The 72089-nt window shown below is 36.0% G+C and overlaps 3 protein-coding genes and 1 non-coding gene across 5 annotated transcripts in view; 3 read left to right on the top strand and 1 right to left on the bottom strand.

The window, feature by feature from the left end:
* Positions 1-5847: 5847 nt before the first annotated feature.
* On the bottom strand, positions 5848-5919 carry Trnap-cgg. The gene has a single exon. It is a non-coding gene; the product is annotated as a tRNA-Pro (tRNA).
* Positions 5920-6405: 486 nt separating this feature from the next.
* LOC116160364 (U2 snRNP-associated SURP motif-containing protein-like) lies at positions 6406-9827 on the top strand. The gene is made up of 2 exons (XM_031473553.1): positions 6406-6693; positions 7193-9827. The coding sequence occupies exon 2, from the start codon at positions 8339-8341 to the stop codon at positions 9539-9541; it is 1203 nt and encodes a 400-aa protein (XP_031329413.1). The 5' UTR covers positions 6406-6693; positions 7193-8338; the 3' UTR covers positions 9542-9827.
* Positions 9828-17719: 7892 nt separating this feature from the next.
* On the top strand, positions 17720-52792 carry LOC116179741 (proteoglycan 4). Of its 2 annotated transcripts, none has more exons than XM_031499564.1 (11): positions 17720-18342; positions 44633-46174; positions 46223-46444; positions 47001-47295; positions 47345-47609; positions 48512-48782; positions 48970-49186; positions 49240-49365; positions 49801-49978; positions 52197-52481; positions 52539-52792. In XM_031499564.1, exons 1-11 carry the CDS (start codon positions 18255-18257, stop codon positions 52650-52652), a joined length of 3603 nt encoding a protein of 1200 aa, XP_031355424.1. In that variant the 5' UTR covers positions 17720-18254; the 3' UTR covers positions 52653-52792. The 2 variants fall into 2 exon arrangements, with proteins under 2 accessions (XP_031355424.1, XP_031355432.1); XM_031499572.1 differs by lacking the exon at positions 17720-18342 and adding an exon at positions 18891-19011.
* Positions 52793-66876: 14084 nt separating this feature from the next.
* Positions 66877-72089, top strand: part of LOC116167892 — a 12940-nt gene continuing 7727 nt past the window's right edge. The window contains exons 1-3 of the mRNA XM_031483526.1: positions 66877-66985; positions 67035-67184; positions 67248-67368. Coding sequence (XP_031339386.1) covers positions 66877-66985; positions 67035-67184; positions 67248-67368 — 380 coding nt within the window. The remainder of the gene's footprint in view (positions 66986-67034; positions 67185-67247; positions 67369-72089) is intronic.

The raw sequence follows: 72089 nt of genomic DNA, 5'->3' as shown, positions 1-72089 counted from the left end.
TTTAGTCATACTTGTTTAAACATGATAATTACCTTATTTTGTCAATTGTCACACCATGGCCTACTACCTATAAAAACGGCGAAGGCGGAATTATGAAATTTGTACCCAAATAAGTCAAAAGTTACTTACGACTGATCTGGAATTAACCATTAGATAAATTTGACGGTAAGATGAAAGACCGGGCCGTGTTCAATACCAAATTTTAAGGTAACTTACGCGCAGATGAATGTCCCTAATGAAACAATAAAAACTATAAATATATACAGTGGCCTTGATATCACTTGTCTTAACATTCAATTACCAGTCTGTATAACGACGATGGCGACTGCAAGACTTCCGACAACTTTTGCTTGAACAATGAAATGAATTTATAATTTCCAAATTAAGTACAGGAAGTGAATTCGTTAGGGTTTTTTTTTCTGTTTAGGGCTCCACGGTGCGTTAAGGTTGTTCGTTAGCGTATGAGCTTTTATGGGAAATCATTGACCATATCAAGTGTACAACGTGCACAACGTTTCTAACTACTAACTTTACACTATGTAACAGTTCAAGTACAAGGTTATTTCGTAATTTTAAAATCCCGTCCATTTAAAAAATTAAATGTCCTCTCTTTATGGCAAGATTCCCACGTTACGTTTGGACGCCTTTAAATTTGTTGAGGCGTATTGGTCAATGACTTTCTTTAAATTACTCTGTTTAGTCCAGATTTATTTAGCATAAATTGTTTACTGATAACGACGCTACAAAATTTAAAAGGTTTCATATTACCCATTCAACTTCCGGTTGATATCGACAATGGCGAAAATTCCAAATTTATCAGGCTAAGCTCCACCGACCTTGACAACCTGTACGATTCTAATTTCTCAATTTTGTAAATACCCCAAAAAAACATTACCACGACACGATCGTCTTATCGTCATTAATTTTGATAGTGACCCCCATTCATGCTTTATTCCAGAACCCGCATAAAACTTATCTAGTAAATAAGGATAAGATAATTCGAGAAATAGAGATTAGGTAAATTTCAGTGTACCTACCATTTAAATACTGCAGTCTGCAACGGATTCTCGCCCTTCAATCGATTGGTGGTAACATTTCGAGTATACGTTGTTTTCTTGAAGCAAACAGAACGAAATAAACAGCAAAAAAGCCGGTTGACCCTCGGCACTTAAAACACAAACAGCGTGCTTCGCTTTGCTTTCAAAACGTAAGAAATCATCCGGTCAGATGCAAACATAACAACCGGTTGACGGCGAACATGCGTGTCTTCGATTTCAATTCCAGATGCGGACTGGGTTCGTTTCGTTCGGCCTGAGGATGACGGACTGTGGTAGGGTGGCGCTTACAAAAACCACAAAATACGTTGCACGTTTTTCGTGTTATTACGAACATATGATCGAGAGTACTTGTACTTATATGTCAAGAGACTTTATCTCAAAACCCTGACCATCCACACCATTTTATAATCCCTTAAATCGTAAAGGCGTCGCACTTTACGCCCCGATGATTAGCGGCCGAGCAAAATCGGCGCATCAAAAATTGAGATAGTACTCATAAATTGGCAAAAGTCCCACTCTCCTATTTTAGCAATGTACCTAGTCGCAGTGTGTAAATTTTTAATTTACCTGCTGCAGAAAAGTGTAGGTCCTACAGCAAAAGTTTATAGGATAAATAAAACGTCTCGCTTAGGTCCTCACAAAATTCTAGAGGGGCCCCTTGACACTGTTCCCTTGGGGGGAGAGGCAGAATAGTCTCCTGAGTAAGTGGTAGCGATTTCAATTGAGAAAAATGCTGGATGATGTAAGGAAAATTAGAACACAATTGAAGCATAGGACGGTACAGGCCCAAAAACGGTGACGGATTTAGGTACAAATTTGCCGCCGACTGACTAAAATTCTAAATTATTTTTGCAACTCACAATTTGGTGAAAATTACACATAGTTTTTGGGTAACTTCTGAGCTGAGCAATCATGTACTAATTTATAAGGTGGAGATATGCCTTAAAAATTCTTACACCAGAGCTTACACAAAATTACTAAATTTAAATTGTAATATTGGAACACTATTGGAATATTTTAAAAATTCGTTCGGAAACACTACGAGAAATCGATTGGCGACAGTTTAATATTTCTTTTCGTTCTCGAGTTAGACGAAGAACAGACTGACGGACGGACAAAACCATTACACAATTTTTTTTCAAAAAAGTTTTGGTAGTTGTTTTGACTCCGAGGTGATGCCACGACGTTTCTGGTAACGCCGTTACAGCACGTTGCGCCGGCGCTTGGTTTAACTCTTTTTGGAGTAACGGGTCAGCAGACATGAAGGTTCAGGTCAGCGACTTTTATTGACACTCTGTCACGCTATTTAAACAGTGGCAATCCCAGATGTCAAATGGAGCTGTAACTCGGGAGGAACCTACGCTATTGGTGAACAGTAGGTGTTCTAGTCCTATACACTATGGGTGAACAATAGGACTTGGGCAACCTACGCTATGGCTAACTAGGTGTAAGAGTTCTACGCTATGGGTGAACAGTAGGACCAGAGATAGTCTTCTTCGCTATGAGGAACAAAACTCGACAGAATTTTTATGGTCATTGTCATGTTTAATTCCTCCGACATCTCGGATTACAGGAACGTCGCTTTAAGCTTAAATCGGTCGAGATTATTTAAAGCAGACAAAATAAACATTCTTTTGGGCCCACCACTCATGGGATTGCATGATATGATGTTTATTTTGATTTTTAAATTTAATAATTGGCGATTTTAGCGCCCCCTTTTGAACGGCACCCAGGGTACGTGCCCTGCCTACCCCACCCTAGTTACGCTTCTGAGTTTTTCATATACAGACGTAGACTGTACAGTACTACAATACAGAGATTTTTGTTCAATGTAGGAGACTCGTTTTCTGTATTTATACAGGGCGAGTTTTTATTACTTCTTAGCTTTGTCAAAATTTCATCAAATGTTGACATTTTATTTTAGTTCAATTTTTTGAGATGGCAACGCCTAAGTGGGCAAAATGTTTCGTTTCAAATTTTCTTGTAGCTTTACAAAATAGCGAAGCTGTGGCCATTTTCGAGATTACGCTGGCGTTCATTTATTTTTGTATGGACGGCATATTAGATTTGTACGTCAGTCGATAGAGAAACAAGTGCACAATCAGCGATAGGTACCAAATACTTCATTTATTTCATTCGGAAATTAGTCTTGAATTTTTGATTTGAAGTTTACAGTGTATTTCTTATAACAATACATACAATTCTATGGCTTGCTTAAAATTGTTGTTCGGAACAATTTCGTTGAGACGCCATCATACAGGATGATCCATAATCTGGTAGACCTCTTCACTCAAGAACATAGGAGGCAATTAAGAAAATTGAAAAGATGGTGACATGGTGTTGACAAATCGAAGAATTAAAGTTTCAGTAATTCCAGGTTCCTCAGTCCTCGCACCAGAACAGAAACTCTCAACAGGCATTTTTCGGAAAAATTTTGATGCTTTTTAAAACAAGATATCGATACTTTTTCAAAAATTATCACTGAGATTTTCCAACGAAACACGAAACGATACAGTGGCATAAAACCACCAATAAAAAGCGAAAACGCAGTGTTCAGCGGGAAAATTGATGGCAACGGTTTACTGACATGACAAGCTTTGTGATGTATCGGTAACGTTAAACTAAACGTCCAGGTTATATGCAGAAAACGTTATTTTGTCTATACATAACGCTTTTTGTCAGATAACCCATAACGTTAAGTTTGAAGTTTCTAATACATCACAGAGTTAAGTTAATTAAGTAGGTACATGAAAAGGGACACTACATTTAACTGAAAATATAGAGACTATTCAAAACCTTAAATAAACATAAGCCCATAAGTAGTGCTCGACAGTGTTCAGTAACTTTCTTTTCTCCGCTATTCTCAATAACACATCTTCATTGAATTTGATTTTCAAAGCCCTTCTCCATAACCACATTTCCAGACTTTTAATTATTTTCTTCTCCCTCTCACTTAATATCCACGTTTCCCAGCCATATAGGAAGACACTCCACACAAAACAGATCACTAGACTTGTCTTCAACTCCAGCTCCATTTTACTAGCAAGGGCCCTTTGTACACCCTGACTAGAGTAGTCCGACCCCTCAACGTTACTAAAGCCATCCCACAGGTAAGATGAACCTAAGGATGCTGGAATGAAATGCGACTCTAATCGTAGCCATGTCCGGCAAGAATACCGTCAACATGGATCGTCTCAGTTTGACTAAAGAGTGGCATCCCTCAATACCTCTGCTATTCAACAACCCCTTATTTTTCAGATGCAAGGATGCCAGAGTGGCCTATCTCTCACGTGGAGATCTAGCGGCGGCAGACCGAGAAGGGCCTCCATGACGACTGTGAGAGTTGTTCGCAGCGCGTCCGTGCAAGTAAGGTAAACGATCATTTTCACCAGCGAATCTCCGGTTACACTCAACCGATTTCGACAACGCTTTTTTTAACTGGCATCAGAATGTAACGACGCAATTAGTGAAATAAAAGAAGCACGTAGGGTTACTTAGTGCACCTTGCGTCACATTTAAAAGATTATGTGAGATCATGGATCATTGTAAATGCGCCTGAACCAGGTGAGAATGATTTCGGAAAATCACAGATGTTTATTATTCGTAAAAGGTTGAAGATTGATACATGTGCCGTTGCAAAATTGTGTTGGAAATTTGATCCTCTACAATTTATCTTCTACAAATTTGTCATTTCTATTTCCGTTTGCCTTACGTTTTGAAATAAATACGCGCGATCATGATTTTCTTAAGAAAACACTTAAGACTTCACTAGTGGAAGTGTGATATATTATTCAGTGGAAGTGAAGCAGTTGGCGTAGAGCAAGATGATGGGGCTTTCAATCTTTTGTTTATGCATCTCTCGGTATATTTTTACATATTTATCTACTCGTTACATTTTATTTTCAATATTTTATATAGATCTATATATTATATAAAAAAGATGGTGATCAAAGGAACACCTTCTTGAGAGCCAAAATCTGTTTACTCCATTGTCCTTACAAAAGTTCTATCCCAGTGAAACTGTTCATTTTTTTAGTATTAGAGCGAAAAATGACTTACCATAAGAAATCCTCTACTTTGACGTTTTTTGAACAGTAATTGTGTAAGAAGTGCTGAACATGTTGTTCCTACACGATAGGAGGGAGTACATTTTGCTATGCCTCCAACCAGTTACCAAGTTCGGAAGAGCCCAAAATTTGCGTTATGTGGTCAATTATAAATTTTTTACGCAGTGTTTGGGCCCTGAAGGCAATACATACTACGATTTGATAGCAAAACTGGATTCTCGGAAGGGGCTGCAGCCCGGCGGCCCTCTCTCTGGTTGCGCCACTGGCGTGCTTATTCCAACATGGTATAGTCACAGAATAGGAAAATATTGTAGCGTAATCTTTATTCTGTGGTATAATCATTTATGCCGCATGGGTCTATTTGAATGGGTTTTTGTAACCAATTAATGCTTTACATTTCTAAAGTTTCAATTTATAAATTTAATAGAAGAGCTTCTCGGGATAGAATAGAATAAAATATTTAGATACGGTTCTGTGCACGACCGCTTTTTAAAGAACCCAATATTGAGTAACGGAATTTTCTTGATAGGCCACCCGCAACACGTCCCATTACTTCAATTTTCAAATCTTCCTTCAACATGCTTTATCAGTGTATTATACAATAGGTTACACTTACACCTTAAAAACGAGTTATTGGCCTTACTGCTTATATAAAACAACAATAAAATATGAGTAGCAGGATGGATAACTTACAAGAATGTAGCTAACTATTAAAAAAAATAGGGCTCGTCCGGGATTTGAACCCGGGACCTCTCGCACCCGAAGCGAGAATCATACCCCTAGACCAACGAGCCGACTTGTTTAATGTTTGATAATAATGATTGTTCTATTTACGACAAAACAAATTAAACAAATACCAAAGTAATACATTTATAGCAACATTATTTTAATAATATAAAATATATTATTAATTAATTTCATAATTATTAACTATATGTAATAATAATTTGATCTGCTATGAAAATTTTGCACTTCATAACTATGTTACATAAACGAGTTTGAATAATTTCAAGTTCTGACCGTAAAGACATTTTTGCAAATGCAACACACACTACATATTCGTGAATCATTGTAGCATAATATACCACAGCTATGATTGTAGTTTGTCTACCACTGAATATAACTACAAATGCCTAAGAAAATTTCAACATTCTTTACCTAAATAGTTTGTGAATTAGGTCCTAATGGATTTAAAAGTAAACTAAGAAAATGAGCTTATTGATTTAATAACCTAGAATTTAAAAGTACTGCCGTTTGTTTATGGAATAAAATAGGGTGAATCGCCCAGTTAGCCGGCCACCACCCGTTCTCGGCCACTTTAGGAGAATTAGGGAATAAATTAGTACAAACTTTTGTTTCGATCCGCGATTTTTACAGATCCTACTCAACACTCCTTTCCCCACCACTTTACGGATCACGCCATTTTTTTAAGCACATGTCACCATAAAAAATGGCAGTTAAAAGTTGGCTCTTGTGAAACGTGCGTGCCTGCGGCTGTTTACTGCAGATTTGCTAGGGTACATCTCATAAGGGAATAGTGATTATTTTGTGTAATACTGATTATAAAGGTAAGTGTTATTAAATTTTAGATAAATAATATGTCGATGTACTATTATATTTAAGAAAATAATGATAATTCATAAGTACTAATTATTTTATGGGGTGGCCGGTAAACTGGCTTAACCAAAACGCTCAATCCACTTCTCGGCCAGGGTGGCCGAGAACAGGTCGTAGAGCATGATATTGTTTATCTTTTTTTGTCTTACTGGTTCATAATAATTCGTATCCTTTTCTCTGGCATACTTAGGACAGTTAGTACCACAAAATAGCCAGTTTTCGGCCGGACTATCTAAAAAAGCGCGGGAAATAAAAATATTTAAAAGAGCGGCCGAGAAAAGGTATCTTGGCCTTTTTTCGGCCATTACCTTTAACTTATATTGGTTTTATGTGCTTTTTACCTGATTTCGTATTAACCTTCGTGCTTTTTTAAGATACTTACGAATCTTAAAACTGTAAATTACAATTTTACATAAAATGCTTACCTACTAGGTAAATAATGTTTTTCAGATGGCCACAGTCAAAGGCAAAAAATTTCCGATGCAGGCAAGAAAGTTATTCAGCTACTCTGAAGAAAACCTTAAGCTTGCACTGCATGCTGTTAGAGAGGGCCAAATGTCCATAAGAAGTGCTGCAAAAGAGTTTAATGTACCAAGGTCTACTCTCCAAGACAGGGTGTCGGGGAAAACACCAGACCGATTGCGTAAAACGGGTCCAGAACCAATTATGACTATCGAAGGAGAAAAACGCATCAGCAATTGGGTCATTGGTCTTGCCAAGTGTGGATTCCCAATAAAAAAGCATGAACTAATGGAAACAGTAACGAAAATAGCAAGAGACAACGGAAAAATTGAAAAATTCAAAAACGAGAGACCTGGAGAGAAATGGTATGCTGGTTTCACCAAAAGGCATCCAGAAATTCGGTTACGTGAATCTGAGAGTATAAACAAGGCAAGGGCAATTATCACAGAAGAATATATTAGGTCATGGTTTACAGAATTAGAAATATTCTTAACAGAAAACAACATTTTGGACATTATGGAGGACCCTTCCCGCATATTTAACGGTGACGAATCCGGATTTTCACTGTGTCCAAAAACAGGAAAAGTCCTTGCTCCTCGCGGATTTAAAAATGTTTATTCCATTAAACAAGGCAACGAAAAGGAAGCCTTAACAGTACTAGTAACATTTAATGCCCGTGGTAACATTTGTCCTCCACTTGTTGTTTTTCCGTACGTCAGACCTCCAAAAACATTGATAAATAATATGCCAGAGAATTGGGTGTTAGGAAAATCCGACAGTGGGTGGATGAAAAGCGATGTCTTTTTCGAATATATTTGCAACGATTTTAACAAGTGGCTTACGGACAACAATATTAAGAGGCCTATAATATTATTTGTTGATGGACACAGATCACACCTTAATATATTCCTAAGTGAATTTTGTGACAAAAATGGAATAATTTTGTATGCCCTTCCTCCAAATACCACTCACATCCTACAGCCAGCGGATGTTAGTGTATTTCGGCCACTAAAACATGAATGGAAGAAGACTGTCAGGCAATGGCAAAGTGAACAAGACGTTAATACCGCTGTGACAAAAATTTATTTTAAAAAAATTTATTAAGTATTTGAGCAGACGTTAAATAAAGTAGATATGGAACCATGTATTATTAATGGCTTTCGAAAATGCGGCTTGTTTCCTTTAGATCCAAACAATGTTGACTACACTAAATGCGTTAAAAATGAATTAGAAAGAAAACGCCATGACGTAGAGCCCGTAGAGAAAATAAGCTATGAGGACACTGAAGCAGCAAAAAAAGTGATTAAAACTTTAGAAAGAAAACTAAAAAATAGTGGTATTGATACAGACATAATTTATAAAGCAATAAATAATTTGTCATTTGATGCTAGTAATTGCGGAGGTGTTAGACAAGAAAAAAAAATACATGTTATAAGCAACATTACCATCAATAAGCAGGATACGATTCCGGATAATTTAAATAATACCTTTCCTTTGGAAATAGGAACCTTAGTACCCATGGAGTCACTGAATATTATTCCTATTGATGAAATAGATGTTATAGCATTAGATAATGTCCCCATAAATGAGCTATTTGAAGAACCACGACAGCCAGGAATACAAAATGTTGATAAACATGTGTGTGAAAACAAAGAAAACATTAATTTTGATGAGAAGGTTGTGGAAAAAAAAGATAAGTTTAAAGACAAAAACGAAAATATGGATCTCGATAATCAAAACGAGGAAGATAACGCCGAAGAAATGGATGAAAATAAAATTTACTCGAAAAATGGCAAAAAAGAACAATCAGAAAAGGAAAATACTACTAAAACTGAAACAACGGAAGTTGGATATAAAATAGAAGAAGAAAATCAGATATTTGTGAAAAAAAATACCGATCAAGTTATTGAAATTGAAGATAACACCACAGAGAAAAATGAATCAATAAACGATAAATCGGAACAGGCAATACAAAATGAGGGGCGAGTTGATAAAACGGAAATGACGAGAGAAATTAAAAACATGGAAATAAATAAAGAAAACAATTCAACAATAAAAGTGGAGACATTTTATAAAAAGAAGTCGGAAGTAAAATCTCCATTAAAGACCGTACAAATTGAAGCTGAAAGTAATCACTCACCACCAAAATGGCCTGAAGAAAATTCTCCTATAAAAACTGTGGAGGTCGAAGAAGTGTTAACCCCATTTTCTCGTCATCTAAGATTTCCTGAACCTATAAAAAAAGGTTCAGAAAATAAAAAAAAGAGAAATTGCCAAGTGCTATCTCGTCCAACGCTTGGCGAAAACATATTGAAAAGCAAGAGAAAGGAAGACTAAATAAACAGGAAGCTCAGCAGAAGAAAAAAGATGAAAGACTGGAAAAACAGAATAAAAAAAATGCAAAAAAAGATATAAAACAGTAAAAAAAAATGCAGCAAAGAAATTAAAATTGATGTGTTCTCTTTGCGAAGATGAATTGGTAAGTGACACAGAAGATGATTCTTTAAAAAACCTGGGATGTGATGCATGCCCTAAGTGGTTTCATTTAGCTTGTACTGAGTTATCTAATTTATCATACAATGAAGCTTCAACTAGAGATTTCTTGTGTAGTTCCTGCAAATAAGTTTTAACATTGAATAAGTGTTTTTATTCAATGGTTTTAATGAGTACAAATTATTTACTCCTCTTTTTAAGGATATCTATTTATGTTTATTTTTAAGGTTTTTTTATTAGTTACTTATATTAAAATAGGCAACTTGGAATATTTTTGTTTTATTTATCTACTTAAATATTTTGATTAGAATCTACTACTGACTGCAATAAAATTAATTTTTTTGATTATCTGTACCTAGGCACCTATTTTCCATTCATTTCTCCTTTTATTTTAATGCTTAAACAACACGGCCGAAAAATGGGATTTATCGGCCACCCATGCCGAGAACTGGTATAGTCTTGGCCGAGAAAATAATCAAGTGACCGAGAACTGGCAATAAGGACATTTTTTAGGATTTTATTAACAAAAAAAAACTTAAATAGATTTGACATTTTTGAATGATTAAATTTAATTAAGTAAACTACGTGCTATCCAATAAAATAATCAAAATTGGATTTCAATCATTCTGCAATTTTTAAACGTCGGTTTAAGGTGAAAATTCAGTTAAGTGACATTAAACTATTAAACTATTAAACAATCCAATTCTTTTATTTTTCTTTTTTTTACTCCCATTCGCTGCATTTTTTTAACACAGGAAGGATTCGAGTAGTTTTTCGTTTTTGTGTCATGCAGCTGATATTCCACCTCCACCAGCATATGTGTAATTTCGAGAAATAGTAGTCCTCGAGGTTAAAACCTCGGGCCAAGTTGCGCCAAAAACCTAGATGGGGTGTCGGGGCCGTTGGCTCAGAGTGGCATACCGACGTCTGTGACCAAGCGCTTCAGGTTGGAGAGAAACATTACATGAGTCTGACTTAGGACAGCCATAGCCGGAAAACAAGGATTACTATTTCAGAATAGTTGATTTCTGTTTCAGGAATCTCGTGACTATGAAATCAGCTGAAGCATGGTATAGGGCAGGCACTTGGTGGTCCAACCGGTCAGAATAAGCTACAAGGGCTGAGTTGATAAGAATACTGTCAAAATTGTCGAACTCACATGCCTCCCGGAATACTACATTCCGTAACAATTAGGCTGGAATGGAGAAATTCAATGTGAGTGGGGATACACAAGCACTGAATCTCCATTCCAACCGCGTCGCAGACTACCTATACTTTTGTCCACGAGTGCAAGAAATAAATCAAATGTAAAAATGAATAACAAGTACACTTTAATTTTTTTAAATTGCGATATTAAATTTATGGTATTCTGACAATTACGATTTATGAAAGTTAAGAATTGGTGTAGGTATTACAAATGAGGCCTGTAGATGTAATGCAAAACTTGGTAGTTAAATGCAAAAATGACGATTTCCATCTAAATGCGCCATCTTGATGTAGTGGGGCCCCAGTTGCCCCCCCCCCTCTGGGCGGCCCTGCTGAACGAATATTCTTCATTCTTAAAACGCATCAAAACCTATCTGAAGAACCGAACCGGGCACCAGAGACTCACAGGTTTAGCTTTGATAGCCGTCCACAGAGACGTTATTTCCACGTCAGGAGTACCTAAACACTGTTGACTGGAATCATGTATACTCCTTAGTCAATGTTGAGATGATAAATTTTGTAAATGAAAAAATTATGGAGCTGTTTGATAGTCACGCGCCAATAAAAACAGCAAAAATAACTAAACCGCGAGCCCCTTGGATGACGGTTAATATAAAATTGATGATGTCATTACGAGATGAAGCTTTTAAAAGCTATAAAAAAACAAAAAATATTGCCAAATGGAATTATTATAAGTCACTTCGTAATTATACTACGTTTGCTATAAAACAAGAAAAAAAAGCTTATTTAGAGTACCTATCAACTAAAAATGAATTCCATTAATAATATTTGGAGTGAACTTAGGAAAATGAATGTTTATAACAAATCGTCACGCGGAGATATTCCTACGTCTCTTTGCAATGTCAATGAAATAAATCAGGGATTTCTTAATACAGCTACTACTCCAAATGTGGAAAAGCTAGTTCATTTTTACAAAGGTAATTACATTAAAGACTTTAAAAATAAATTCTCGTTTCGAGACGTGACACAAATTGATGTTATAAGTCATCTTTACAAAATTAAAACTAAAGCTGTGGGACTAGACGGTGTTAGCTTAAAAATGATAATCCTATGTAGTTCCGTAATATTACCTCATATCACTTTCATAATAAACTTTTGCTTAAAGAATAACGTTTTTCCCAAGGTCTGGAAAAGTGCCAAGATAATACCCCTATCTAAAGTCAACCGACCACAATCATATACTGACCTTCGGTCAATAAGTATTCTGCCTGTACTATCAAAAGTCTTGGAGAAAATTATGGCGGAGCAAATAAAGCATCACCTGAAACATTTTGATATTCTACCACCAACACAATCCGGTTTTAGACAAGGTTATAGCTGTACGACATCTTTGTTAACCGATTACATTTTTAAGGCTTTAGATTCGAGGAACCTTTCGCTATTAGTTTTGTTGGATTTCTCCAAGGCTTTTGATACTATAAACCACCAAATTTTACTCAGCATTTTAAGCTACGTGGGTCTTGATGATGAATCTTGTACCTTATTGGAAAATTTTTTGACGGGTAGATCGCAACGGGTAAGTCTAAATGGTCTAACATCTAATGCGGCGACAGTAACCTCTGGAGTACCACAAGGTTCAATACTGGGGCCATTGCTTTTCATTATTTATACGTGCAATTTTGGTAAGTCACTCAAGCATACTATATGTTCCATCAGTACGCAGATGATACTCATCTGCAATATAATTTTAGTTCAGGTGATGCAATAAATGCAAATATGCGTATAAATGAGGATGTTGAACGATTAGTTAAGACCTCCGAAGAGCATGGTTTGCGTATAAATCCTCTGAAGTCACCAACCATTCTTTTTGGAAGAACTAAAGCCAGAAACACTGTGGCTAATGACATTAAGATAACTGTGAAAGATGTTACACTTTCCCCAAGGCCATGTGTCAAAAATTGAGGTGTGCATATTGATGTAGGTAGATCTAAGATTTAGAACCCATGTAGCCCATATTGTTCAAAGAGCTTTCAGCAATCTAAAGATCATATATAATAATAGGCACATATTTAATAAAAGGATAAAAATAATGTTGTGTGAGGCTTTAGTTCTTTCACAATTTAGCTACTGTGATGTTATATACGGAGCTTGTATAGATAGTGTAGATATTCGGCGTATACAGAGAATACAAAACTCGTGTATGCGTTTAATTTTCGGAATTCGAAAGTACGAACATATATCTCACAAGCTAGAGGCATTGGGTTGGTTAAATATGGCAAATAGACGAAAGTTTCATTCATCTGTACTATTTCACAAAATAGTTGTAAGTAAAGAACCTGCATATCTATTTGACAAGATCCAATTTTGTACAAATTCAAGATAATATACCTCTCTAATAAAGCCTCCTTTTCACAGAAGTGCATTGTTTGAAAGATGTTTTTCCTATAACATTGCCAAGCTCTATAACGATTTACCTGGTGTCTTAAAAAATATGGCTATCAACATCTTAAAAAAAAACTTGTACACTTTCCTGCTAAAATGTCAAAGTTCCTCGTAGCGTGTGATGAAGTCGTTATTTATTTCTTATCTAATACTTTACTTCTTTACTTCTACTATTACTCTTCCACTTACTCATTTACTTGTTATTTCCCTTTGTCGTTCTTCTTACATAAGATTAATAAGAATCCCAAATTGTTTCAAATTTTCTTCATAATACATTTTATAAGTTTATATATACCTAATGGTCAACACTACATAAGCAAGCACGCTTATGCTAGTTATAATAGTAAATTCTTTTCTTTTTTTTATATTCACATAATTAACTTCACGTATAATTTAATTTAATTTCTACAATGCAAAGGGTTAAGTGGAAGAGCAGGGCTAATGGATTTCCCGTTAGCATCTGAACTTCGCCCTTTTAAATTGCACACTTGTACATATTATTATTAAGATATTATTGTTACCTTATATGATTAGCGTGATTTAATATACGACATGATTATTATTATGGTCGGTGTTTCTTGTGAGAACTCAGGTCTAGCCTGGTTAACTAATCGCACGGATTAAAATCAAGTAACGATCAGTGTCTGTGTCTGTGTCTGGTGAAGTTATGTAGGGTCCTAAAAAAAAAACCCCACACATGGGCACAATAAGCCAACGCTATCAGGAAAGAGGAAAACAAAACAAAACAAAAATCATTATAATAATTCCTGTAATTTTATTAAATGGAGTTTATTGTGTAAGTGTTTCTTTGGCTTTGCGTTTGGGTTGAATACGAGTGGGTTGTGATAACGTGGTGTTCTTCGGTGAGGATGGAGTTTTGTGTTTTTTAACTGTGCTAGGACGTGTAACTTTATTGGGTGGACCTGTCTTTGTGGTACATGTTGCCTTACTTGTATTTATGGTGTTTCTTTGTCCTTGAGGTTGTATTTGTGTTATTGCTTGGGTTATTGGTGGAGGTATTACTGTATTTTGTGAGCTAGTAGTGCTGTTTAGGTTTTTGCGTTTGGGTTGAGTACGAGTGGGTTGTTTCTGAGAAAGAGGAGTATTGTGTTTTTTAACTGTGCTAAGACGTGTAATTTTATTGGGTGGACCTGTTTTTGTAGTGCATGTTGCGTTACTTGTATTTATTGTGTTTCTTTGTTCTTGAGGTTGTATTTGTGTGGTTGCTTGGGTTATTGGTGGAGATATTACAGTATTTTGTGAGCTAGTAGTGCTGTTTAGGTTTTTGCGTTTGGGTTGTATACGAGTGGGTTGTGATAACGTGGTGTGTTTCTGTGAAGAAGGAGTTATGTGTTTTTTAACTGTGCTAGGGCGTGTAACTTTATTGGGTGGACCTGTCTTTGTAGTGCATGTTGCGTTACTTGTATTTCTTGTGTTTCTTTGTTCTTGAGGTTGTATTTGTGTGGTTGCTTGGGTTATTTGTGGAGACGTTACAGTATTTTGTGAGCCTGTAGTGCTGTTAAGGTTGTTGCGTTTGGGTTGAGTACGAGTGGGTTGTGATAACGTGGTGTGTTTCTGAGAAGAAAGAGTATTGTGTTTTTTAGCTGTGCTAGGCCGTGTAACTTTATTGAGTAAGGGCGTCTTTGTAGTGCATGTTGCGTTACTTGTATTTATTGCGTTTGTTTGTTCAGGAAGTTGTGTTTGTGTGGTTGGTTGAGTTAAGGGTGGAGATATTACAGTATGTTGTGTGTTATGTTGTGAGTCTAAAGTGCTGTTTAGGCTTTTGCGTTTGGGTTGAATACTAATGGGTCGTGATAATGTGGTTTGCTTCAGAGGTGAATCTCTGATTGTAGTATATGTTGTATCATTTGTTGTACTTGTTTGTTCGGTAAGTTGTATTTGTGTGTTTGTTTGGGTTAGAGGTGGAGATATTACAGTATGTTGTGTACCGTGTTGTGAGCGAGTACTGTTGTTTACATGTATACGTTGTGGATCATTTGTGTATGTAGTATCTTGTGTTATGTTTAGAAATTTACGAACAATATGGCATGTGTTGATAATGACTGCTTTTTGTAAATGTTTGTATGTGTTTTTGTCTAAACCTAATAGTTGTAAATTGTGGTGTATTGTCTTTGGTATAACTCCAGTAGCACTAAGAATAATGGGAACTATAACAGTAGATTTCATTCTCCATTGCGTCTTAAGCTCGATAGCTATATCGGTGTATTTGCGGTGTTTTTCTGCATGTGTTTTAGTTAAGTTGTTAGTGTTGGGTATGGCAATGTCTATAATACAAATGGATTTTTGCGTTTTATCTATAAGTGTAATATCTGGTCTATTATTGTGGATAGTTTTGTCTGTGAGTAGTGTCCTGTCCCAATATAATTTGTGTGTGTTGTTTTCAAGTATGATCTGTGTATTTGTAGTATGGTGTCGTATCTGTTATGAGATTGTGTTTAAGTGCTAATTTTTGATGTATGATTTTAGCTACCTGATCATGTCGATGTATTATATATATATATTATTATTATTATTATTATTATATACATAAACTTGTTTCACGCCGTTTTATAAATTTATTAATAAATTTTTGAAAAGTACGTTTAAAATTTATCATAAGGTGGAGGGGGGAACGTTGAACGTGAAGCCCTCCCATGCCAACTGTATACCTACGTGCTTGAACAGATTCCTTTTTGTCTTTCAAAGGTAAACCTGCCTTATTTCTATTTTCTGAATTAAGTAACTTTACACACTGTTTAGGAATTTTATTCCAGTTCATAGGCGCCTTAAAGTTAAACCTACATATTCAACTATAGGACCTCAGTAAGTTTGGAACGACGATTGCATGCGGACTATTTTATAGATCGTTTGAACTGGAGTATTGTCTGCCTTATATTCACGATGATTTTTGGGATACTACAAAACGAGGCGTTTTTGGAGATGCTTCGCAGGACAACGATGGGTTGAATGCAATGAACGTCGTTCTTGCTGCAGTAACCAAACAATCTTCAGATCCAACTTTTGGGAGGACACCTGCTTTATTTCAATTCCTTTTTGTCTTTCAAAGGTAAACCTGCCTTATTTCTATTTTCTGAATTAAGTAACTTTACACACTGTTTAGGAATTTTATTCCAGTTCATAGGCGCCTTAAAGTTAAACCTACATATTCAACTATAGGACCTCAGTAAGTTTGGAACGACGATTGCATGCGGACTATTTTATAGATCGTTTGAACTGGAGTATTGTCTGCCTTATATTCACGATGATTTTTGGGATACTACAAAACGAGGCGTTTTTGGAGATGCTTCGCAGGACAACGATGGGTTGAATGCAATGAACGTCGTTCTTGCTGCAGTAACCAAACAATCTTCAGATCCAACTTTTGGGAGGACACCTGCTTTATTTCAATTTTTATGACAACAAAATATGAGCTTTGATATCTTTCTTTCAAAGACAACCGAGATATCAGAAACAAAACTAAACGGAAGAAAGGCATTAGTAATCAAAACTATACTTACAAAATATTAATTATATTGCCTAACCTTTTTTAGACAAGAAGTACTCTATGAAGCTTATTGTGGTACAGTGATACGTAGTTTTAAAGGTGCTGAGTTTGATCTAATGCAAAAAGTGTTGTGTAAATTTTGGTTACTGATGTTATAACTCCACAGACTTCTGGTTCCATACTTTTGTCCATCTCGGTATACCTGAGCATAAGAAAGTAGTATTTAGAAAATCAAAATAGAGAAGATCCATATATGCGGAACAAATCCTGTTTAAAATCATGCATAGGATTTTACAAATCAACAACTGGGAATTCCCACTTTCTAACAGTTCATTGCTTTCTTTCATTTCTTCATTCACAGGGAACACAATGAATGCATCTTTTTGCTAATGTTATATCTGCTTTTATTATTAATAATAACCTTATTTTATTTGGTACTATTTTGTAATACACCATTTTTTTTAAGTCATGTAAGTAAATGGTTTCCTAAACGAAGGGGAAAGTTTGCAATTTAAGCTACGGTAAGGGGAATTATCCGGTGAACAGGTGCGGTATCCGTGTAGTCGTCCTACGATTATCTACCTAAATGACTCACAAATCTTTTTAGGTGAAAGTAGGATTTCATCAGAGAAAGTCCGGGTGCAATTTTATGATATGCATCGCAAACTATTCTAACACTAAAGCAGATTAACCATGTTTTCCCTGTAACTGGCTACCGATGCGAATATGTAAGCGACGTAACCATGACGAGCGTGTCGAATTTTAATCTCGATTTAAAAATTACCTAACGGTATTTACCGTCACATTTGATTTTGGTATAATTTCTTCTACTTCTTTTATATAGCAGGTAACATCTAACTTTGTAGTATGGGACTGTGTGTGAATATTCCCCACCTGAAGCTCGTATATGAACTGAATACCTCTTCAACACTCAGGTGAAATCTACGTCATGGTTGGTCCGTTATACGCCAGTCTTGAGGAAAACTTGCAAGTTTAATGGACAAGAATGTTAGAAGTTTAGTGTGTAATTTACATTAGAAGCGCTACAAGAAAATGTATAGTGCAGTTAAATAAGACAGTGCAACGTCTTAAATAATTTCAGTAAATTATAATTGTTAAACTGGCGCATTTTTAATCAAAAAGAAATAAGAGAAGAGTGCACACCGGTGACCTAAATTCTTAGTAAAGGAACTGTAAATTTACAATTCATCTTTGACTCATTTATATAGAAGAAAAATGTGAACTTCCTTAACCAATTTTGATACTTTAATTAGCGCTCATTTAATTAATTTTGGAATACGGTAGTGCTGGCAGTATGAAGAATTGTGACATTTCTAACGTTGTGACTTAACGCCGGTTTTGTAGTGAAAAATAAATGAATTATCCATGAATTGTTTCATGACTAGTGTGTTGGTGGTTAAGGTGAAAGTCGCTTAAACTAAAATGCGTTTGACCTCCCCATTATCTACGATGGGTCTAAAAGCGATTTACATACTTTTAATGATATTTGGAGAGCTTCATAGGATTGCAGGTATGTATACTGAGATTCCTTTCGATACCGCTAATATCTTCTATTGCACAATTCGAAAACCATCTGCGATGTTTAATTAAAATATACATGAAAATAAATTAGTTTTCCATCAAAGAATTACGGGCTGATTGCGTTCCTATTACAATCAAAAGAGACAAAATTGCGGCGGTCTTCTTTTGTCTATGACTTATTTGAATAGCTCTGAAATTTCTGGAAATAATTGCGTTCGTCTGTGTCTACGAATAGGTAGGTACTAATTTTAGTTCGTAGACATGAACGGGTGTATAATTACAATGTAGATATCGTGAAGAAGCATACAATTATTTACATACCTACATTACGAGTTACCTACTTATATATGCTCGCTTTTCAAATTAATCCTATGAGAAATCCTACCATTTATACCTATTTACAATGATAAATAGTCAAAGAAATGATCGCGTGAGTTAAAGTATCAGAAGCACTTTATAAACGGACTAGACCATGTAAGAAAATGTGTAACTCCTACGTGGCAATTTAGGTCTATTTTAGGTCCAATATAAAACCACGATTATTTCTTGTATCAGTTGTATCTGGATTTGACAGGAACGGAATTCCAAGTACCACAACAAAGTCAGTACAGGGGCGTTTGGCACAATAAAATCGGGAAAATTTACAGCTCTTTGATTGGTAAGTGCCCTTCATATTTCATTTAAAGGTATTTTTCGAATTTTATGTTACGCACAACGTCGTAATTTTCCCTTTTCCAGGAAATTTGTCCGATAGGTAATCTCGCATTATTGCACGGGTGCATCATCCTGTTGAAACTCACAATTTCCAACTTTTGTTTTTTATATGTCGTACATCGTTGTATGCGTAATAAAAATGTTACGCAATACGTACTTGTTTATAAGCCATATAAATAATAAGGTTGAAGATGATTTTCCGCCGCGAAACGTTGTATTAAAAATCCCCCAAGGGCCAAGGCTGTATTGTAGAGCGGAAAAAATGAGAAAGAGACAGTATATTATTTTTCTGTACTACTTTAGAAATAACTACATTCGTCTCTAAAAACGGTGAAGTAAATGTGATTTTCTTCTCTAGTGAGGAAAGTAAAAACAATTGCTGCGTTAATCTTAATAATTACATTTAAAATTGAAACACCCGTATCTCGATTGGTATGTGTCAAACTCCATTATTGCTTACGATAATTTTTCAATTTTGATTGTAGTTTCAGAAAAAAATATGTGTAAAACTTGAGAAGAAAGTGTTTTTTAACTCTCTTTGAACTGGAGTTGAAAAACTACACTTTCTTCTCTAGTTGTACAAATAACTATTTCCGTCTGTATGTACGTGCGTGCGTAGGTAACGGCTCGACGGATTTTGGTCAAATTTTGGATATGTCTATTAGACAAACGGAAACGAAAAATAACAAGCCGGATTTTTGAAAAAAATGTTGGAGCGCCGAAACGGTATCGAACTTTTTTTTTCAAATAGCAACCTAAAATTTTTATTGACGTATTTTAAAGACCTTATTTTTCTGTATATAACCTACAAAAATTGTGCCAGGTTTTATCATAAAAAAACTGAGAAAAAAATGTCAAAGTTAAAAAACTAATAGTATATTGTTTTATAAGGAGTAAAAGTGTAACGACGCGCCACAAAAAGTGCTCATTAAACGCTGTTCAAACGATAGAATTAAGGCTGTTAAATGTTGAAAAATTTAAAACTAGATTGCTGTGGGTTGCGGTTGTTATGGTGAAAGAAAATTTTGACAATTCAACAAATTAATTATCTTTTTGAACTAAGTACCCGAGTATCCGGTACGTAAGAAGTCAAGTAGAGAGCTTATGTGGTGCAATTTACAAACTTTAAATGACTAAATCTTAATTCCAAATGTCAAATTATGAGCCAAATTCGGTGGACGTAATAGTATATTGTAACATTCAAAGGAGTAAAAGTGTAACTTTTTGTGGCAAGTCTGGGAGAAAAAAGAAGTCGGCAATAGTTTTTTACGTTTGCGGAAAAACAAAATTGTTCGCAAAAACGGTTACTATGATTTCATTAAAATTTTGCAAATGTACATTAGGCATAATGCATAAAGGATGTAAAACTCTCAAATTCTTTAATATCTTTCTATATCCGTACCCCCTACCATAGTGTAAGAATAGAAAGCTTTGTGTTTAAACTTTAGACAATATATGAATTATTAGTAATAAGTATTAGTAACACAAAGAAGAGTAAAAAAGCCTCGAAAAAAGCGTTCGAAGACGTTAAAAGGTGGAGTTCAGCTAGGAAGCTGTTCTGTCAAGAATTGGGCATATTATTGAAACTAGTTAAAACTTGCCAAGCGTTTGTTGCATCTGTAGCCAACAGATTCGCGTTGTCGCCGTGCTAGAAGCTCCTTACGTAATTACGCGCGTGTTTAAAACGGTGTGTAAAGAATATTTGGCGTTCTATTTGTAAAATTAAATTACCTACCTATTAATACTTCTCTGCACTCAAAAAATTTCGATAATTTGCTATTAAAATATCATCAAGTCATAAAAATACCGGCATTTTGGGAACCATTTTGATTTATTTTTTTTCGAAAATGATTATTATTAACAATGGCGGATAGACAAACTCAATTTAACCAACTTGTACCACCCCCATATAAAAAATTGCAAAAAGGAATCCTCAGTAAGCAGTTGCATAAAAATACGATTATAAAACGTTTCCAACAATGGGACCGATTGAACTAACTTTATTGTTGAAATGTTGACAGTTTCGCTACTCTTATGTACTATTTAAATAAAGTTTTCCACAACACTACCAATCCGACGCAGTTTTTCTTTAACGCGTAATGATACACTCGTTCAGTCAATACATTCAGTTTCGTCTCTTTTATTAAGGTTTGCGACTTTACACATACTTTTAAGTTTCCATTTCGGTTTATCGCATTAATGATAATACTTTGTGTATATTACAACGCAACTTTACACGACAAACTTACTTTTCTGTTCATATTATTCAAAACTATCGTTCGGAAACTAAACAACTAATTCAAATGCTTCATACCGAAAATCTCTTCGCGCTCGCCGAGGGATTCATGCTCTCACCCACAAATGGCGAATTATTTTACAACATGGTGATGTCTAAATTTTTCATTATTTAAACTGCTTCACTTGTTCCAAGACTTGTTCTATTTTTGTGCCCCTAATTTTGATGTTCATGTTTAGTTCCTTAGATGTTGGCAACATTACTTTTGTTTTTGTTCTGTTTGTTTTCATACCATTGTCTTCTAGTTCTTGGTTCCAGACCGATGTTTAAGAATGAAGATCTTTGTCGGTGTTTGCTAATATGGCTATATGGCTATATCATCCGCAAATGCACAGTGTGATAAAAGTACTCTGTTCATATTCCTATATCCAACAATTGTCTATTTTACTTTGCTGTTGGAATTTCTCACTATGTCATCAATATAGATGTTAAAAAGGGTTGGGCTGAAGCCTCCTCCTTGTCTTAGTCCTTGTGTTGTTGTGAACAACTTTGATTTTATGTTTCTCCAAATGACATAGTTCTTTGTTGTTTTCCAAATTCCAAATTTCCAATTTGATAATTTTTTTTTAAAATGCGGTTTTTTAGTAGTATTCAAAATCAAAAACCTCCCCATTTCAAGAAATTTGTTATATTGTTTAAACAAAAATTTGATTTTCTAAATGTTTTTTAACTTATTCGAGAGTCGATAGTAAGAAAAACGCAATCAATTCAGAGTGAACTTGGAAGATAAGGGGTACCACCGGATCTCCCAAGAAGTGACCCACTGGGATTTCACAAAACTTTTTCGTTCCGTGCAGAGGCAATTTAAAATAGTACAGGTAAGGCCACCGGTGAACTTCGTAGCCGATAGGGGAGGCCGCTTGGAAACTCTTCACATATAGGCAAGATAAAGAAGAAAGAAGTGGATTCGAGTAGGATTTACGAAATATCAAAAGCTATGTTCCTTCATTCATAAATTCAAATCCAAGTAATTACAGTGCTTTGTTTACTGCTATAAGTTATAAATATTAAAGCACAGGATATAGTTTCTCTCGTAGTTTCTTCAGTCAATTTGGCTGATCACTTACCAATAATTATTATATTATAGGAGGATTTCACTGTTACTATCTTTCTTTGGGTGCATTGGTAATATTATGCAGTGGTCAAGGAAACTGGAAAATTTGTCCAAAAGGTATTCTCACACGATTGTGGCGTTGTGCGCGGTGAACAATACTGTGGAAAAAATCAGTTTCCAACTTTTGTTTTTTGCGATGTACGCATCGTTGTATTTGTAATAAAAAATGCTACTCAGTACTGCATGTACTTTTTCCACAGGCCATATAAAAAAATAAACTTAATGATTTCCCCGAAAAAAAACATCTCTCAACGCTGTAGACCTCAATGAGCATTGGGAAAGTGTTTTTTTTTATTTTTTGCATCTGTTCAAATAAAGTAAAAAAAAATTAAAACAAGATTGGTAAATTTCGGTTTTTCTGGCACATATCTTCACAAGTAAGCCGAATTTTCTGGTTTTCTTTCAAGCATGATATTTACTCTTTAATTACGCATAATTTTCCATAATTTTACCATTTTCGCATCTTCTATGGTTTCCGAGACCCCCATGATAGACAATCTTACCTAGGACAGTGTATACAGCTTATAATCTTGCAATTGATGCCTAGATTCAAACCCTGGTTTTGCATTTACTTACGAGATTGAAACTAGGATTTTTATGTAATTGCCTTGCCTAGCAAGCATCAATCTTGGTGGGAGAGAAGACCTCTACCAACTGTTATGAACCTTAAGGTTCAAGGCATTAAAAATCTTTTGACATTTTTTATTCACTTTTTACCAGCCGTACGTTAGTAATTAAGGGAGGTATTACATTATACTAGAGTAAAAAATGCCCCCCCCCCTTTCTTGACAGAAATACAAAGGTCGATGATATGGGTCTGTCTGTCGGTCCGTCTGTACTTTTATTTCTGGCTAAATGGCTGAGCCGATTGGAACTAAATTTGGTACACATATTCTTAGACATAAAAGAAAGAGCAGAACGTAGTTGCGCGGATGGTATCTGGGCTAGCGACAGCAATTTTTTTTAAATGAAAATGCGCTACTAATAGCGATATGTCCGTCCATCCGTCAGTTGGTGTAAGCATTGAATGGTGTAAGGGACGACATCTCAGCACAAAGTAGTAGTAAGTTCGTTCATTTCTTGTTTAAAAGATACATTGCTTGTGGATGTCTTTATTTCACCAAAATCTTTATCAATATACCTTCGTCAAGAAAGCGGCAAAACACATTAACCTAATGCACAGGAATAAATTGTATGCTGTAAATGCTGGCGCAGGGGTTCTTGTTTGAAAGGGATTTTTTTGAAGACCAATCATTTGGAAAATGTCTAAGCGCTATCATGGAGAAAAGCCTTCTCTTTAAAAAACAATTTAATAATTTCCAAAACAGGTTAATATGCTAATTCCCTGATATGCATAGACCCGCATTTGATATGGCGACCTATAACTAGGTCACCCGTGCAATAATATTATGAAAATAATGGTATACTTTTCTACTTCACTCGTGTAAGACAAAAAACAAATCCACAATCATTGACCTACCCATTTTCAAAAAAGGATGCCTGCGACAATAAAATAATCATCTATAATGCCGTCGACGTAAAATGACGTGGTTATTTTTGTAAATTGATCCCAATCAAGAAAAAGAAAATAAAACATCCCCCGAAATTAAACACTGGTAGATTTTTTTTGGTGAACATAAAAAAATCTTATATAGGTAAATATGTATGGTTTATTTATGGCGAGACTTTTGTTAAAGAAATTTGCTAGAAACAAGTGACTCGCTCACAATAACAACTTGCTAAGCTATTATCCACTAAAAGCGAATGACCAATTCACGAATGCTCCAACAAAAGAGTCTAATTTCGGTCTTAACCACTTATTTACCAAGAATATTTAATCCTTTTACACAGGGGCGGACTGGGTAACTGCGGGCCAGGTGGAATTGCATAGGTTACGGGGCATTAAAGTATTAGTGTAGTAATGAAGGTGGGGGGGGGGGGGGGGGTTAGCTCTGAGGTGCATCAGAAAAACATTTTAAAGTACTCCTTTCTCGAAAATAAATTACCATACAGTTCTTTTTTAAATTGCAGCTGATAATTAAAAGTAACAAAATATACAATCCACACGAGGTGCGTCGCCTATCATTGTATTTCAACACTTTCAAAATACTACGACAAAAAATGATATAGTACATTGAAATACAAGTCCAGAAACGGTATTATTGAAAAACGAGTATAAATGTAGGAACACGAGCGCCAGCGAGTGTTCCTATTATACGAGTTTTTCAATGACCGTTTCGGCATGCGTGTTTCATACTATTTTTTCTACGAAAGTGAAAAGTTCTTCTCTAGAAATTAGAAATTTAAACTACTCAGATCACGGCAGAAAATCATGTAGTCTGATCGTAGTTGGATGTTTCAATTGTAAATGATCCAGTAAGCCGGTTGCCATGACAAGACATAATTGTTTGAAAAATCGTAAATTTAAGTCAAACAATTTGTGGCGTAGTGAAGAAGTGTTAAAGATGGATTTTGACGAAACTGAAGATGAAGAAGGTATGTGCACCCCGCCGGACGTTGCGGAAATGGCTAATGCGGTTTCGCATGAATTGCTACCCCAAAAGTCTAAGCAGCGTTTCGGAAAGGAGCGTTTTCATAAGAGAACAAATCGCTATGTTTTTGAGAGAAGCGCCTGATGAAACATTTGTAATGATGAAGGTTTGTGAATTTCTTATTGTATTTTTAAATCATAAATAAGCATAATTTAATTACAGGTTGCTCTCGTCCTTGGAGTGGCTGGAGCTTGCCGTCGGAGCGAACGTTGTAAAATGACTGTAACGTATTTCACAGAACAAGATACAATTTTATTGATACCTAACGATTCCTGACTCCAAGAATCATGTCCCAAGAACGTTTTCTGTAGCAGAAGGCAAAGAAAATTCTACCATTGTCTTATATAACGAAACTGTGAATAAAGCAATACAAAGAGTTACTTCGCATATGTTTATTAGCGTGTAGAAAATGCGTGCAGAAAATATTTTTGCCGCACTAGTGTTTCAAAGATCTGTTTTCACAATCAATTTACCTACAAAAACAATCGTGTTTCTACACTTTCGTAGAAAAAATTCATTGTAAAACACTTCAATTAAAACAGAATTTTTTAACAACCTAACATCAACCCCAATTAGAGAAACGTGTTAATAATTTATTAATAGTGCAAGAAACTAAATACAGCACATACTTATAAATTTCCAACGGGCCATTATGATCTACAGGCCATAGGTGGCAATCGCCACCCGCCCCCCCGGGCCAGTGCGCCCCTGGTTATACACTGCCTTTTTTTGAGCCCCGAAAAAAAATTGTCTCAGATCGACCCGGAAAAAAAATTTTCTTATAGAATGTGGCCTGTAGAATCCATAATTTCAAACAGTTCCAAGATTGGGCTACTAGTTCAAAAGTTACAGCCCTTTGAATTTTCTTTCGAAATTGGTTTCTAGTCTATAACTTTTGACTGAGAAGTCTAATCGAAAAAGTACGAATTGTTTTGGATTCTACGCACCCAACCCAAATTAATAAGAAAAAGTGTTTTCCCGAGAAATTTTGGTGTAGTTGAATTTTGGTAAAAAAGGAAGGTTATACACAGGGGCGGGTACTTAGTATTAGTGTAGTAATGAAGGTGTATTAGTCATTATGTTTTCAAATTTTGCATTTTGATTGATTTGTGGTCATGATCACATTGATTCTCGGACCAAGTGTAACAGTGTAATCTTTTGTTTATTAAAAATATAATTTATGTTTACATTTTGGATTTATTAATTTCAATACCCCCACCGAATTTTTTCTGGGTGCGCCTTTGTGATATAAAAGCAATTCAAATATAGCATGCAACATAATTCTTGAAATATGTTTTGATGGCGCCGATCGTACATCTAATTTGTGATTGAAATAACCTCATAAGTGTTTCTAACGTATGTATACGGACCTCCTCTAGCAATTTTATTCTATAGGTACTCAAAAATTGCTTTTTAAATTACTTGCAGCAACCGAAAACGGGGAAACAAGAAACGACATAAGAAATTCGTAAATAAATTGCACTAAAAACCCAAAATGATATCCAAAACCAATTAAAGCAAACAGAAATGTAATCTTTAAAATCCCCAAAGATCAGAAACAGGATCTTCAAACAGTCATCGGGTCTAATAGACACAAGAAGATCCCGGAAGTAGATAAATCATTGTTTAGGTTACAAATTTAACATATCCTGGCGATATTCTGGTAGAGTAACTTCGAAATTTTACTCGAAATGTACAAAATTGTGTGTTAAAAAGGCCAAAATAACCGATTGATGGTAAAGGGCAATCAGTAATTCATAAATAATTCAATTTGCTTGTCATTTTGCGAGAAATACGGTGGCAGATTTTTCTTCTGGTTAAATGATAAATCGTTGTGCTGCAAATGAACTACAGTTTAATTTTATATTATACCGTTTCGGATTGTAAATTGTCTTCCTTGGTGAATCAAAATGTTTGGCACTTATAATCCCGCAAAAATGTACATAGTTATAGCAAAGATCTATTGGCCTCCTTTAGGTTAAATTGAAGTAGAATGACATGCAGCATTCTTACCTACTTCTAATATACGTGTATACCTACCTGGTATGAAAAAGTTGAAAACCATAATGGGTACTGTTACGAAGTATTTACGTGCCTTGTCGTTGTAGTTGGCAATATACCTAAGTAAGGTAGATTATGAAGTGCTGTTAGTTTTATAAGAAAGGGCAATTTTCATCCGATTTACTAAAAGATTTATGGCAAAGGGGTTGTTAAACTCTAATTTTAAATATCACTTTATGATCGGCCAATTTTCCGCTTTAATAATCTTTGATTACCTTCCTACTTGGCAGTAGTAGATTTTTTGCCATACTTACTGACTAGGAATGTTGAAGCTGTATACCTACACACTTAAGCTGACCAATGGTTGATTAAATGAAAACGATGGTCAAATTAGAAAAAAGATGCGCAATAAAAGAGTTATTAGGTTACTTTAAAGAAAATCAGAAAATTCCGATTGAGTTCGAAGATATGTCAGAAAAACCCAAATTTGCCCATTTCGTTTTAATTTTTTTCTGATGTTATTTGAATAGATACAAAGATATTAAAACCACTTTTTGATTTCTACAAGACACCATTGGGAGATTTGCAATGCAAGTTTCGTTTCGGAGAAATCATGGTATCTCGCATGGTATTGAATAGTATTTTTTATTACGAATACTGTTGGTTTCAACAGGAAGTTGCACCCGCGCACAACACGAGAATATCAATCGGACATTTTTTCCATTTTCCAGGAAATTTCTCCGATAGGCATATTCTTGCACGATTAGGGCGTTGTGCACGGGTGCACCATCTTGTTGAAAACAACAGCTTCCAACTTTTTTGTGTGCCATAGATCGTTTTATTCGTAATAAAAAATGCTACTTAATACAGTATGTACTTTTTTTGCGGGCCATATAAATAAACAAAGCTGGTGATGATTTTCCCAAAGCGGTGTATTGAAAATCTCTCAACGCTATCTTGTAGAGTTCAAATAGTAACAATGAGAACGCGTTTTTTTATTTTTAGTGAAAACGATGCTAGTTTCGAAGTTTATATGCAACGTTTATATGAAACGCTCTAGGGTGGCGAAGCGAGAACAGATTTGAAATGCGACAGCCACAGTTCGTGAAAGTGAATTACTAGTGGTTTGCGATGGGCTCGGCCGAGGGGTTGGCCACCCAGTAAATATGTACAGCATTGAGTAAATATTGTAAATATTAGTATATAAATAGTTGGAAAATGTAGTAAATAATTTGTAAATAGTAAATGTGGTGTACAAGATTTGGTGTAGTGGTCAACCCCTCGGGCTCGGCCGTGATAAGGTCTAAAGCATGGTGCGCATACGCCATTCTTATATTAAAAGTATTACAAGCATGTTATGAACTAGCGAGTTTATCATTTTTCTGTCTCTGCCCGTCTGTCCGTCCGTCGCGCCGTTAGCACGATAACTCGAAAACGAGTGAGCCGATTACGATGAAATTTTGCAGATGGATTCTTTACAAAATTTGTAGATCGGAGTTCGTAAATTGGCCCCTTTGACATTTCCGCTAGCATTTCCGTCAGTTATGAACCGAACCGCATGAAATTCAAGAGGGGCATTATCTCTAGCCATATACTACGTAATACCAAAATGAGTCTAATCGATTCAACATTCACAGTGCCCTTTTCGTATCTCGGCCATTTATGAACCGAATTGCAAACATCTTTATGAATGCATTTAAGTTAAATTTGATACATAGGCAATAAAAGCAAATCTATCATTTCCAATGTTGCCGATAGTTGCATGAATTGCGATATCTGTGAATTTTATGTATCTGTTCCAATAAAATCACAAAAAAATCAAAATCAAATCGACAAATTTCGGTTTTTCTGGAAGATCTTCAAAGTAATCGGAATTTTCTAGTTTCCTGTAATGCATGATAATATACAGGGTGGTGCACGGTAAGTAGGAACATAGGGATTTAACATGGGAAATTAGTTTTATGCAATATCCTGCCCTCCTGTACATTTTACAGAAAAAACTGTAAAGTTTAAGGTTATTCAGAATTAAAAGGTGCATACAAAACTGTTTTTACTTGTTTTATTAAGCTTTTGGTATACCCGCAAATTTAAAAATAAATTTCAACATTTCTGTTATTAGTAGTAATTCATAAAACAACGAAAGTCATGGCTATTGCTACTAATAACAGAAATGTTGAAATTTATTTTTAAATTTGCGTATACCCAAAAGCTTAATAAAACAGTTTTGTATGCACCTTTTAATTCTGAACAACTTTAAACAGTTTTTTCTGTAAATTGTACAGGAGGGCAGGATATTGCATAAAACTAATTTCCCATGTTAAATCCCTATGTTCCTACTTACCGTGCACCACCCGGTATAATCATGTTTAATTGCGCATCTTTTCCTTAATTTGACCTACGTCATATCTTCTATGGTTTCGGAGATCTTCATCATATACATCCTTATTTTGGACATAGTGTATATGAAATTTTAGAATTTGCTAATTCCTAAACAAAATTTTAATTAGGATACAAAAATGCAAAAATTGTTCATTTAATCTTGGATAGAAAAGAGGGGAGGAACAAATGGGCCCGAACAAGGCAGTGAAGGAGGAGTGTGAATTATCTGTGAGAAAAGAAAGCGCTAAGGCGAGGGACGTAAAGGAAAAATGAAGGAGACTTGTAAAATGCACAATGGAGGTCTGAAGAGGATATATAGGAAAGAAGGAGGCAATAAGTAAAAGGAGGAGACGTAAATGCTACGAGAAGAACTGGAAAAGGAAGTCAGTAGAAGCGCTAAGACTAAATGAAAGTGTGAAGGGAGTGAAAAACTTCCAAAGGAAAGGCGTGTAGAGCAAGAAGATGTGAAACGAAGAGGCGCGATTGAAGGCCAACAGAAATCGAGGGAAGTGGACGTGATCAATGGAGTCTAAAATACTCGAAGAAAAAGAGGCGTGAAGAGAGAGTAGACGTAAGGAAGGAGATGTGCAAGAAAAAGGACTGAAAGATGCATCAAAAGGTAGAAAAAAGCCAAAAATGGTCTAAGCTAACGTGAAAGAAAGAGGTGAAATAAAAGAAAGGAGGGTTAAGAGAATAGGCGCAAAGAAAGTACACGCAATCGCGAAAGATGGAAATCTGAGGGATGTAACGGGAGGTTAGAAAACCAGGACTGGTATTGCTTGCTCGTACCATTAAATTTTGTTTCTGAAATAATGGTAATTTCTTACAGTACCCAAATTATGACTTCAGCAACCCCTATAAGGTATAAAAATGTGCTGAACCATATTAAATAATTTGAACCCAATAAAGAAATATTATTATTATTAATTAAAATCATTACCAACTAACTAAAATCATTACCAACTAACTAAAATCATTACCATTTCAAAATTAAAAAATGCTCTTGTTAATTCTTTAAAACTTAAAGCTTATTTATTTAATGAATTTTAAAACTGTTCTAATTTTGCTTTTGCTTTGTTATTTTTCTACTTTGACGAGTCTGATATGGCAATGGCTGTGAAACGCAATAAATATTATTATTATTATACTTCAGGAACATTTTGGAAGCCGAATAATTTCCTGCCCAAATCACTTCAAGTTCTCTTCTCACACCCTACATTTGACACCAGGTGGGAGAATGAGTCTTTTTTTTAGGCAGAAGATCCTCCCAAATATTGGGGAGTTGAACCACGATAACAGATCATAACTCCAGTAACTGGAGCAACTGACCTGTATGTGTAAATATGTTCATCTCCAAGTCGCATAATTTCAACATTTAAATTATATAAATTAAGTATGTAATTATAAATAATACTATTTACACTGAAACCAATTAAAAAACGCCAAGAATTCCACATCTTGGCTCAGTTGTACGGTACAGCTTTGAAAACCAATCCAGAACCAAAAAAATACCGTTTCCTATAATTGAATACATACCTACGGCCTACGCCTTACATGGTACCTAAATCATAATGTCCCCCTAGGCTACCAAACGTTATGCTGGGAGTAGGCGTGTATCCTGCTTTTTAAACTCTCAATTTTTAAAGTACTAAGCCGCTGAAGACGCGTTGGTATATCAAAACATGAGGATGAATATTACGCAAAGATGTATTGTTCACCTTTTATAAAATTTGATGTAATGGGATCCGCACGCTATAAACATGTTCGATGTATAAATTAAGTGTGAAGTGGCGATGCCCCGTTTAGATAAAGTAACGAATAACTACCAAAGCAACAATTAACTTTCTAAAGTAATCCGATTTTCCAATGATTAATACGAGGAATGCCATCGCATGATGACGTTGACTTGAACACAGAGTGATTTTGATTTGGACGTTATGACAAAATTTTCTTCCGTCTATATCAATTTGAAATAAATAGTTTCAGAGTTATGATTGTGAACGTGCAACGAATTTTTAAATTACTATTTAACCTAGCGTTATATATTTCCACTCCAGCAACTTACCTTAGCAGTAATTATAGAGAAAATAATTGTTAAACTTAAACAATGGAGAAACGTTTATTTTGAAATATTGTGTAATAACTATAAATTGTTATGAAAATGCCAGAGACAATTGCTACGTTTTACATGAAATTGCAAGCATCTAAATAAAACTAGAATAAAAAGCAAAACCATCACATGCGATTTATGCTTTGTGCGAAATTGAAGCTGGTGGTCGATGTACTCCTCTTATACGTGGGCTCTTGAAAGCAATCTGGAAAAATAAATATACAATTTTAGTAGTGATTTTCGAAGATTCGTGTTTATTGTCAATTCACATAGGCATTAGGCATTCGCCCAATTCAATCTTCGAAGCATTTTTTCCTATCGCTCATTTTATTTCTGGCGTTTGCAAATTAAGTCATACGGAGTATTTTTAGCGCATTTTTGCAAATTTATTTGTAAAAAGTAGCTTTTAATCTCACTTTGGTTGGCTGGCTGGCTGGATGGCAGCAAATGTGGGCGCGTAGAAGAACTCTTGTAGAAAGGCAACGGGTGTACGTGTATCTACAAGGCCGTGTAATTTGTCAACCTTAGGGACAGGGTTGGCGACATCTGGGCGTCATCCTCGAGCGTAGTTTACTAACGTGAAGGTTTTTCAGAATTTTCCTATCTTCTACTACAGTTTTGGTCCGATTCTTTTCAAGTTGGTGTCGTCGGAAAGATGCAGTAAACACGCACAACTCCTGCGTGGCGGAATTTTGATTTTTGTCCTATGGGCGAAATTAACGACCTTTTGCAAGGCGCGCGCGCGTCTTCGGGGGGTAGTCTACTTCCGGCGCCTTTTACGTTCCGTTGCGAATTTTGTCACGCGGTTTAACGTTTCGTAAATCTCGATACGCTGTCTCTCTTTCAGTCTTTCTCGTGTTGCCAATAGAAGCTCGAGCAATGAGAAGTGCCCCAAAAATTAAGTACTATCTTGTGGAAAGTTTTTAGCGAAATCCACCAAAATGTGGGTGTAATATAAGTATGCATCGAAAAGGGAAATGTGGTAGCCTCCGACAAGATCTAACTGATGGTGGAGTCAAATCTTCAAACGCGTATTGGAAGCGAACGGGACATCGGAAGTGGATACAAAGGGAATATGGTAGTAGCCCCCGACAAGATTTCACTGATGGTGGAGTCAAAATTAAACGCGAATCGCGGGTGCACGCGGAAAGTGGGAAGCGGGTACCGACAAAGTGAATGTAGTAGCCTTCGACAAGATCTTTTATTGATGGTCGAGTCAAAAGTGGCTAATAGAATACTGATCTGCCACACAAAAATGCGCTGAAGTCCCTTCGATCTCACACGAGGACTTTGATAATTTTTTGATCCTCAACAGCATCAATGGGAGATACAATCCATAATTTTAGTAGTCGTTTAGTGAAAGGCTGACAGTTTGACGTGTGGAGTACAATTTGAATGTACATAATTATAAGAACTTGTTAATAAATTATTTACAATTTATTTATATAGTTATTGTTTTTCAAATCACAATTTAATGGCTGCTAATTTTATCACTGACATTACAATAAGTTTCTCCCTTAACTAGTTATCGAGCTACTTATTTGATTTTTAATTATCCTGTCAGTATTTATTTATTTTACCGAGTAAGTAAAATTTGTTGTAATGAAACAAATTTTTGCACTGCACTTTAAGTATGAATCGCCCTCGACGAAATTTCCATTTTTTCGCAAAACCGCTTTTTTTCTTGAACACTGTGTAAAGGGAACTGTTTTGCTTAAATATTGCCAATTTGTTTGTAAATATGGCAGTTGCAAAAAATCCCTGCAATGAATGCGAATCATTTCCCGCAAATTAATAGGCTCGTTGGCGAGATACTGGTTTCCATACGTCCACAAGCATCGCGCGAATTCAAAATACGAGCGTTAATCGCGTACACTTCGCCAGACTCTTAAGGTCCTTTATAGTTTTGTATTGTTGTCCATCCGTGCGTCCGTGTACGCTATAACTCCTTTTAAAAAAGGCCGATCGCGTTGAAATTTGGTGTAGGTACTGGTACACGTGGACACTAAGGTATAGTTTAGTCAAATGGTGCACGAGAAGTAGTCGAAGTGAAGTGTTCTGGTGTAATATTGTTTTTACTGTAGTCAGTCTGGCGTAGCGGTTTAAGACTCGAACTCTAACCTCACAGGTTATGAGTTCGAATCCTACAACTTGCCAGTTTTTAGTGGTCCCGGCAGACATACCACAACTGTCGAGTCACACAGACGGCTGTTGATGCGACCTGAAAACGTCTGTACCTAGGGAGTGCCACCCATACAATACGATACGATTGTTTTTAGTGATTCATATGTTAAGTTTTTTGGTGTGCTGAATTAGAATCTCAAGTTGGCCAACAAAAATGGTTGCGGCAAATGTGAGAAATCATCCAAAAACCACTAAACATCCAGATTATAACTTGCCAAGCAGGCTATTTACGCAAAAAGTGGTCCTATTCTAAAATGAAGAGGAGAAAATTAGCTAAAATGTACCTATCTCTTAAAATTTTGTTGTATGTCGTATGGTTCCCGCGTAAAAGATTGTTGAAATGTTGGAGAAATCAGTAACAAAAAATGATCAAAGTCCTCGTGTGAGATCGAAGGGACTTCAGCGCATTTTTGTGTGGCAGATCAGTGTTTTATTAGCCAATATTGACTCCACCCATCAATAAGATCTTGCCGAAAGCTACCACGTTCACTTTGTCGGTACCATTTTCTCACTTACCGTGCACTCGCAATTCGCGTTTGAAGTTTTGACTCCACCATCAGTAAAATCCTTTGGGGGTTACCATATTCCCTTTGTCGACACCCACTTCTGATCACCCGCAACAATTCGGATTTGAAGTTTCGACTCCACCATCAGTAAGATCTCGTCGGGGGTTACCACATTCCCTTTGTCGATACACAGTTCCGACGTCCCGTTCATTCGTAATTCACATTTTGGTAGATTTCGCTAAAATTCCGGCATAAAATCGTATTCAACTTTTGGGTACTTCACATAGCTCGACCTTCTATTAGTGACACGAGAAAGAGAGACCGCGATTCGCGCTGTAAGAAACTTTTGGGCGCCCAAACTACCCCTCGAAGCGCGCCGCGCAAAAGGTGGTTTATTTCGCCCCTAGGAAAAAAACAAAATTCCGCCACGCAGGAGTTGTGCGCGTTGGCAAGATCTTCCCGACGACACCAATTTGAAAACAATCGGAGAAAAACTGTAGAAGAAGATAGATAAAAACTGAAATATCTCCAGGTTAGTATAATACGCTCGGGGATGGCGTCCAGATGTCGTAGACTCCAAATCTTGTAGCCCCATCCCTAACGTTCTTAATTACACGGCCCCGATAGTTACATGTACACTCCTTGTCTTTTTACAAGCGTTTTTCTACGGGCGCGCATTTACTGCCAGCCAGCCGGCCAGCCAGCCAACCAGCCAGCCAAAGTGAGATTAAAAGCTACTTTTTACAAAAAAAATTTTGCAAAAATGCGCTAAAAATAAAAGAAGTGCATGTTTTTATAAATCCTGATTTCAAAAATATATGTTTAAAAAAGATTAAAATAATTTCAAAATTAAAAGAAAAACATTTTTAGTGACATTTGACAATATCCATGAACAATCGAATTTCTTTAATAAAAATCCTGAATTTAGTTTTTAAATATCTCCCCAAATAACGATATTAAAGCCAAAAATCAAAACGTTAATTATATTATTTTTCGCCATATTTGGGAAACTTTAGATACGTAGGGGGTAAATTTTGTTTCTTGATTTTCTTTGGGAATACCTCCAGGATGATTTTTGTCCATCTCTCTATCTATCTATGGCTATGCTAACAAGCGAGATCTCTGTACTTAACACGAAATTGGATACAACCTGTATAATTATATTCTATAAAGATTCGAAATGATTTCTACAGATTATACAAATCTCAAGACGGTGTATTAATAGTACCAGTCAAATTTCTTATTTGACTGTTTGCCCTTAAATATCCAACAACTAACCATTCTCTGGTCTTAAGTCTTACGTAAAAAACTTGCAATACTTTTTATATGTTTGAAGATTATTTATTTATTTATTTATTTGTTTATTTATTATCCCTCTCTTGTTCTGGGCCCTCAACAGGCATGTGACTTATTGTAGGTAAAAATAATCTGTGCTATTTTTCTATTTGTATATTTTGTATTTTTTATTTGATAATCTTATTTACCTAGTGTATGACAAGTGTAAGTGAAGCATCATATGAACACAATAAAATATGATTATTCAACCAATGTAGCATTAACTATGTAAATAAATAAAGATTACTTATCAATATCTTATTAATTTACAAAGAATGTGTTTTCGGTTACTTAGTAAAATTGAGTTTAGCCAGTACTTTAGGAGATAATGTTTTCATTACTACCTGAAAAAAAAACAAGTTAAAAACGTGGTCACACATGACCGACGAATGCCCACTTTCCCCGCACAGAATCAGTAATAACTCGGGAAGGAAGTGACTTATCCAAAATAACTTTTGACGTTCTGGTCTCGGCGCTGCGCTACACAATATAAGAAAGAAACCACAACGAAAAAGCTTAAACTGGAGGACTAGTAGTGGTACAGACGGACAATGTGCGGATAATAGCGTTCAATTTCCTTTAGGAAAATGCGCGAAAAATGGTTTCATGACCCGCATTTTTTGAGGCAATAATATAGGGTGATTCAAAATTGAGTGCAAAGATTTTAAGGACGTATATACCAGTCAAAAATAAGAAATTTTTTTCATATAATCGTAATTCGTTTTCTATGTACAGGATGTAAAAGTTTTTATCAATTATTCAAAAATCTTTCAGATGAGTTAAATCAAATTGGATAGGCTTATTTGTCGTCATAAGGGCCTTCCTTTGGAGGATAAACAAAATAAAAACCGATTTTTTTTTAAATTCACACCCTGTATCTAGAAAACGAAGCAAGTTTTTGGCTGGTAAATACGCTCTTAAAAAATTCGCACACAATTTTGTATCACCCTGTATATTCAAAATATAAGACCTCTCTTTGCAAAAAAAATGAATCTCTATAATAATAATAATTCGAAATAACAGCAGTATATTAATAGCTATAGCTAATATTAGGTGGTTAAGATGGGGGAAGTCCTAGTCTAGTTGGCATAAAAGGTGGTAAGCCAAGATTAAAGACTGTTATTCGATAAATTTAATATATTTCGGTTGACCGGTTATTCGATACTATGGATAACGAGAACTTACAAATTATATGTTGGTCCGAGTACTGGTGAGCACAACATTGATTAGATTAGACTTGGCCTTGACAAAAATGCTAGAAGATTACATATTACAGAACTCACAGACATGCCTAAAAAGGCAAACATTTTTAAATGTTTGACAGGTACAATCTTAGTAATAACTAGAAAGTGACGTGTACCAAGTAAAGTTACAGTGAAAAACCCTAAAAAGTGTAATATATAGGGTGTATCTTAAAAAGAGACAAACAGATTACATATTAAGCAGCTATAGCAGCAATACATAATAATATAATCTCTGCAGCATGTAATTCATTGCACAACCGCAAAAATTTATTTTATGTATTTTATTAAAGTGTTTTGCTTCATCAATCACGATTCACGACTCGAGCAATCAGAATTGTTTCTCGATTCCAGTTTGGGCGATTTTAATTTCGAGTGGTATAGGTACACTTCCTTCTTTTATTATCTGAAACACTGGTATGACCGTTTTTCTATTCTTTGATCACTATTAATAACAAACAGTTTATTGTAAAACGTCTAAAATTAATCAAGAAATAGAATTTCGATATATTATTGCCCTTGTGTTGCCTAAATATACGAAGTGCAACATGCATAACATTGAACCGCAATTTTTATACTCTTGGACGATCAAAACAGTTTTTTTGCATTAAGATGTTTGGTAATAAATCTATTCTCCGGCACCTCGTCATTGTATAACGTAAAGAAAAATCAAACTAACTGTTGATGTTGTCTGAAACGCCGCAAAGTAAGCGTGTACCATTACTAAATTAGCGAACTGAGGACATGACAGTTATACTTCTTCATTAAAAAGTCGATTTATTTATTTTTTAATTCAGTTTACTTGTTAGTGTTTTGTAACAGGAGATAATTCCGCCCCCTCTTCAAACTGGCGCTTACATGACGTACTTCTTCTCCAAACAATTATGGTAATTTGACGAAAAACTTGTGTACTAAATACATATGAACAAATTACTAAAATGCTCTGTCAGATTGTGTAGGTACAAGAGAAAGTAGAAATATGCCGCATTCATTAAAATTTCATTGCCGAGCCAGCCAATCATAGATGCAAAGGCGGTTTAATTACCTACATACACAACACGTTATTTCAGAATTTCGCACTTACCCAAGTAATAAAATATTCAACCATTGTATTTGTGACATTGACAGTTAGAAGTGTGGTGTGGAAAAACTCACAAACATTTAAAAAAAGCTATTCAGGTCGCCAAGTCGTATAGGAAGAACCAGAAATGAATATTTTAATATTGAGAATGTTAAATTTATTAACGGTTTCGGGACGATAGCTTAATCAACCTAACAGTACAATTGTTTATATTTCTCTAACTATCTACGTAGTCATAGATCTTGAATAAAAAGGCTAATAATGAAAAACTCATTAGTTTATACGGTTGGGTTACTTGCGCCTTTTTACGGAGACGAATTTGAGGGCTATAGATAAACTAAAAGAAGAATAACTTAGAGAATCAATTACGTCTGTCAATTAGCAGTATGGGAAGATGCTTTCACCAGTGTAGAGAAACACCTAATAATTAATCCATAGTTTAGAATAATTAGCATTAACGTTTACAGCAGTCGATGTTCAATTAATTAAAATTATTCTGGTCTGATAACTATAAATAAAAGTATTTGTTGTAGCGGTTTCTTCGTTATGGACATTTATTTTATATTTGTAGCTATATATTCGGTATAAATTGGACGATTTTTGGGCGTGTCCAGCATCAATGTGTCAATTTTTTAAATCTGAAACTGGATATCAACTATGTTAATGTTTGTTTAAAATTTACCCTCTTCACCATGGCCCGTTAACTCAAATTTTGAAAATTTAATTTAAATAACTTTATTTTACTTATAATTCAAATTTCAATGTATCGTCAAAACTTCAACATGTATCGTCAAGGCTTCAACAACTTTTCAATAATGTAGTACTTTTTCTCACCGTACTTATAATTTGTTACCTGAAGATGATTAACAATCGAAACATGTCGTAACATTTCACAATATATCTGTCTGTCAACAATTAAATATCCATGGGGAAGGTTTTGAGGAATTGAGTCGTTTATTTAATTCATAAAGTTACTTAATTTAGAAAATAGAAATAAGGCAGGTTTACCTTTGAAAGACAAAAAGGAATCTGTTCAAGCACGTAGGTATACAGTTGGCATGGGAGGGCTTCACGTTCAACGACCCCCCCCCCCCTGCACCTTATGATAAATTTTAAACATACTTTTCAAACATTTATTAATAAATTTGTAAAACCAAGTTAAACTATTTCGGCGTGAAGCAAGTTTATGTATATTATTCCTGACGTGGAAATAGCGTCCCTGTGGACGGCCATCAAACCTAAACCTGTGAGTCTCTGGTGCCCGGTTCGGTTCTTCAGATAGGTTTTGACTCGTTTTAAGAATGAAGAATGTTCGTTCAGGCGTTGCAATTGTGATTGGAGTCATCACAAAACCGCCTAGAAATTATTTGAGGGAAGAACAGATGATTGCATTTGTCGCAAGCCTATAAAACATTCACAACAACTTCAATTTGTGACCATTTTTTTCACAAATCATATTCTGCTCTTAAGGTTTGAGAATCTTTGGTCTCTATTCACAAAAATAAACGTCACTATTCAACACTGGTATTTAATTTTGTAGAGATTTCTCAATTTGCTACTAATCTCCTCACGCTTTTCATAAATGGGGAATGTTTGAACTCTGTGAACCACCCCCTTACCTACATGCTTGAATTGCCTGTCTCAAAACACCTCAAATTTAACAAGTATAAATTGACCACCTTGTGCAGATAAAAACCGAAATAGCTTAGTAAAAGGTTGGGTTGTAAGGTAGTAGCATGCTGTCGATGTTTACTTTCTTGGTAGATGATTAATGAGGAGGAGGCTCTTTACACATAAAGATTTAAAGGCCACCTGGCATGCATTCAAAATCCTCCAACAGTCCATTCTGCCGATATATGGACTGAAAGCTTCGACATCATCACATCACCAATAGATATGTCTCGTTCTGACGTTCCGCTTGCCTTTTATGAGTACCCTCTCCCGACACTTCGTTGTGAAGATATTTTCTTCGACTTCACCAATAGACGTGTCTCGTCCAGTCGATTCATTTTGTTTTTAAGAGGACTTTCCTCCGAAAAACCATTTTCGAGGTTTTCACTCTTAAAGTTTTGACATCACCAATAGATATATTTCGTGGAAATTTCGATGGGGTTGCTTTGTCTGCGTATTTGCATATACAGTATGTCCCCGGATTGAGTTTATAATAGGTATGATTGACAAAAAATTTCCGAATTGGAATTTCATATTTTGGGATTCCACCTTGACAACGAAATGTCGGAGGACAAGTACTCATAAAAGGCAATCAATTGGTGATGTCAAAACTTGCAGTGCAAACATCTGCAGAATAGAGTTTCGATGGATTTTGAATGTATGCTCGGCGGCGGCCTTTAAATCTTTATGTGTAAAGAGCCTCCTCCCTATTAATCATCTATCATCGATAGCATGCTACTACCTTACAACCCAACCATTTACTAAGCTATTTCGGTTTAAAAAAATGCGCTTTATCTGCACAAGAGTTGTTCACAATTTATACTTTTTGTTTTTGTGATCATTAATCCATCTCAAGGTATCATTGTAGTTTAAATTGCAGATCTGCTACTTTAAAGTCAAGCTGGCACAAAATTGACAGAACGAATTTGAAAATGAGATTGACACAACAGGAAACTGGACCAATACTGAATTTGATCATTTTAACAATATTCATAAGTAACATCATAATGAAATGGATCTTTAGATATTTCACAAAATCATCCATATTACTTTGCCCAATATTTATTTGATTTTTGCCCTTTGGTCTACATTTGAATGCCTCAAAATGGCATTCGTTTACCAGTATTACGGATCATTTTGTTTAAATGGATGAAATTAAATTAGCTGGAATAAAATAACTAATTTTTTTGGACAAAGACTGTTAACGTTGAAATGCGCTTTTAAATCGTTTACGATTAACTTTTTTTACTTGTAAATAAATAAATAAATTGGTAAATAGTCAGAAATGACCGATCGCGCAAAAACGTATATTAATTCGGTTGACATAAGTTAAATATTGTATTATTATGAATTTTATACAATCTTCTGTGAAAGTAGTGCCACAATATCAAGCAGTATCTGCCATTGAATAATTGTCGACATGTAGCGGCACATTTACTCATTAATTTTAGTATGCGAATTGAAAACGTATTGTCTAAGGAAAAATATTCAAAACCCAATATAGTAGACGCAATTGTGCCAATATTATTGCAGAACGTTATTATCCATTGATAGAAACGACAAGTAAGTGTAGTTCCATTAGCAGTTGTATACATTTGTGTAGGACGTTCACCTTTCAATTCATAGGCATACTATACTAATGCTCATACTCTAAAGTCTAAACTAAAAACTAAAATGACCAGGATGTAGTAAAGAATCACATTATATACTATACCTACAGACTACAGTTGTTTTGCAATTTGTTAAACAAGTAATGGTGTGCATTATGGTAAATAGTCGCAAAGCAAATCTTCCCATCTGCCAGTCTTTGAAACTATTTCAAGACCAATTTCGTTCACCAATAGAGAAGTGAAATGAGATGTTAATCAACAATCTGGGTGTCTATTCCACATCTATTATTATTTAATGAGCGAGAGATTTATTTAGATTGCTCGTATATCTGCAATTATAGGTAGGTGGGTAGGAAATTTAATTCGCTTGTAACATTTTTGTAACAAACAAAGAAATCATCAGTAGGAAATTGCTTTGCTCCTCCACACATAATAAATAACTTAATTAATCACACATTCTTGTGATATAATGGAAGGAAGTGCATTACTGTCAACTTTATTAGTTCATGCAAATTGTATTCACATATGGTACATTTCCTTTTACTGCGATTTGCAATTACTCTTTGTTTCTTTTCAGTTGCATTAATTCTTGACAAGCGTAAGTAGATCGACCACTGACCACTTAAAAAAGAATTACGTAATCTAATATCGAGCAATCGTGCTCCTGATCTAATGAAATGAAGTTTAGTTTTCAATGGTTTAGTCAAATGTGCACCATGTATTTTCTTTATTTTTAAATTCTCAAAAATGACATTTCCGAGTTCATTGCAGGGTGTGCCGCTAAATCACAGCAAATGTCAGGTATATGTAAGATGGACCAAACAAAAATTATTGAGATCGACTTGGAAAGGCAAAAAATTCTTACACCTTCACTGTAGTAGAAGAAAGAAAGCCTTACAATTTTGAATAGGTACGGTTTTTGCACAGTGCGGAGATTGGTTCTACCTAGGGCCTATTTCATGTAGCAACTTGTCACTTGTTACTTTGCAATGTCATAATTTTAAAATGCAATAGTATTTTACATTATTAGCCAGGTAAGTGAGTTTTTACTGGCGATAGGAGAAGAAGACTAGCGAGCCGTTAGGCGAGCTTGTCATCTCCTAGAGCCAGTAAAAACTATTACCTGGCGTATAATGTACAATATTTTATTTGTTACTCATTTCTAAACAATAGTAAACGTAAATAATTAGTTCTTAAATTAATCTTGAAGAAATGTCTAAAATATCATGTTATCCATGTAACAGAGACTTCGCATTAATTCTGGCCAATGAAATTACTAGATTACTAACTTGTAAAATTTTTACAGGTTGCTGTCAGTTTTACAAGTCTGCTGTCAGTTTTACAAGTCAGTAGCGTTTAAACATGACGTTTACCCGTTTGCGTTTTGTCTTGTTAATCAACGTTTACAACTGAGTAACAAATAAAGATTATTATCTACTCATAAAATACTTTAGCCAATGTAGCATTTCGTGTTATTAATCTCTACTTTACATATTTTTAGCGTTATTACGTGTCAAAATAGTATTTAAGGACCCAAATATTATCAAAAAAAGTGACAAGTGAAAAGTTGCAAAGTTGTTTTATGAAATAGGCACCTGGTTTGATGGTCTTTTAAATCTACTCATTGATTTGATTGCATATAGGCAAAACTAATGAGCTCATTTTTGTGTACCTACTTTTAGAGGAGATCTTTCGAATCATCATACTGACTAGTGTTTCACAAATCAACCTTTCGTTTTGCTTGATGACTTTTAGAGCAGTTGTATTTTTTAGCTTGTGGGCAACACAGAAACAAAAAAAAAGCATATTAGCCAGGTAAGTGAGTTTTTACTGGTGATGGGAGAAGTTGGCTGGCGGGCCGTTAAATGACATTTATTTGCTACTGCCAATGTCAACATTGGTAAAGTTCTCTCTCTCACTCATATACCTAATGCTTATTGGGTTTCTTTCTAGCTTATTATAAGTGACACCCACAATAATTTTTTTTCATACCTGTATACTTATATCCATTTTGTACTATTTTAACGCCATCTTTTGGAAAACTTCGGTTTTTAAGTTGTACTCGTGATATTAAATTCGCGCGTATGATATGTACACGTCAATAGACGTCAGCACTATTCTCTCTTGGCTAGCTGCGCGCTCACCTATTTATATCAAACTAAACCGGAACCAACGAAACTTTGGACGCTGGCGTCTATTTTAAACCAACAGCAAAGTAGAAGCTTTCGTTTCTAATGCAATTTTAGTTTCGCTAAAAGGGAACCGCTATATTTTTTAGGTTCGCTGCTATGGTAACAACCCATGTGGTTTAGATGCGTTCGTTTATCGTTTACAGGCCGGAGCTCCCGAAGCTCGTTGTTGCGAAATACGTTCAGATGCAAAAGTTATTTTTTAGTAAATAAAACCATAGTGTAAAGAATAATAAACGAGAAGGTTTGATTTCTTTATACCGTGCTTTGGTCATAAAAATTCAGACTGGTTATAAATAGGCACTTTTTTTGTTTACAATACAAAAATACCTTTTTCGGTCACTTTCGTTCCTGTACGGGTGAATACATGTCCGAATGACGAAACCAAAAAATTAACATATTATTATAAGCTTCCGCTTTGCGCTAAAGAATCGCATACAATTTTCAAAAGTGGAATTTTTCGTCATTCGGCTCACATTTAGAAACAAGTCTTTTAATCCGGGTCATATTCAATAGCAGTGACCCTTGAACTCGTATAAATCGATTGGCGAAGTATTGACACCGCTGTCTCTTATCATTCTCGAGTAAGACGAGGAACAGACGCACGGATAAAACCGTCACATCAGGGAGATTTTCCGAAAAAAAATTTCTGAACAAAATAAGGATTGGCATAAAAAGCTTACAATCGTTTGGGAGAGTGTCTATCGCGTACATACACCGGGTTGGAAAAAAGTTTAATTATAATGTGTAATGGCTTCACTTCGCGTTCACCCATTGAGTCGCGACCGTAACGATTTGACAGTATTTAGTAGATACACATGTGAATTAGTACAATCATTGAATAATATTCAGATTTATTATTCAATGGTACAATCTTTATTGACCCATGCTGTCTGCAATTTTTTACATTGGAACCCTATAGCCGCCGTTCTTACACAAAAAGCTGTTATCAAAGTTGTTTCCGTTTACTGTTAAATATAGTATGTAGTTAAACAGTTAGGTACCTACAAGTCTGTATTCAATAGCCATCATTCATACAGTTGAGGAATCATTAACGATGTTGAACCGTTAATGTTTGTAAATATGTGCAAGATGATTAACATTTTAACAACCGAAATGTCTCATGTCTTGAATTGGCCTCACTTAAACGTCAAAAATATTCAAAGGACCAGACCATAGCTTTACCTATAATTATAAATTAAATTGTGCAATAGAAGTACCTATTACATACACAAATGTACCGTTAGGTGTAACAGTATTTTTAAACATTGATACATTTACTTCTTTTTATTTCAGCAATTGAAGACATTTATTCAAATTCGTACGTGTCACCGAAGTCGGAGGACGAAAGGTTAGGACCGGATTCGTCGGAGTCGCGGGTTGATGTTACATCCGGCCCAAGTGAAATTTATGTATCAGAAAGTAAAACAATGACACATTCCAGTGAAACTAAATTACACACAACAACCAACCGTAGAATAGAGAGATCGGCGGATCCAATTTTATCCCGACCTAGCGGAATAGAAGAGTTGTTGTCATCAAAAAATGTTGCAGACAATTTAGATTCAAATGATGTAGAATTTTCTGGTAGAATTGCTCCGTTCATTCAACCCTCGAAAACGCTAAAAGAATACCAAAAAATGTACTTGCAGCAAACCTCTATTAGTGAATTTTTCAATTCGGGGGAAGTAGAAAGGGCTCCGCAGGCGAAATCTCTTTCACTGACGGAGCCCTTGGAAATGCAGCCCACTGCGACGACAACTCCGAATTTTGCCACACAATCATTGCAGCCACCAAAACCCCGACAGGCTAGCGCAGATATTCAAGATATAATAACGGGAATCGTTAAATTACTAAACGGTAACGTAAATGTTCAAGCCAACACTTCGCCGCCGATGGGCAGACCTTTGCGTCCAGTGAGTACAAGAATTAACAACCGCGGACCACCGCGCATATCGGATGTTCCCATTTTACCACCAGATTTTGATGCCGGCACACCACAACTACCCCTTCCTCCTTTAGGACCTGTACCACCCCCAGTGGGGCCAACAAAGGTTCCAACCCCCTACCCTTTTGATTTTCCTCAAAACACCTCACCCATTCGACCTCATATTTCACTCTTAGAACAAATGAATAGGCCCGGTATGCACAGACCTTTAATTCCCACGTGGAGCCGACCGAATGGACCATCAAATGGCTCTCGCCGTCCAATCAATCCTTACCGAAGACCTAAACCTCCTTTTAAACCCATACCTATACATAAACCGGACGAGGGATCAACAACTTCGACAGAGAAACCAAATGTCAACTCCGATCCCGAATTAGAAACTAACTTTCCAAGTGACGATGGTGATACAACAACTGATCCTGACGGAGACGACTCACTTGAAATGACGACACTAATTTCTACTAACGACGCTGAAGAGTTGGACTACGAAAAAAATAAAGAAAAAAGCAGTTCCAAAATGGAAAAACATACAACTAGACTCCAAAGTAGTAGTGAAGCAATGAGCACGTTATCATCGAATTCTTCTGCTGTTGAAACTTCATCATTAGCAACTGTCGATCCTACAAAAGTGGCAATGCCAAGTATAACTTCTACCACAGAAACTAATATCACACTTACTGAGAACAACACGACTGATTCAATTACTTCAATAGCGACACCAACCCTCGAATCTTCCATACAAGAAGTTTTACAAACTCTCAAAGACGATCTTCTTTCTTCCTCCACTATTAGTACAGATTTATCTCAAATTTCTATTTCCCCAACTCCAACCTTAGACCAATTAGAAAAATTTAATGTCACCACAACGGCAACCCCGACTCTGCCTCTAGGTAAGCACCTCTATTTTACACTTCTGGTAATTATGTGATCGGTTTTAGAAACTACAAATACTACTAGCCAAATACAACCGCTGCACTCATACCGACCGAGACCTGGAATTGTTCTGGATGACACAGAGTACAAACCTGGTGGGAATCGTCGACCTCCAATTATAACCGCCAGGCCGCAGTTGGGAGATATATTCGATATTACGGTTTCCGCAATTCAAGGACCGGGAGGATCTCCGTCGAGAGGTCAGGGAAAGCCTTACGTTGTACCAGGTAATTTAAGTTCCTCACTTTTATAAAAGGCCTAGCAACTCCCATTAAGTACGAAAGCGGACCCTTATTTACTGTAACCCCGACAGATGATTAAATATCCTCTCAATAGGCAATTGTTTTTCGTTTCATACTCATATCCGCCAGCTGATGGTATAGTTTCATTGTTTGATGGCATGTGACATTTTTTCTTCTATATGACGTAACTTTACGACACCTCTGCAGACATTATGCCATCGGACCAAAACGGCTATGGCAAATGTCACTTTTTCTGTGTGATAGTTGCAGCTCTGCCAGCAACCACTTCCAAACAGTTTATGATACTTGGCTTTCACCTCCAGTTTAAGTAAAGACAGTAGCCATTTCGCATTTCTGGAACTTCTATCATGGATGTCACTGAAGCAGAACCCTTTCCTCAACATCATTGACGTGCCAATAGGAATGGTAGTTGACACATTCACAGTCCCTGCTTTAGTTTAGTACCTACCAGTGAACTACGACATACCAAAACTTTGTTTTGTGATAGATAGCTATCCTTTTAACTTGCTCTCCTTTTTAGTGGACATTGACGGTATACAAACGGGCGATGTTATTACAAGCCCCGTAGGCAATGAAGGCTTTGTATCAATTGATGGAAAACGAACTTATCTGAACTTATTCGGCGAATCAACAACGGATGCATCAACCGATACTATCAATATATCTCCCACAACTAGCACACCGGTCATCGGTACTGGCTTTGCAGTACCTCAAGTAGATATTCCAAAACAACCTGAACACAAAACAACCGTTCAGCCGAAGCCTACGCTAAGAAGACCACTATATGGAAGACGTCCCAGTCAGCCATCAGTTAGGTTCGTTTTGTTACCTAAATTACAACGAAATGCTAAAAATATTTTGCAGAATAGACACCTGTATAGTTGGGGACGATTCCACCTGCGACCGAACAAATAATGAGGTATGCAAGACTGAGTTGGGTGTGAGCGCCTGTCACTGTAGTCCAGGACATGCCAGAAGACAGCTACGTGATCCCTGTAGAAAAATTGTATCCATGGTGATGTCGCTCAGAGTGGATCGTTTGTATGAAAGACGCGTGGTTTGGGTGTCCGATTTGGGAAACAAAGGAAGTGATAGTTATCAACAGTTGTCATATGAAACTGAACGTGCCGTAAGTATTAAATAATTTAAGTACAAATATAAACCTATACTTTCTTTGCCTTTCACTGTCCCATTTTCATAAGTTTAGCTATTAATAACTACGAAAGTAACGTTGAGTTATGTTTGTTAGACTTTTTACACTTGATGAATTTTTTCTTCTTTGTACATTATTGAATTCAGGCGTTACATGCAATTAGATTAGATTTGCTGCCAATATTCAAAGATGCGTACCTATGTGTTAGTATAAAGGTAAATGTCCAGTAAACTCTTCATGTTATTATTTTTCGGGTAAATAAGTCCGTTCCAATGTTCCAAAGTCAGTGCAAGATCCCTAGAGTAGGTACGTCTTATGAACAGAATATTGAAATTCATTTACTGGAAGCCGTCACATTTGATTTCTGCAAAAGTATGGGTACTCCTCATTTCTTCAATTAAAACACAGCAAATTCGTTTTCTGGTGTAATATTAATTAACAATATACAATCATCACTTTTTTCAATGCTGTTGTGAATTGACCAATTGGCGAACTGTTGGTATCCGGATGTTTAGTCATAATTGAAATACATCTGTAACATTTCTATTTTTTTGCTCTTAATAAACAATCCAGATATGTACTTACGTTTAATGAAAAACATTTGAAAAAATGAACGTAAAATTGGTTGCATATCTTAAGGGGTATTTGACTGGTATGTTTAAGAATTGAACATAGGAGATTTGTATGTTCAGTGTTAATATTTACGCACATAGATCGTTTAGAAAAAGGACAAAAACTATCTCAAGATGTTTTCTCAACTCAAAGGATACCTAGCAAAGCTATGCTGAACACACATTCATATGCTGCATACGCTGCTTACCCGTCTCATAAGGCCACCATCATATTGTTTAGATTAAAATTTCTTTCTAATATTACAGATGGAATCGGCCATGTCCATGACACCGTTTAGCGATGAATTTTTGGGTATCAAAGTGAACAATATTTACAAGGGAGATCGCTCAGCAAGTCAAAGTGGAGTGTATGTCAACATCACACTACAGCTTGAAGCAAATGGAGATACGTCACGGCCTACAGTACGAAACGATATTCAAAGACATTTATTGGGAGTAATACAAAGACGAAGCAATAACATTGGAAATAGCGCACTATGGGTGGATAGTCCACCTGGTTCCATTTCTAGTCTTCAAGGTATTTAGTACTTGTGTTGCATCTAAGATTCATTTTTATATACACCGCAGTCAATTGCATTTTGAAGAAAGAACCCTATTCCAAAATAGGCATGTTCCAATTTTGCTTGTAATGTTAAACTGTGAAAGAATGATTCTAAGACATAGTATCTTTGGTGGTTTGCTAATGTTTCTAATCTTCTAATCAGATTTGGATGAATGTTCATCTCCAGAACTTCACGACTGCCATTCTCTAGCAGTTTGCATCAACGTATTTGGAGGATTTAAATGCGAGTGTAATGAAGGTTTGAAAGATCCATGGGCGGATCACAAACATCAGGCGGGACGCCATTGTGAACAATGTTCTAGTCAGCACTGTAATAATAGAGGCGAATGTAAATATCACAATGGGCAGGAAGTTTGCACGTAAGATTCACCATAGACACATGAAGGATAATTTCACAGAGAACTATTTGTAGATGCACGGGAAGTTATTATGGATCTCAATGCGAGGTCGATGGAGAAATTTTGGGGGTTGCTATCGGTGCTAGTGTAGCGGCAGTAGTTATTATTGGTCTTACCTTGGCATGCCTGATTATGTGGAGGTAAGTGAATTCCTTTTTTAAGGTGCAGAAAGAGAATTTATAAGAGGGGCTACATTAAAAGGGTTGTTAACAGAAAAATAGGGAACACATCAAACCTCCACATAGCAATTACATTATGTATTGTGATTCAAACTGAAAGCATTAATATTTATAGATCTCTATATAGAGCATCTGCCTGCATAAAGAGGATAACAGAGAAAACCTCCGATTTATTAATATGTGACCAGATTTGATAACAGTTTATTAAAGTAACTTTTGCGGAAATTCCATAGGCTTTAAACACTAATACAAATAAATACCACTTAGCAATCTCTTGTAAATACTAGGCACATTCATTTCATACAAACGTAATACAATGGACATAAATTTTCACTGCCTTAATGCTTTCTTCAGTTCAGTCTTGGGGAAGATGTCTAAGTAAGTGATTCGTTTCAGTCGTCGTTGGAGTAGAGATCAAAAAGCAGGCGTCGGCAGTCCAGTGTTTGGTTACATGACCAACCCAGGCAGTACGATGAAATCACCAGTTGTTGGCGGACCTTATCATGTGACGATGGAAGACAGAATACGATGGGCGCAGATAGCAGACGTGATGGCTCAATCCAACCATTATGCTGTAAGTTAATAATTGCTTAGTACTAACTCTCTATATAGCACTTATTACTATTACTTATATGGGGATTTACTCAAGTGTCGTGGGGACCTATTGAACTTTATAGATTAGATGGTAGAAAGAAACATAGTTATACAGTTATGTACAGTGTGGTCCAATTTCGATGGGATTAAATGGGTAACTTTCTTATCAGCGCAGATAAATGAAAACAAATTAGGTACTTGTGACCTAGCCTTTAATGTTTACTCCATTACCATTGCCAGAAGTAGGCTGCCGTCTTTTTTTCCCTAGAGAGAAAAACTGGAAAATGAAAAATTTGCTGTAATTTCATTATTTTTGAAGTGAGAACAAAATCGCTTTAGCATTATTCACGCAATTTTTAGCGTGGCAATCAATGCCGTCAGTCGTTGGTTTATAGCCCTTGTAGTAACTCGAAGTTGATTTTTTTAAATAGAAATTATAGTTGGCCACGTTTTCAAAAGATTGCTTGTCTTACAAGCTTTCCGAAAATGTACTCGCATAACATGTCAACATATTGTCAATAATAAATTCTCTACAATAAATTTTGTCTGAAAATAAACAAAAAAATAGTCGCCTATGAAAAACACTTGACAGCTGTAGTTTGGTTTTTTGATGTTGCCTAAAACGCCATAAATAATATTATATTTTTAGAAGTTTTTAGAGGCACACTTACATGTGATAGATATATCCAAACATTACAGCACAATTTGGAAGATTTACTCGATATCATTCCTTTGGAAGACGAACAGTTGTTTTTCAACAAGACGGTGCCCCACCTCATAATGCGTTAATTGTTCGAAATTATGTAAATGATCTTGTACCTAATAATTGGATGGGAATGCAGGGTCCAATAAAATGGCTAGCACGTTCATCCGACTTAAACTCATTGGATTTCTTTTTGTGATATTTTTTGAAAAATAAAATTTATAAATATCCTTCTACAACTGAGGAAGAATTACGGGAAAATGTAGAAAGATCGTTTCAAAGAGTTCGACCACTAGAAATCCTGAGTGCAACAAGATGTTTCATAGGCGACTATATTTTAAATTAACTTTGAGTTACAGCGTAGTTATTAAAAGGGTTAGAAACAAACGACTGTCGGCTTTGATTTCTACGTTAAAAAGTATCTGAATAATGTTTTGTTCTATCTTCAAGAATGAAGGAGTTACAGCAAATTTGAAGAATCGGCCATTTTTCAGATTCTCACTCTAGGAGAAAAACAAAAGACGGCAGCTTATTTCTGGCAACCGGTATGGAATAAGCATGAAAAAAGAAATCACGAGTACCTAAGCCGTTTTCGTTTATCTGCGCTAATAAGAGAGTTACACATTTAATCCCATGGAAATTGGACCACACTGTACAATAGTGTACATCCCTCCACCGGCTAGGGACGCGTCTACATCTTTTTAATAATGTACACAAAAAATAGTCACATGAAAATACTCGAGCACATCAGATATTGATAGTGTATATGTCCCACGTGTCTCTGATATTGGAGGTATGTTAATTTGCCGGTATGCATGGTGAGGGAAGGGATCGAAGGGTGGAAAACGGGATTTATTGGAGGGCGTCAGATATTTAGGGTGTTGTATGTATAATTTATGACGCGACCGCCTATAATCTCAGTCAACAGACATTACTTCTGTTGTTCGTGAATAATTTCCTTCTAAAAAAATCCAACGCGCTTGAGAATGTCAAGGTAATGTTTTTTTTGCAAGTTTGCGACCTTCCCACTCCCTTACGTCACGCTCAACTCGTGACATTATTGAAATGCGCACTTTTCAACACGTAGTCAACCCACCTTACTTTAATCTGACGCGCTCGAGTAAATCCCAAAATCCCCTATTAGGCTCCCCTACTATAACTTGAAATAAAGGTCCACTCACACTAACGCGAAAATGCGGGAATGGGAGCCGGATGGAAGTGGGATATATATGTACAGCGGGAAGCGGCAAGTGTGGACAACAATGCGGCGGTTCGCATGCACATCCTGCTGTACATATATGTACATATATCCCGTGTCCGTCCCGCTCCCATTCCCGTTTCCGCAGTTGTAGCGATAAAAGAAAGCAGAAATATTGTTTTGCATCAAATTAACAAAAGTAAACTACGCGAGAGTTTTCTTTTAATCTCAAAAATGACACTCTGAATGTATACAATATAATATAATCAATGATATACCTACATTTCAATGTTGCAGCCTGAACCTGTTCCTCAAGTCACACGGCCATCTTCCGCCATGTTTGGTTATCCAAACCTTTCGGTCATCGGAACAATGCAACGTGGAACATTCCACGGGACCTTACCGCCGGTTCCACTACCACGTTTGGGCTTGCAAGCTCAACTGGCAGCGCGCGCCGCCAGTGTGCAGGGAATGAGGCCATTAGACAATTCAAGTTCCAGCGAAGAGGAAGATAAGGCTGATCTTCTTGGTAGAAATTTCCATGTACCGAGACCTAAAAGTAGAAGTAATGCGTCAATTGCAGTAAGCGCACAATAGACTGTGTAGTAAGCGAGTATTTTAATTTTGCATTTGTTTCAGAATCAAAGTGGAATTTACTATGATGTTGACTATGAGCAGAATGATATTTACAAACAAGGAACCGGAATACCAATGAGTACATACGCGGTCGGCCGGCCTTACTACAGAAGCTAAAGACTTAGTAGTTAAGTTTAATTTTAAAATAAATTTGTAAATAAATTATTTAAAAGCAAGAAATATTTGTTTACTTATATGAAGATATATAGACCTAAGTATGTAATGTTACAACAAAATACAACGTTTTATAGTAAGTATTTAAGATCTTTTTTATGCGGATAGGTACATTAAAGAATTCAAATGTATCTTAAAAGTATTTAGAACGCTTATTTCAGGTGCATTTGGCTAGAACAAAGGAATCGCCCTAAGTAAGTATACCATATCTGCCGTAACAGTTGAAGCTTTGGAAAATGGAGTGCCCCTTAGAAATAGTAAAGGAGTCTTTGTGCTGTAAGTACACAACAAACGCATCTTCTCTTATACACAAAGAGATACTCCAAAATTTCAGATTCAATAGAAACATGTCGGTACTGATAAAAATTGTAATCGTACAGCGTGTATAGTGTCATTATGAAATTACGGTTTCCATTTGTACAGAACTGCATTTCCTTTCATGTAGTGTACTTACAAACATTAAACGATTTATAAAATCCTAACATTAATGTGATCTACTAACCATAAATATAGAAATGTATAGGTACCTACCGTGCATATTTGTAACTTCCATACAAGGATTTTAATTTTTAGTTCTTAAATACTTGTAGATAACTTAATCCTAAAGCTGGATTCACATGCATACGAAATCCGACGATACTGTAATCCGAAAGACGTATGATTGGTCAACAATTTCAAATGTGCTTGACATTTGAAATTGTTGACCAATCATACGCCTTTCGGATTACAGTATCGTCGGATTTCGTACGCATGTGAATCCAGTTTTAAACCAACTTGTACCGACATCGCTTTTAAGGAGGCTACCTACATCTACATCACGCACACTATGATCCCAACGGTAACATACGAAAATGTTTGTCCAATGAAAACTTCGCAACACTATGCGAAGGTAGATGATATAAATACAAAATCTACATTAGAGGTGAACTACATCTCGTAGTAAGGTTTCTACACACGTAATTAGATAGTTAGGCAAAAAAAATGCCGTGTGGTAACCCTGAATTATTTTCCCAAGGCAAGTAATACTAAATCCCCAGCACTATTTGAAAACTTCTTTAAGGTCACAAACCTGTGCTAATAATTCGATCGACTAAAATTCTTGCCTTGGCCCATCTTGCATGGATGCAAGTGGTGATTTTCTGCTGCCTAAATTTCGTAATTTTAGCTATTCACATAACTTGGCAAATGTACTCACGCTTCGTCTGAATATAATGTTCAATCTAAAAGTCTAACAAATTTTTATTGTTTAAATGTTCGTGGAACCTGTGACAATATTGCACTCAACAATTGTGGTCAAGGGAATATTTTGTGGCAAGTACCAGTAGATATACCCCTAAAAAATTTGCTGTGGCTAGCACAGATACCAACCGCACACAGCGCATGCGCGATTCTGTCCTTTTATGTGTAACAAATTTGGTTCCAATCGGTTCAGCCGGAAAGGAGAGTACAGATGGACCGATATCATCGAGATTTTGTTTGATTCGGAAGCGGATCTAAAAAAGCGCCAGAGCACCTCGGTTTGAATCTAGAGGGTTATTGGATTTGACCCATTTTCATTAGGTTTGTTACATGTGGCATATACGTCAACTAGGTATGCAAAGTTTGAATCGGATAAACCTCTCGCCAGGAAAGATTGCCGGTCATAGAACACTTGATCCCGGTCTTCAGTCTATGTTTTTCTAAAGATGCGAGCGACTTCCGGGATAGTATCGTGTCAATGTTGAACAAAAAGACTTTTCGTTCAACATTGGCAATTTGGCATGATCCTATTCCGGAAGTCGCTCGCATCTTAAGAAAAACATAGATTGTAGATCGACACAAGGTGTGCTGTGACCGACAATCTTTCCTGGCGAGAGTTATATATAGGTTCAAGCGGTTACCAGAGACAGAGAGGCGTGACGCCACGGGGTCATTGGATGTTACCCATTATTCAATAGGCATGTAGGTCAACTGTGCAAAGTTTGAAACGAATTTCACCAACTTATAGTCTTGGACGATCACAAAAAAAATTTGGAAACTGTTGACTTCAACAGGGTGGTATATCCGCGCACCACGTCCTAATCGCGCGAGAATACCTACCCCAGAAGTTTTCCATTTTCCAGAAAATTTGTCCGATAAGTATTCTCGCAGGATTAGGGCGTTGTGCGTGGATGCGCTGTACCGAGGCCTACGATACTTATTATTATTATAGTATCGTAGGCCTCGGCTGTACCATCATGTTGAAACCAACAGTTTCCAACTTTTGTTTTTTTTCGTGTGCAGTACATCGTTGTATTCGTAATAAAAAATGCTACACAATACAGTATGTAGTTTTTTTTCGGGTCATATAAAAAAATAAAGTTGATGATTTCTTCGAAACGAAACGTTGCCTTGTATTGAAAATATCTCATCGGTGTCTTGTAGAGCTCAAAAACTGGCAATGAGAAACTGTTTTCTACTGTTTTGTATCTGTTTAAATAACATTACAAAAAAATAAAAACGAAATCGACAAATTTCGGTTTTTCTGGCGTATCTTCGGAAGTAATCCTTATCTTGGACACAGTATATAGTAGTACCGGTACAATAAATGTACCTACATACTTGTTTTTTGTTTGTCAATCAAGGTTGACAAAGATGTTTACGAATAGGAAGGGGCGTTCTTGTTCACTGCGCGAAAGGGTAACCTCATCTTGTAGTGAAGAGATATTATCAGGTAGATTTTTAGAAAGGTACATGTTTAAAAATGACTAAGACGTGGAAATATTAAAAAATCACACTTTTTTAATATCTAAGATCAAAATAGGGATGGGAGGTTCAATGATTTTGTGACAATTACCCCCCCCCCAAGGTTGAAAAACGTCATTGAATCTCCCATCCTATTTTGATCTGTGGATTAAAAAAAATTATGAATATCGCGCTACATAACGTTCATTTTGAAACAAGTAACTTTCTAAAGGTTAACAGTTCACGAGCACGTTTTGGTGACTGTTGGACAGAACGCTCTTTTAATTTACCTACTTATAATAAATACTTTGTTTTGTTTTAATATACCAGGCGTCCAACGACGAGCTGGTTTGATTATTATAACGAAGTACCCGTTTTCCGCTCCGTTTATGACGACACCATATATTTGTGGAGTGGACCAGCTTTGCTCAACACGCGGCATCTACAAACGTTTTAAGTTGGGCGGTTCGTTACTAAGAAATTGTAGTTTCTGAATTTTCTTATCTGTTCTAGGAGACGAGGAGTGAGCTTTGTGTGTTTTGATTTTGTCGAATTGCTTACTTTACCGCCAATAACGCACGTAAGTTTCGTAGTGAATTTATCCGTTTTGCAACCGTTCCTGTAGGAATGTTTAAATTGTTTTTACAGCCCCCTTGCCCTTACCAGGGAAGAAGAGAGAGAATCAATCTTAGTAAGTTTTAGGAACGTTAACCACCGATTAATCGATTTTAGTTTTCTAATGGTATTATACTAAAACAAGTGCAGTCGTGCAGTGTATGAAAAATATCAACGTGATAACAGATTGCGTCGCTTGACCTCACATTTCAAGGAACAAAAGGGTATTGCTGGTCAGCCGAATTTGGAGATTTCATTCCAATTATTTGGATAAGTATAATTAACGGTAATAAGTTGAATGGGTTACAGGTAACAACCTCCGATTAAGTCGAGGTTATATCCGTTAGGTGCACTCTTAAAAAACTTGCATTTTGACATCGGTCCTATTTTTGCGATGTTGGGAAAAGCCGTAATTAATTAAAAACGGTTTAATTTGTTGGAACGTACGCGGGAATTCCAGTATATCCCTACTCGAAATGGACGCTTAGATTAATGTAAAACGCACTATGAAGTAGGATGTTTTGCCTTTTGCGTCTTCGCAAGCTACGTGTTGTAAGTACCGAAACTTTGAGGTTTGCCATTAATTTACTTTTGCAACCGTACCGTACTTAAATCATCGATCTTTTATATTTTAGTGGTTAACCGAAGATGTTTTACTTTTGCATTTTCGTGAACTACGTTTTTAGCGCATTTCCACAAAAATAAAAAAATGCGCTATTGTGGTCACTTTATCCGCCCGTCCGGCTGTCTGCTCGTTCGTTGAAACGCTACTAATTCTTTATCTTAAGAGCTATTGTTCTACTTTTTTCGATATTTGGTTCTTTATGGTGTCGAGGCTTGCACCAAAGAAGGAATTTTTTCTGCGTTTATTGCTAAAAAAAGTTATTGTAAACAAACCAACAAACCGTTTTTTACATGTTCCATAATTTTACACGTTTGCCTTTTATTAACAATCTTAGAGATCGTTTATAATTTTGTATTGCTGTCTGTTGATCTGTCCGTCTGTTCCTTTGTCTGTCTGTCCCTCTATCTGTCCGTGTGAACGATAACTTTGTTTAGAAATGTCCGATCGATTTGACATCTCCGTTAGTTATGAACTGAATTCCATGAAATTCAATAAGGGCATAGCTTTAGCCATATAATACGCAGTGCCAAAAGTTGAGTCGAATCGATTCAAAATTCACAGTGCCCTTTTCGCATCTCGACCATTTATAAACCGAATCGCAAACTTTTCTATTTATAAAAGTATTTGAATGAAATTTGATACACTTGGAATAAATGAAAATCTTACGGCAGTTTCAAAATTTTATTTTACGCATGCGCAGTGCCAACTATTTTTATCTATGAAAGCATTTAAATGAAATTTGATACATAGGATGCTTGAAACAAAGGAAAATCTAACGTTAGTTTCAAAATTTAGATTTGCGCATGCGCAGTTCCAACTTTCGTATTTAAAAAAGCATTGAAATGAAATTCTTGTTATAAACAGAAATTGAAGTAGCACGTCAAAAATGGAATGCACATGTGCAACGCTATCTTTCATATTTGTGGCCGGATTTTTACGATTTTAACAGAAGTTGCATCTTACAAATGAGAAATGAATGCAAGTGGAAATGCGTTTTTTGTAAATCGTTTACGATTACTTTTTAACTTGTTAGATTTTTCCTAGTATCAGACATGTTCATTCAGTGATTTTTCGTAAACTCAGGATCAAAGCGGTTGTTTTCTTACAGCTCCACAAGGGTCTAATGAAGGAAAATAGAATTGGTGAATTCGTTACTATTTTCTGTTGTGCTTATGCAATCCTTTTTTTTCTATTCGTACTGGTACTCGTACCGATTAGTGAGAAACCTACTCGACGACATGGGGGTTCTGCTCATACTTGAAAGTTTCTACTAGGTCCTTTCATAGTGAGAGAGCATAATCAAACTTGGCAAGAAAAAATACCTTGGTTATAGGGCACTTATAAACATTGCATGTAACAGAAGTAGAAGGGATCGATCCCAATGATAATGACGAGGTGGTCCCGATTTTGTACTGAAGCTGTCATTTGGAAGCGAAATGATGTCAATGTGACAAACAAAATTTTAGTTTTAACGTCATTCTGATCAAAATTGCAATATACCCACGGCATTTCAGATAATTAAAAAAAAACGAAACCAAATGACACACAGCTCTAAGTCGCTACTTAATATGCTACTGGAAACCGTTGAAAAGATTTCCTTAAGCAAGCAAATACTGTACGGAACATTTTCTGGTTGGATAGCCAGTTACGGATTGATGAAGGTGGGGAAAACGGCAGCTCTAGTAATCGGTGGTGGAATTGTTCTTATTGAAATTGCCAGCGAGAATGGTTATGTGAATATTAACTGGAATAAAATTAATATGAGAATTGAAGAATTGGCGGAAAATCGCCATCAAGAAGATGGTGAATACTGGGTCGATATTGTTGAACAATGTATTGATATAAATAATGAAAGAAAGAAGTTTGAACAGAAATCTGTTCAGAGACGTACCGTTGACCAAGACTCGATCCAGAGTAGAAGAAATAACATTGTTTTTCTTTCCTCAATTTTTGTCGGGTTATTGATCGGAATAGGAATGTCTTAACCATCAGCTAATATGTAGTAAAAGTAGTACACGTGAAATCTAGCAGTAACTACTAAAATATTTCCAGTATTTGTTTTCTGTATTATATTATTAATTGGCAACTAAAACAATCAAAATGATCCGGGGTTTTCCACACTATGTGTAGGACATTTCAGTAGATCTGGGTACGTTTAAGACAATAAATAGCTAGCGTCTTACCTAAACGGATGCACTCATTTTTCGAGTTATTGCTCTTTTTGGGGTAGGTACTATAAATATTTTGAGAAGAAGCCATTCAGCAGGCATACCCGAATTTAAAGGGAAGAAATTGTTTAACCTTGGTTTCCCTTTTTCAACATTTGAGAGGTCTTTAAAGATGGTCAGAGTGGGGGTAATGTAATTTGAAAAGATAGGTTTTAAGTTAAAGCTTTCCGTTTTACCTTTGCTTGACGCTCCCTGTGCACTGATCAAAAAGTTTGTGTGAAAATGATATGACTCGTAAATATTACAGTTAAAGTTCGCAGCTCCAATGGTTTTGGATTCTGCATACACCCCCGCACACACAGATACGATTCCAGATCGCGGGGAAACTGCCAAACGGCTTAAAATGGGCTATTTCGCTGATCTAGCAACTATATTCGATTGCTTAAGCTTGCGCTACCTATTGTACGTTTCACCATACACTATGGTTTCACGCACGGGATAGGAAGGTAAGAGATTAATTCATTCTAAAAAGATGTACGTATATTCGTTTCCCTGGCTGGTAACCTGTCACTGGATCCGCAAAGAGGAAGACTGAAGGCGTCAGAGATACTAGACCCATGACGTAACCGTATACAGATCTGTACCATGATTGTATGAATATTATTGCGAATATGGTTGTAGGACTTGGAGATGATTCTTTTGGAAAGCTAAAATAGCCTTGAGACGTTTAGGTGGTTACATAACAAAAATTGAAACGAAAACCCCAAGAAACCACCACACCATGAAACATTCATAATAACACGAGTATTAACATTTCGTTGTGGTTTCTTGAACGTGTATCAGTTTTTCTTCGATATTGCTGGCTTTATCGCGGATGATTCGTTTACCCTCGATTTACGCAACAGCAATGCACAACGCGTATCAATCATTTCTGTGTCTATGGGCCCTCCGTTCCTCCTTTACAATCCGACCAATTTACGGTAGGTGAACTTTTTCTATTTCGCGAAAACCCTCTTCTGTCGTCTGTATAAACAAACAAAACGGCAAATCCAAGGTTCTCAGCTTGCAGAAGTTTTATAAAGTTATTAATACTTTTACCGTTTACCAAGAAAATTGGGTGATAAAGAGGGGACCGAAACAATGATGTTGTTTAAGTAAACCATGGGGTCGCAAATATTTCCTGGAAATTATTCTTGAACAAGAACGATTCTGATTTCGACGAAATTTTAACATGAAAATGCCGAATCTGGAATTACTGTTCGAAAATTCGTAAACAAAACCGCGACTACCAAGATTGGCCGGACAATGAGTGAAAATTTCATGAAATTTCCTGTATAGGTCATTTCCACTCAGTCAGATAGCCACCCAGCCATAACAAATATAATAGGGTATTTTTTATTATACCTGAATCACAATCTCCGTTTTAAACACTCAAATGCGTGCGAAAAAAGGTCTTTAAAGCACACTTGCTTTAAAGTTGCTAAGTAATGATACTTCAAGTATGACTTTTGAAACTGTCATCTGGGTGAAATAAAAAATCCTCTTAGCTCGCTTTCTGTAAATGCAGAACATTTCTTTGGCTTGTACCTATCCTTTGTTTGAAGCTTTCACAAACGCGCGTAATTTAGGGTATGCTTCCAAATCTGTTCCACTTTTTAATCGCAGCATTATTTGAAGTTTTGAGTTAATGCACCAAAAGATAGGAGATTTAAATACCTTTATTTCATACTGTCCGGTAGATGTTCGATTACACTATCATTTTGAGTCCGGTAGGTGAGTTATTACAGCATCCGAGCCGGTAAGTGTGGCTAAGCAACACTTACCGGACTGTTATTTGTATACATCAAAGTTGACATCTTCACACAATTAATTAAAAACCCCAACATAAATTTGGCTGTAATTCTTTATTTCAAACATTAACATTGATTGTAATGAAACAATTTGTATTGCTCTCAACACTAACGCCTGGGTTATTACTGGATGTCGAGTTAGTGATGTTTGATTCCTTCTGCTGTAGAACTTCAATGAAATTTTCGCCGCCTTGTATCAGCTGTATCATACGGGCAATCTTAACTTTTCCTTCTACCGAGTCTTTGATGTATTTTTCTGCCGTCGATGAGCTTTTCCATGCCCCGTGACGCTTTAACACCGAAACCCAGGCAAAAAAATCTCAATTCAAAAACTTACTGCATCCAAACAGTCTGCCAACATGAGGTTTTCCTTTACTTGTTTCGCCCCGTGTTCGTTCCTCAATTGGCAAAACACTTAGTACTCTTTTTCATACCTTGCGGCCGACTTCTTAGGAACCAAGTTTTCGGTTGCTTCATGAGATTTCTACAGGATTGTATCGGGAACAGTGGAACATCCCACAACGTTTATAGCGTCCATTTTTCAGTGAAAAAATTCAATGTCAACAAACTACAAACTATAACAACGGCCGTTGCCACAGAAACAAGGTAATGCGATTTTTACAATATAATGAAATTTTGTAATCTTTGAAATGAAATAATGGCCCGTATGAATAAAAGTAAGCAAATGCTTATACTTGCAAAATTCAAACTAAATACTCGTAAGTGCTCATTCGCACTGGGCGATTGAGCAGCGCTGCTAAGCAGAAGGACCAGGACACAGTGCAGCGCTGCTAAACCATGCTAAACAGACCAGTATGAAGGGGCAGTTACGAGTATTTACTTTGAATTTTGCAAGTATAAGCATTTGCTTACTTTTATGCATACGGGCCAATGATACAAAACAGACTTACAGTATGAAATAAAATACGTTACGATATACGTCCGGTAGTACTTGTAACCTACCGGACTTATAACGTAAATAACTATTTTCAACAGAAATCGTTTTATTCACAAAGACAATGGGTGCGTTCACCAGAACCAAACGTGTTTGCGCTTTGATTACGTTTGCAAACACAAACTGTTTAGGCGCAGGTGAACGATAGGGTGCGTTTGCCACAACCAACTGTTTGCAAACCGTTTGCGCTTTTTACATAAATACGTTTACTGAACGCGTTGCTAGTTTTTAAACTGTTTGCAAGCGGACGCCATTTTTTGAATCGCAATTTAAACTCGCTGAAAATCACAAACATGTTTGTAATTTTGTAAGGCATGCATATTTGTTTAAACCATCGGCATATAGGTTTATGCGCGAAATTGGAGTAAATTACTAGTACCTATACATCACGACCAAAAATTGGATAATTGCACATTGCACACAATGCGCTTTAAAGTTGTAAGAGATAAATCGAATAATTTAATTATGAATGAAGAAGGGAGCATTCCATATATGCAGGCTTATTCAAATTCGAGAGCCACCATGGGGATCTCGGGAACTGTAAGAAATAGAGGTTGGCAAAGTTGAGTAGTTTGATACTTAACAAAATGTCGTTTTGAAACTGAAAAAATTCCGACTACTTTCGGAGATATCCAGAAAAAAATAACATTTTACAAAATCGTTTTTATTTGTTACCTAAGTTATTTAAAAAGATATTTCAAAACAAACGGCACATAATTGTGACCACTTTTTTCCATATACAAGATGCTAGTTTTAAATTTTTAGTCTGACGTTTCTTCTCCGGTTAACCATCATCAGCTTTGTTTTTTCTTATGGAAGTCATTTTTACTTTTTGTGTCATTTGATAGAGCTTTTTCCTATCAATAAATGGTGCTGTTAATCCGTAAAAACGCAAGAAACTGCGAACGTACACTGCCCACGACAAAGTTGCCAGACAAAAAAAGAAGATATTTTAACAGTATTACTTCAGCCTCCCTTTGACGAATGTCAAATTTGAAATACTCGGCGAGTAATAACTTTGTAGTGAAATTGTTCCACACGAAACTTCTCTTCGAATCTAATTAGGGTACATTATTCGTATACTAATAATTAACACAAGTATCTCTATAACCTATAACGATTTCATTTGGACTTGTACTGACCCCTTCATATGCGGTTTATGAAGGCTCCAAAACGGCACGAACGATTTGCTCGTCTCCTAGTAGATTGCTGGCCATCTAACCCTGCCTTGCAACACTATAACCACAGATATACGTCGTATACGACGTATATGTATCTGTGCTATACGTTTTTCACCTATACAAATCTTAACTCTTTCCTTAAAATGACTATACTTATGTGGTGAGTTTATTAAATTTATTAAATGTAACAATCTGAAAATAAAAACTTGTCATAAAGCAGGTACAATTTATGGATAAAAAATATTTACTCAAGGATCCAGTGAATATGCATTTAATACTCCAATCTTGATTTTCTATAGGACAATTCAATTCATCTCGTATAGCAGGATGTATTTAAACTGCAGAAAGGTTGCCATATTTTTATTGAAATGTACAAAAAGAATACAAAACGGTTTTCTCAAAATTCACTCAAATTAAATTTGACGTGTGGTTTCCAGGCAAATTGCGCGCTTATGACAAATGCGCATGCCCGATCAACATGTTTGTGATTTTCAGCGAGTTTGAATTATGATTAAAAAAATGGCGACCGCTTGCAAACAGTTTGACAATTAGCAATCCGTTCAGTAAATATGCTTATATAAAAAGCGCAAACGGTTTGCAAACAGTTGGTTCTGGTGAACGCACCCAATGATTTTTATAAGCAAACATCAAGTGACATTTCCATGGCAATCGTGAGGTTACCAACACCCAGCCCACTTTAATTAGACATGTATTCGAGTATAACGTCAATATGATTTTATTGTATTTCCTATTTTTAAATTATACTGAAGGTATAATAAAAAATACTATAAGATACACGTGTATAAATGGTTTTTCAAGCACTTGCAACGTTAAAGGCACTCCGCTTCGCGTCGTACCATTAAACTCGTTGCGCGTGCTTTAAAGACTTGATTATACACTTGTATCTTAATATACTATTTTTTCAAAAATGCGCTAAAACTTCTAATAGATATGTCGTAGTCTTTTAGTGAAATCCGTCATTTCACGAAACGCCTATTCATTTATATGAATCTGCTGCATAGTGTTGGTACTTTCTAGGGCCAAGCGATTGGATTCCCTTCCTCTTCGAGATCGATAAATGGCATCCCTTATCGATCTAGAAGAGGAAGGCAAACTACCACTTGCGTCAAATTATCGTCCTTTCACTAAATTATTAGGCCTCGCAATAGGGTTTTCGTGAAATGATGGATTTCACTAAAAGACTACGACATATACACCTACATAATAGGCGAATAAAACTTAAAAATAAGAAGTTCCAATATTTCTGAATAGATCTTTAATGAAAAATTATCATGTTATTTCAATGAATGGATGTTATCAATTGATTTGGGTAAGATAATCATGAACTGGTGAAATCCACAAATGCTAGAACTTTCAAAAAGATACATAAACTAAAGCACGCCAGAAAACTTCCATTTAAAATACTACAGAGAAAAATATCAATATTGAAAAGTAAAAACAAAATCAGTCAATACTTTGAAGGAATTGGTGAATGTCCCAATAGAAAAAACACCTAAAAAATATTAGGGTAGACAACAATAAAGATAGTCAAACATAAAAAGCTACTGAATAATGTAACAATCAACAGATAGATGAGATATATCTGCATTACTACTTATTTTATAAATATAGTTATTTACATAAAAGTCAGGAAAATCACACATTACTGTCGAGGAAATATTGAAGTACGAGGGTCGAGGGCCCTTTGGGACCGAGTACTTTATTTTCCGAGTCAAGTAGTGTCATTTTATTGACGAGTTGTTGTATTAAAATTTACCGGAAATCGTATTCTAATATAAAATTTCAATTTTCATATAGAACTTTTGATTAATGTCAATCTGTCAGTGATTCCAGGAGTCTGCCTGTGCCATCTAAAAAGCATGAATGGGGGTTACGTTTGGCATTTTGTCTTGAATGGCGGTCGTGAACATCGTATTTGTGTTTTGTATGCACACATTTTATATTTTTTGTGTGTTTAAATCTTTGTTTTTGAAATTTAGTTGGTTTAAGTGTGGTGTCACACTATGCGTTTTTACCGCTCCCGCTAAAACGGATGCGGTTTGACGGGATGCTAATATCACACGTTATTAAATGGTACCAGTCACATATACGCGGTTTAGCCGCACCAACAGGATGCATCCGCATCTTAGTGTGGTGTCACACTATGCGTTTTTACCGCTCCTGCTAAAATGGATGCGGTTTGACAGCATATGATGCGGTTGCATCCTGGTGCGGCGAAACCGCATATATGTGACTGGTACTATTTAATAACGTCTGATATTATCATCCCGTCAAACAGGAGCGTTTTAGCGGGAGCGGTAAAAACGCATAGTGTGACACCACAGTAACCGCAATGCAGAATCACATCACATCGTTATGCTAATGTTTGTAATTGTTTATGTGGAAATTACCGATTTGTTTGATGTGTGTACTGACTTGTTGTTGGTAAATAACAATTTTCTCCGTGAATGAAGCAGTCACGGGGGTGGTAAAAACGGTAGTTAAAATTGAGTTACGATACCTAATTCGACATTCAACTGTAGGCTCGAAACCCCGAAACCAGGGGCGGGTTACCTATCTTGCAGGAGCGGAATTACGGTAATCAAAGCTCTTCAGGTTAGAATCTATGTGCGATAAATGAGGGGCGATTCAATAATTTCCACATATTTTGTTTTTAGTTAAATTTGCCTACAAGGCCATGTAATGTTTCATCTTGCTTTTAATAAAAGGACTTTATTGAACCAAAAATGAGTCACATCCTGTGTATTTCACCCTTGCTTAGAATCTTGGTACCCGCTTACCTGACCGATAATTTATTCTCAACACTTGTTTTTAACCTATTGTTACCTCTTGAAGTCTACATGCTACTTTTTGTGATGTTATACCTACTTTTATGTTACGCATTCACATCATTACAAACAATTAGTTTTACAACACAATTTTATATTAATTTGACGGCTGTTTTTTTTATTGGTAAGTTCTTCTTTTCCTAGCCTATTTCTATTCTTATTCGGTGAACTACCATTTTCAAAGTTTATATGTATTTGAAATGCAATTTATTTCGACTTAAATTTCCGAGCTTTTACAATTATAATAATTACGATCATTATTAAACAAACTTTTCACAATTTCAGTGTTTTATTTTACGTTCCTTCCCTACTATGCTTCAGGTCAAAGCGTTGTCTACAACTAACGTAAGGGGGCCCTGCCTTAGATGTTTAATGATCACGTGCCACTTTTCAAATTTAAGCTGGATCTTGTTTAGTTTTCTAGGAAGTAGTCATTCGGGTGGCCATTTTTAAACGTTGCCGGGTTGACTTTATTTCCGTGTTCTTGTTGGGGGTTAAGTACACTACAGTTTCATGACGATTTTGGGTAAACAATATTACAGTATTATATTTTTTGGAACTTGTACTACACTATTTACAGCATTCTGCACTTACCTACGGGTTTTTCCTTCTGTCAATTATTGCTGTTAAAATCAGGTAGTTTTACCGGCAAGAACTAAAGAATGTGTTAACGATGACTGGAAAATGGAAAATGCATAGATACGGTTTTTACGTTAATCACCTTTTTACTGAAATTTTAGTCAGTCATGAAAGACTTTTTTCTGTACAGTTTCTTCTACCAAATTTTCTTCTAGGTTCCTTTGTCCTTAGTACACACAACTATAGTGTATCTGTTTGAATTTGAAAACAATTCCAATTGGGGCGAGTGTCCCTGGATACACCAACAAAACAAATGATTGAGAACCTAATTTAACACTTCATAAACCGTGATATGTAATGAGATGCATTCAAGAAAATTGGTAATACTAATTTACTGATGCTACATTATGAATCTGCAAGATTGTGTACACAAGTACATGTCATTAACGCACATCTTCTAATGTTTCGGTGGCTTATTAATTTTTTTACCGTTATCAAAACATTTACGAAATTAGGCAAATGCCATACTTCAGTTGTATCCTGTTCGCAGTATTTACTTAACGTACGCGTATAAAAGAAATATTTAGCACTTGTTCCTCTTAGTTGCCACTTACCAGGTTTGGGTCTCAAAACTCTTTAAACATGCACGTAAATTACTTTGTAATTTTCTCTTTAATTGTCGGTATCGAATGTGCGTTTTTTGATTATACGGACGTCTTCTCGGATGATCTGTATCAATACTGGGATAAAAGTAAGTGTCTTCGCAGGCTAATTAAGTGAAATAATAAGTATGTTTTTAGATGCCAGGATAGTGAATCAAAATCGGGAGTGTCGCGCTGACGGTGACCAACAGTTGGTTGGGGTTTGCAAAAATATCGCAGAATGTGCTTGGAGCGGAGGCGTTTCACGAAGATCCACTACTTGCGGTTTTCTATCCCAATGTTGCACTCGTAAGTTTATTAATCAAGTGTCATCGTTACAAGGATACTCGTATAATGTTTTCCTTTAACTAGATCGCCAAAGTTGCAACGGGAGAACCTCCGCAAAGGTATCGTACTTTACGAGCAACCAGCAAACAGCAAACAGTTGCGACTACACCGTTCAACTAATGAACAGAAATATTTGCCAGTTAAGGTATGACCTCTTTTACCGTAAGTATATTATTATTTACCAATTCAATTAGCTGAGGTGATCTCAGCAGTGTTTGGTGTCTGAAGTGGCTGCAGCTACTGTTGGTATACGCCAAAGACAAACAGATTTAAATGATGCGAAGTTGATAGTGTCCTAATTTATGAGTTGACCAGACCCACAACGCGCATTCATTTGTTTCCCCATTTATAATTGGGTCATTTGAAATTGTGAAAAACTAAATACAAGTAGCATATCGATCACAACACATCACAATCACAATGGCGCATTCCTTAAAAATCGACTCTGCGGAGATTTAATATTTGAGATGGTGACTAATTATTTTTAGCGCGTTTTTGAAAAAAAAGTTGGAAAGTACTCGATGCGTCGAGCTACTTAAGCGCGTTTTTGTGCGACGGATCGAGGACTTATTAACGCTAAAATATAATCTGCATGCAAAGAATTGTGACACAAAGCCAATGCTTCAAACCGAAGCATTCTACGATCATTCCTTCGAGAGTTATACTTAAAAAACCATTGCAACTCCGATCGAAGGACCGAACAGCCAACTATAAATAAATATATAAATATAAATAAACCTCCATTTTTTTAAAAAACGCGCTAAAAAGTAGCGCCATTTGCGTTATATTATAGTAGCGCTTACATATTCACTTGTCTGTTCGGTCGGCCGACTGCAAAGGCTTTTTACTCGGTTTTTTATCGCAAAGAAGTTGGGGGCGCTATTGCAGCCGCTTTCTCTGTCCGTCCGTCTGCCCGAGGCCTTAACTACTCCTACAATTTTCAACATATTAGTTCGTTCTTTTTGCATTCGGTAGCGTATAGCTCTGGCACCTGAGCCAAGTAATATCTTGACCATTAAACTGCACATGCGCAGACTGCGCAATGCCATTTCTTAATATATTTTGTTGAAATTTTAACCACATATACTTCTAGTAAAGAAAACCTATCGTATCGCATATTGTAAACATCATATTAGTGTGCGCATGGGCAGGATGCGCAACATCAACTGTCTTATTTATCGAGATATTTTTTGAAATTTTATCACAGATGCTTCTGTTAAAGGCAAACATATCTGATATTTCAAACATTAGATGGGCGCTGTCAGTGCAAACTTCCTTATTTATGAAGACTTATGCGCGAACTGCGCAACGTCGCCAAGTTTTTTATTTATCGAAATATTTATTTGAAATTTTAATCCTATATGCCTCTATTAAAAAACACATAGCGCACATAGGCTATGACCTTTTGGGAAGTACCTACTGGTCATTCATGGAAAATGCGCTGAAGTTACTCGCCTTAGGGCGAAAACCTTTTTACTTGTTTTACAATTCAGTTTTTACATCGCCAGTGGATGTGTCTCCTCTAGACGATCTTTCCGCCCTTTAAGAGTACCCTCCTCTGACACGCCGTTCTGCAGCTATTTGCACTGACAGTTTTGACACCAGTGGATATGTTTCGTCCAGACGTTCTGCTTTCCCTTTATGAGTACCCTCTTCCGACACTTCGTTTTCAAGATATTCGCTTCAACTTCACCAATACATATTGTAACCTAACATTTAATCACGTGCTTTATTTATTAATACTAATTAACAATAAATTTATAACAATCTTAAAGTGAATTAATTTATAACAATAAGTATTATTTATCATTCACAATTTAGAACATAACTCAAGGGCATCGAAGTTGGAACTCAACTGAATCATAATTTCGGAAACATTACGTCACAATCGCCTTCGTTCTTTATCGCCGATGACTAATCTCTCATGGCACCTCGATGTCTATAGAAATTTCTGGAATGTTCGTTACAATATGTTTCGCCCAGACGATTCATTTTGCACGTTGTCTTTGTGAGTACTCTCCTCCGACAAACCGTTTTCGAGATACTTAGATCTGAAATGTCAAAATTTAAATTTAAATCAATTTTTAGCGAAAAGAGGATCAACACGTAGTCAGAGAAACTTATTAAAATCAAAACGGGCTTCCGCAGAAAACACGGAGCTATAATTGTTAAGTGAATCAACACACATCATGGTAATTATAATTCGATTGTATCGAAAACCAGTAGGTAATCAAACGTTACATCAAAGAGTCGTCGAAAATAGAAAAAAAACTACCTTTTGTACTACATATCACAGCGGCCTTTTTGAGCTCAAGAAGGGCGCTTTCTGTCAATCTGTAACAGATAACAACACAAATAAACAAATGAAAGGGGTAGTGAATAGCGAGGCACATAAAATATGGCGAAAGCAATGCTAACGTCTGACACTCGGGTAATCGGATTCTAAACCGTAATTAATACTCAATAAGAACCAATAATTTAATTTAGGTTAACTAACCAAAAGCAACATCTTGACTCGACCACGGATTGAAAACTACTACGATGTACAAATAAGTAAATTTCTATTCAAAAGCAATGCAATCTAATTAATTAAAAATCTAAATCAGGAAATATGCGCAAATTCTTCGAAGTAAATCAAGTAATAACGTGACTAAAAATTGTAGATCGGTCTCGGACCAAGTGTCGGCAATTCATTTACAAAGCAACGGTTGCTAATATCGGTTAATAAATTAATATAAAGGATACGAAACGTAGTTAAGCTAGTACAAATGAATCCTCGGAGTAAGGAGCTATAAATTAAAATTAGGTGGTGATGTTGGCAGAATGAGGTAAAATCGTGATGTAATCAATATGACGACAGAATCTTCACTAAAAAGGAAGAAGTACAGCGAATACGTAAGCAGAAAGAAAAGAAGGGTTGGGGTTGGGATTAGAAATACCATGGAAAACATCTACGTAACCTCGGGCGGCGAAAGAAAGAACTATTGTGATAAGAAATCTATACCACTCGGATGGCCTCTAGTGGCGAAAATAAAGAACTAAGTTAACAAGAAACCTAACTTTCATCTTATTAAACGGGTTTACAACGGAAATACCTAGATGGCGTAATAATTTAAATTGGTAAGGAAAAAACATAACATACCTAGCAGCTGTTTTTAGATAACTTTTAATTTTGAAAGAAGAGGCCTTATTTTCAACAATGCCCCTTTTACTAATTTTCAACTGCTGATAAGTGTTGCTGGGGTAGATTGAAAGCACAAGTGGAATACTTTAGAAATCCCCATTGACAATTGATTTATCGCATGCAGGGGAATGTCCATGAACCTAGCAGAGCAAGGTCAGCAGAACACAATCAAACATATTGCATAATTAGGTGCTAATTATGTACCCTATTCCCGAATTAAATGCTAGTTTTTTTTTAAATTATGCCAGGTTCATATAAACTCAGCAGGTCACTACCTCAACAAAAACCAAGAAAATGAAAAGGGAGCTAACTATAATTAGGTGCTAATTAAGTGCCCTATCCCCGAATTAAATGCTCCTTTTTCTTAAATTATTACATGTTCTGCCAGGTTCATAATTTTAAAAAAAGGAGCATTTAATTCGGGAATAGGACACTTAATTAGCACCTAATTATAGTTAGTTCACTTTTCATTTTCTTGGTTTTTTTGGCGTTGCTCTGCTGAGTTCATATGAACCTGGCAGAATATGTAATAATTTAAAAAAAGACTAGCATTTAATTCGGGAATAGGGCACTTAATTAGCACCTAATTATGCAATATGTTTGATTGTGTTCTGCTGACCTTGCTCTGCTAGGTTAATGGACATTGCAGGGTACCGAGAACGTAATGACCAATTTCATCATTTTCAAGGTAGAAAAAGGTGGTTTTTTCAAACGTGACACACTGTATATTATTTGAGGGCCGAATGCAGAATTTGATGATGTCTCTGTATCTATTTTTAACGGGTTTCTATTTGATGCATATTTTATACGAAAAGCGAATGAAGCTCCAAAAAGTCCTAGCTCACAGATTCGTGTGGTACCTACTTACAGTTAGCGAATAGCGAATGAATACATAATAAAATTCTGCATTCGACTGTCACATAATATACAGGATGTCGCATTTGAAAAAACCTTTTCAACCTTGAAACTGTATGATAAATCAGTTGTCAATGTGAACTTTGAAAGTGTTCTTTTTGTTCCACTCGCACCGCCTATCCCAGAAGCGCTTACCGGCAGTAGAAAATGGATAAAAGACGCATTGTTGTAAGGTTTTTTAAAAATTCACAAAAAACCAACCTATCTAAAAGCAGTTGACAGTAGATAAAAAAACCTAATAGCACTCACAAATTCAAAAATTAAATAACAACTGGATGTTCCAAGTTAAAATAAGAAAGTTAATGACGGTTTCCGGTGTAAGTCTTATTCAGGAAAACTTCTGAGTGGCTACCACCACAAACCCGATTTACGCCTATAATTATGCCATCTTGTCATGCGACGAAAATAACTAGTATACGCAACTATGTGTCAAATTTTAGAACTTTTCAGGAGGATTTTTCAAAAGAAAATCCCCTTATGTGATGATTTTGTCTGTCCGTCTGTAACTCAATAACGAAAAGAGAAAGGATCAGTACTATTGAATGTGAGCCGGATTAAAAGTCGTGTTTATGAATGCGAGCAGAGTGCCAAAAAATTCCCAAGACTCCCTTCCTAAAAAGAAAACTGTATAAATGTACTGACATCACTCATCGACTGTCTGTGTGGAGCCGGCATTTATCTTAAAACTAGCCTTAGGGAAAACACATTGCTAAAGATGCAAACAATTTGTTATTAAAACACATAAAAATAGACAAGGCGTTCCTTTA

This window comes from Photinus pyralis, unplaced genomic scaffold, assembly GCF_008802855.1.
Source record: "Photinus pyralis isolate 1611_PpyrPB1 unplaced genomic scaffold, Ppyr1.3 Ppyr1.4_LG1, whole genome shotgun sequence".
Classification (NCBI taxonomy): domain Eukaryota; kingdom Metazoa; phylum Arthropoda; class Insecta; order Coleoptera; family Lampyridae; genus Photinus; species Photinus pyralis.
This window is presented reverse-complemented; position numbering and strand designations above follow the sequence as displayed.

Bases quoted from the DNA above. Each gene is read 5' to 3' on its own strand.
- LOC116160364 (XM_031473553.1), top strand. From the start codon at position 8,339: ATGGAACCATGTATTATTAATGGCTTTCGAAAATGCGGCTTGTTTCCT.
- LOC116179741 (XM_031499564.1), top strand. From the start codon at position 18,255: ATGCGTTTGACCTCCCCATTATCTACGATGGGTCTAAAAGCGATTTAC. The intron at 18,343-44,632 runs GTATGTATACTG...TTTTTATTTCAG, and splicing joins AGAGCTTCATAGGATTGCAG to CAATTGAAGACATTTATTCA. The intron at 49,366-49,800 runs GTAAGTGAATTC...GATTCGTTTCAG, and splicing joins GCATGCCTGATTATGTGGAG to TCGTCGTTGGAGTAGAGATC.